Raw genomic sequence first — 72089 nt, 5'->3', positions numbered from 1 at the left:
TTGTTCTTCCAGACTTCATTAGTTTTTCATGTCGAGTTTCTTTTGATAGTATATGATTTAGATTTTGAACTTTCATCAGCTCCTTCATTGCAACAACTGTCCATTGAACAATTTTCTTCATATTCTTTTTCTATCAGATTTCAGTCTTGAAGATAGTGGGTGTTGAGTTGAATTGTAATATGACGTGCTTTCTCCATATTAATGACAATTTCTCCATTTTTGGCATGCATAAGGAGCTTATTAATCATATTCTTGAGCCCAAACAAATTAACTCTTTCATTATATCGTATCTTCAAACTCCTTCATTATCCCCTGTTTGTTTGGATTTGGATCCCCCAAATCTTACCTGCTTAAAAAGATCTGTAAAAAAAATCATAAGAAGACACAAATTTATAGTGATTCACTCAAATGAGCTACGTCCACTTCAGACGCCACAATATTCCACTATGAAGAAGAATATGAAATACAGAGTTTTTGCTTCACACTTTATTTCTCTAAAATTATATTTAGTCAATATAAACTCTTAATAATAACATATTTATATGGTAAACATTCAGGTAATAAAACATAAATAACTTTTGGTCAGGCCCAAACCCAAATACAAACTCAATAAACTCTAATTAACTATTGTAGAGTTTATTATAAGTGTATGCTCCATAACTCAACAATCTCTCACTTGGAGATTATCTTCATCATCTTTCGATAGGTAGCGCCTTCCAATCAGTATCTTAACGAAGAAGACCAACTGAAGTTGCACACAACTTTAGTTTCTCGTTTGTCACAACTTTCGTCAGCATATTAACTAAATTCTCACACCCCGAGAATCTTCTCAAGAGCTAACACTCAATCTTCTAAAGATGATCGAATGAAATGATAATGAACTTGTATATGCTTCGTCATACCATGATAAACAGAATTTTTTGCCAAGTGAATGGCACTCTAGTTGTTGCATCGTAACACACTTCCATCATACTCTTGACCCAATTCTTGAAAAAAAGGTTGCAATCATATCATCTCTTTAGCAACTTCTATCACAATAACATACTCTGCCTCGCAAGTAAAGGAGAAATAATTTTTTTCAATTTTGAAACCCAACTGATTGCAATAGCTCCTAGAGTATAAATGTACCGTGTTGTGCTCTTCCTACTATCAATATCACCACCATTGTCAGCATCAACATATCCTTTCAAACCCATATTAGATTTTCAAAAACACAAAGTGAAACTCATACTTACTCTTAAGTATTGTAGTATCCACTTTACTATTTCTCAATGTTTTTTACCCAGTTTGCTCATGAATCTGTTAACAACTCCCACTGAATGTGCTATGTCTGGTCTTGTGCAAACCATCGCATACATAATACAACCAATGACAGAGGCATACAAAACGGTGGTCATGTAATTTTTCTCCTCCTCTATTGAAGGCGACTGATCTTTAGATAATCTAAAGTGACTAGCTAAGGGAGTGATAACTTGTTTTGCATCATACAAGTTGAATGTGCTAAGAACCTTCTTCACATATTCTTCTTGTAAAATCCTTAAAAAAATTCTAATTCCAATGATTTGTTTTGCATCGCCCAAATCATTCATTGCAAACTTTTCAGACAACTCTTTCTTTAGTTTGTTAATCTCATACAAGTTTGCTCTAACAATCAATATGTCATCAATGTATAGGAGCAGAATAATATACGATTCATCAAACCTCTTGATATAGCAAAAATGATCAGCTTCACACCTCAAAAAATTGTTATTTTTCATGAAGCTAACAAACTTCTTGTACCATTGTTTTGGAGCCTATTTCAAACCATACAGACTCTTTAGATACTCACACACAATCTCATCTTTTTCTTTGATGTCAATGCATTGTGGTTGTTGTATGTAAATCTCTTCATCCAGATCACCATGAAGAAAAGCATTTTTGACATTCATTTATTGAAGATGGAGGTCTTCTTTCACAACCAAGCATAAAATAGTTCTAATTATCATCAATTGACCATTGGAGAGAAGATCTCATTGTAGTCAATACCTTCTTTCTGTTGAAATCCTTTGACAACCAACTTTATCTTATACCTCATGGTTTTATCATGTTCTTCATTAATCCTGAAGATCCATTTGTTGCGAAGCGCTTTCTTTCCCTTTGGTAGCTGAGTGAGCTCCCAAGTCTGATTCGACGTCAAAGATTCTATCTCATCTTTCATCGTTGACTCCCCTTAAATGAACAATCAGATTGTATTGCTTCTTCATAGCATTTAGGTTCTCCTCTATTAACAAGATATATTTTAGAGATGGGGACCACCTCTCAATTGGTTTTCGAATTTCCTAAGGATCTTCTCAATTGTATAACCGATGTATGTTGATTTCCATTGGGTCACGTTCTCAATTATTTCATCTTCAACAACACATTGGTCTTCTTCGAAAATCAGTATATATATTTAGTAGAAAAATCTCTTAAATCGACCGTGCTAGTCTCTTCCAACTTGAAATCACCATCTAATGTCTTCCCAACACAATTTTTGTTGAAAACATGTTCATTGAAAATAATGTTTATCGCTACGAATGATCTTCCGATTTTGATTATCATAGAAACGATAACCATACTCGATATCACCATAACCAATGATTATAATTTAGAACAAGCTTGATCCTATCACATTCATTAATATGAATAGGAATTATAAATTTAAGAGGAACAAAGGGTCCTTTGTTTATCAAATAGGTAGTAGTGTTTATAGCTTCTACCTAGAAGGTTTTAGGTAGCCTAGCAAGCAATCTCATGCTTTTAGCACGCTTGTTCAATGTTCGATTTATCCGTTCAGCTACTTCATTCTCTTGAGGCGTTTGGGGAACAATCTTCACCATACTGATCACAATACTTTTTGAAATCTAAACTGATGTACTCGCCTCCATTGTTAGATCTCAAACATTTAACCTTCGTTTTCAACTAAAGCTTTGCAGTTTTTGAAAATAACAAATACTCCAGACTTGTGCTTCATAAAGTACTAATAGAATTTCCCCTTTTTTCAACATTTATAACAAAACCTTTGAACGTTTCACTAAAATCAATTTTATGAACTTCTTCAGCAAGAATTCGATCTCTAACTTCAATAAATTTCAATTTAGAAGTTCTAACATAGTTACTAATTGATGCCCTCATAGATTCCCAACTATTTGGTAGAGATAGTAACGAAATCATGGCACTAACTTCGTCCCCAAAATCAATCTCAACAAATAGCAATTGATTCACAATTATATTGAATTCGTTCAAATGAGTAGTGACAGAAATACTATCAATCATTGTTAAGTAAAAGAGAATTTTCATTAAATATACTTTGTTGTTAGTAGATGATTTCTCATACATATCAAAGAGGAGCTTTTATCAGACTCATGGTGGTCTTCTCATTTGCTATATTGTGAGCAACTGTCTTGGTTATTGTCAATTGGACAACTCCCAATACATGTCTATTAAGGAGTTTTCATTTAGCTTCATCCATCTTCTCTAGTTTCTCACATAAAGGAACATGAAGCTTCATTCCATGGAGATAATCCTCAATTTGCATCCTCTAAAAGGCATAATCTGTTCAATCAAATCTTCCAATCCTGTGTCATATACTATTCTCATTTACCATTGTTTCCAATGCTCTAATCTAGTCTAGCAGCTCTGATGATAGTTTTTAGGATTTGAATCCCCAAATCTGACTTGTTTGAAACGATTTGTAAAAATACAAGAAAAAGAAGAATATAAAAAGACATAGATTTATAGTGGTTTACTCAAATGAGCTACGTTCACTTCAGTAGATACTAGATTTCACTATGAAGAAGAAGAGATAAAGAGTTTTTGCCTCACATTTTATCTCTCTAGAATTATGTCTACTTAATGTAAACCTAGGGTTGTAAATGAATCAAATACTTTTGATTCGATTCGGTATTCGTATTTGAATTTTAATATTCGTATTCGTAATTTTGTGATTCGAATTCGAATAAAAATATTCTATTCGATTCGACTAATAAACGAATACGAATATAAAATCAAACTATTCGATTCGGTATTCGCTAATATTCGATTAAATATTCGAATATATATATATATATACCGTTTTATTAATTTTAACTTTATAAATATTATTTATTCTAAAACCCTAGTACATATATACATTTCTTCGGTTCAAAACTTGAAACTCACATTAAAAAAATCGAATCGAATACTCGAATCGGATCGAATAATACGAATATCAATTTCAAATCGAATACGAATGACATTAATTATTCGAAAAAATTTCGAATACGAATATTCGAATAGTTTCACGAATACGAATCGAATACAGTAATATTCGCTTCGATTCGATTCGTTTACAACCCTATGTAAACCCATAATAATAACATATTTATAGGGTAAACATTCAAGTAATAAAATATAAATAACTCTTGGTCAGACCCAAGCCCAAACCCAAATACAAACTCAATAAACTCTATTTAACTATTGTAGAGTTTATTATAAATATATGCTTCATAACTCCACACTATTTTCCTGCATTATTTTTTACAGGATTTTCCCAATAGTAGTTGGAGAAGATTGTTTACTTGTGTTGTTATCATGCCACTAGTAAAAAAAGACCAATTAGCAAGCAAAAATAGCGATTCGTCTGGTCTAAAGACCAATCGCCCTTATCAAAGTAGTGGCATTTGGATGGAAATCCAATCGCTTCTACTTTGATAATGGTGATTGGTCCTTAGACCAAGTGCTACTACCTAGACATAACGACGATTGGTTACAAAACCAATCGCTATAAACCTAGTAATAAACCGCGAAAAAATGGCGCCTTCTTTTGTCGCGATTTTGAAGAGTTAGTAGCGATTGGAAAATGAACCAATCGCTATGATTTTATTAGTATAGATTGGATAAGTAACGAATCGACATTCCTTAAGCATATTAGAGATTGAAACTACACCAATCGCTATAACATTGATAAACAAGAAATTGCCTTAATTAAAAAAAAAAAAATTGACATTGGTATACTTATAAAAACCAATAATACTAAATGAATTTGAGATTGACTTGATAAAAAATAGATTATTTTCCAAACTAACTCATTGATTGGGAAGATATTAGATATTATTCATAATAATAGCATATAAACCATTAATTTGTGTTAATCATCGTGGTTTTGTTTTATCATTGATAATATCATTTAAACCCATCAATTTAGGTTAATTATTGTTGTTCTTTACTGACTTCTTCAGTAATTCTTTCAATTTCTTTAATTGCCGCTTCCTTAATTCCTTCCAGCACAAACTCCCTAACTTTTTTAGATCTATTACTTTTTTCATCCCCTTCTCCTTCCCCATAATGGTAGAAACAGAGTAATAGAACATAGTAATTGTAGAAACACTAAGATATGATCACAGATAAACTGCAAACAAGTAAAAATTCTAACGGTGCTTACAACTACACAAGAAACCCTAGACTAACGACACTTAATGATTGACTTACAGTGAAAGACAATATCGTGTCTCCCTTGCGAATCGTGATGTGCCTCCTGCACCTATCGTGTCGCCCGTGCCGACATGTCGTGCCACCTCTACCGATTGCGCTTCTTTTGATCAATGGTGATTTCGACGCTAATTTGATGACTTACGATCGCAAGAAAATATTGTGTTTCCCGTGCCGATCGTGTCTTTATGCCGATCGTGATGTGTCGCTTGTGCCGATTGCACTTCCTTTGATATAGGGTGATTCCGACGTCTGATCTTCAAGGCTTTTCTCTCTCTCTTTTTTCCATGTACATAGGGAGCTTTAACTTTCTTTCTATTAAAGCTTAGGAAAGAGGAAGCCTCATCAGATTGGAATATGAAGGTAAGCTCGATATGCTTATGTGGTCGATTGTTTTATAAACGAGCACAAGAGATTCGACTTTAATAATTGCTTTATTTTAGTACATGGTTCTGCCTGAATTTCTTGTTTTTTTATTTACTCTTATGTTGTCACTTTTTACAAGGCCGGTGTGAGTGTTCCCAAGTTGCAAAGAACAATCTAAATTGAGGCAATCTTTCCGGATTCGCTCTGCCTTACAACCTTGCTTCCCATTCTATTGTGCCTCTATGCTGATCGTGATGTGTCGTTTGTGCTATTGCGCTTCCTTTGATATATGGTGATTCCGACGTCTGATCTCCAAGGCTTTTCTCTCTCTCTTTCTCTCTCTATTCCATGTACTTAGGGAGCTTTAACTTTCTTTCTATTCAAGCTTAGGGAAGAGGAAGCCTCAACAGATTAGAATATGAAGGTAAGCTTGATATGCTTATACGGTCGATTGTTTTAAAAACGAGCACAAGAGATTCGAATTTAATCATTATTTTACTTTAGTACATGGTTTGTCCTGAATTTCTTGTTTTTTTACCCTTATGGTGTCACATTTTATAAGGACGGTGTGAGTGTTCCTGAGTTACAAAGAACAATCTGAACTAAGACAATCTTTCCGGATTCGCTCTGCCTTACAACCTTGCTTCCCATTGTAATTTCCATTGTAGCACATGTTTGGCCCAGCCCATAAGGGCCATGCGACTTGGCGTCATCCCCACCTCCCTCCAGTATATCACTAGCAATCCTTCGTGAGTGCAGCACACACTTTTTTCTTATTTCGGATTCATTTTGGTAGGGCATACTAAACCCACTATGTACCACATCGTCAAGCGGCATGCCTGAATGTCGAGTCTATCTCTACCACCAACTCAACGTCGTCATAACCTACAAGATAAGGCCAAAAACTGGAACTAAACAAACGAGAAAAGCCCTTGATATATTGGTAAAGCGCGCTAGCTGCAAGAAAACAAAAGCGCCCTTATAGAGTAAGGGATCAAAGGGCTTTGAAAGGAGCTGACTCCCTAACTACTGATAGCAAAGGGCTTTGAAAGGAGCTGACTCCCTAACTACTGATAGCAAAGCGTAGTGTTGGCACTCAATTAGTAGTGATGGCAAGTCACTCGGCTCTATGGCTCACTTTGGTTGCAATTTCACTTGCCAGAGCTAGAGGTATTGTGTTTCTTACTCATACTCGAGTTACTTTTCCGATCACCGAGGGACCGAGACGGACTTTAAAATCTTATATTAAAAGCAATCATTTCTTAACTCAGACCTTAAAATAAAATAAGAGACTCGTTATCAAAGACCAAATGCAAAGGTCTTGCATTCGCCTTACATAGGAGATATAAGAAAGGGAACTCAATTACTTAAATTAAAGATATAAAATAACCCTTTATAAATTACGTCTATATAAGGTTTTATAAAAGAACTCGAATATCCCGAGGCCAAGATTACAACTCACTATCAATAGAGAGAGGGAGCAACAAGGGGATTTGCTCCCCTTTACAATATGAAGGTTTTTACACAACTCCTAATCTTTCCTAAGTAGTAGTACATTCAGAACGCAAGCTTTTAAAGAATCTGAAAAAAAAAAGATTTTTGAGTCGAGGAAGAAAAATCTAAGACTTAAAAAGAGCAGCGCACCATTTCTCTATGAGTATGAAGCACGAAGACAGGGAAATTTCTATAGCTTGGGCCTTAGGTCAGGTTAGCAGACGAAAGGTGCGAATAAACTAGTGACCAGACTAAGGTATGGGCGTTGAGAAAGAGTCGTGAACAAGAAGCAAAAACCTCTGGTTCGAGCTAGTGATCCCGTTATTATTAGCAATCAAACTTTCTTTCCGGGTTCAGACCCTGAATGCCATACCTTGCTGAAGGCGATTCTTCCTAGAGAGGCGCAAGACACAATCAAAGAGATTAGTTAAAAAGCTCCTTAAAAAGGCGAAACTAAAGGGAATAAAATACATTGAATTGCTCTTGGTTCGAAGATTCCATTAAAATTGCAACAACGCAAAGATGACATCATTTAGAGTGAAAAGTACAACCAATATTCGCAAGATCTCAAGTTTTTATCATAAACTTGTGCATTGTAATTATTTGATCTGAATAATTCAGTTTTTCAAAAAACAATGAAACTTGTGAATTGCCTATTAAAATTCAATTTACTTATATCACATGAAATGGGCTATAAGATAATGGGAAATCTGCAATCTGAAACAAACACTTTCAAGGTATGAGAATTTGAACCAAATCTATCCAACTAAAAACCATGTAACAACAAAAGTTTGTTTTTTTCAGTTAGATGGCCTCATTCATCTAAAATCTTTAATTAGTAACTATAGCATTAGATTTCTATCTTAATCTTATAAATTGTGTTAATGTTTCACTATAATCACCATAATACCTCTTTACCTCTATTATTCTGTCTCTTAGCAACATTATAACCACCATAATAGCCAATTGGACTTTTAGTTGAAACATCCAATCCTCCATTACCACCCCTCATAAAATCAAACGAACCCGGTCCATCATCCCTTTCAAGATGGATCGTTGAACGCCGAGTAGGATCTCCATAACCCGACCCATCATAACCTCCACTTGATGTGAAATGGCCACCTGCCGAGAAGCTACTACGCCTAGACCCTCCTTCTCCTCCTAGTCCATAAAGCCCATAACCGTTATCATTGATCCCATAACCTAGATTATCACCATCTTGGTTTGACAAAGGAGAGATACCCCAATTACCCAACAAACTTTGGGATCCCGAGCTAAAAAAAGAAGAGTTTCCACCATTTCCTCCTTCGTAGCCAATGGCATTGGCAAACCGATTCGAGTTTCCAATATAAAAAGGACTGATTCCTCTACCATAGCTATTGAAGCTAGTGTTTCCTTCGAAACTTGGTTCAAAATTCAAACCCATTCTGTAACTTGAGCCTAACGGGCTGCTGAACCTACCAATATCCATCTTCACACCATAACCTTGATTAAGAATTTTACTAATCCCACTCAAACTCACAGGGCTACGGCTAGAACCGTGAGATAACTCCTTAGGGACAGCCCTTTTGATCTCAATCATCTTCCCATACAGCACATGAAAAGGTTTCATCATCAAAACTTTGTCTACTGATTCCTCAGAATCAAAAGTTATGAATCCAAATCCTCTAGGGCGCAGTGTATTGTGATCATACATAACTACAGCATCACTTACGGTTCCAAATTGCTCGAAATAGTTCTTGAAGCCAGTTTCTGTTACAGAGGATGATAAACCGCCAACAAATACCTTTTTATTCTGCCCTGCACCAGGAGAGCCATGCATGATGCTATTGTTTCTAATCATTGTGTTATGATCATCCCTTGGAACTGCCTTTTTAGCCTCCACCTGATTGATAAAACCATATGAATTTGAACTAAATCCTATTTGATTCATGAAATTTAAATGGATTCCACTTACCATTCTTCCATCAATGTTGTGCCTCTCTTGGATGACTTTTTCTGCAACAGCTGGATCGGTGAAGACAACAAAACCAAAGCCACGAGCCCTTCCTGTAATCCGATCCTTCAATATTACTGCCTCCGATACCTCTCCAAAACCACTAAAGTACTCCTTTAGTCGTTCTTCATCAGTATCCCAAGAAATCCCACCAATGAATAGCTTACCAAGATCCGATTGCATTTTCCTACTCAACAGAAGAACATTGTTCATAGCACGCATCATTCAGACCCATTAAACGCGTAAAATGAATAGAAAAATTGTATATGCAAAAGAAACCAAACAAGATCTTACCTTGCTCTATAGATTGGAGAAACCCACAAGATGAAATCTATCGAATATCAGTACGAGGCCGTTCCGCAATTAATCCACGGGGAATTCAGGCAGCAGGAAGATCTGAGTAACAGAACTGCTAATGAAATGAACTAAGATCGGATAGATTGAAGTAAGATGGTGAAGCTATTGATGCATTCGAAGTTAAACAATCGGATTGAAGAAAATTGAGGTGACAAGTGTTGTAAGATCTAAGAGAAGGAAGAGTAAAGAACCGAGGCCCATGTTCATCCTTCTCCTCACTTTGAGTATAGCCGCTTTATCTCGCTAATTTGCTTAATGACTGTTTTGAAAAACTTAAAGAAGGCAAATAAATATATCAAATTTAAATTATTAAGTAATGAAATTCCTAAAATTTATATTTAAATCAAGTATTAGTAATACTAAACTTTTAAACTTTTAGTAATGATAGGAGAACGAAAAATTTGTGCTATATAAAATAACGACATTCTTTTATTATAATATAATTTTATTTTTAAATTTTTGCCGTCGCAATTCAGTTTTTTATTATTAAATGATTTAATGTTCTAAATATAAAATATAATTACAATATTTTTTTGATTTTTTATTATTAAATAATAAATTATATTATATTTCTTTACAATATTAATCATTTTAAATATATATTTATAATTATTTATAAAATTTATATATTAATATTTTTAAATGAGTAATGATAGAAGAGGGAAAGTTAGGTACTTTTAAACTATAAAATAACGGTATTATTAAATTAGTTAATATTATAATTTTTACCGCGCACTACAAATACAAATAGTGCATTATTTTTAGTTTTTTATTATTAAATGATTTCATATTCTATATTAAAAAATAATTATTTTTTTATTTTTTTTATTATTAAATAATAAATTTATTTAATTATTTTAAAAAATTATAAATTATTAATCATTCTAAATATAAATTTATAAATATTTATAAAATTTATACATTCATATATATAAAAATATTATTATATAAGTAATGATAATAGTAGAAAAAGTTAGGTATCACTATAAAAATATAAAATAACGGTATTATAAAATTATTTTATATTTTGTCGGGTAATAAAATAACGGTACTTTATTTTTTTTATTATTAAATGATTTGATTTTTATATTAAAAATTTAATCAATGTTTTTTCTTTTTTATTGTTAAATTATAAGTTTAATTATGTGTTATTAAAAATTATAAATAATAAACATTTAAAATATATATTTATAAATAAATAATTATAAAAGGATGGAAAACTATGTAAAACTATAAAATTATATAATGGTATTATTATATTATTTAATATTTTTTCATCGCTGCAATAAGATATGGTACTCTTTTTTAGTTTTTTATTATTAAATGATTTAATCTTGATGTTAAAAAATTAATCATTTTTTTTATTATTTAATAATAAATTTAGTTATGTATTTTTTTAATATTTAAAACATATAATTTAAAATAAATTTTGTATAAATTATATAATTTTAAAAAATATTTATTAATTTATAATGTAGATATTATATAATGAATATATATATAGTTTTTAAATATATATTTTTTTTTAAATTAAAAATTAATAAATTGTTTTAAATATATATTTATAAATATAATAAATATTTAAAATATTTGTACATTAATAATTTTAAATAAATGATAAGAGGAGTGAAAGTTTTTTAACCAAGAAAAATAATTGATATTCTTTAAAAAAAAAGATTTATAGATGATTTGATATTCTAACTTTTTATTGCACAATAAATAATAATATAATAGATTTATTTATATATATATATATATATAATTTTATGGTTTATTAATAAATAAATATTTTAAATATATATTTATGATAGTTTATAAAATTTGTATACTAATATTTTAAAAAAAAATATTAGGAAAAGAATTTAGGTGATAAAATAAAAAAATTCTCTTTAATCTTTCCTTTCTATTTTTATTTTTGCACAATTTTTTTTCTTTGATAGCAGACTAATAAAGTGATGGCAATATAAATCTATAAAATAATGATATTGTTATTATTTAAACTTTTAAGCAAAATAAAATAATGATATTGTTATTATTTAAACTTTTAAGCAAAATAAAATAATGATACTCTCTTTTTTATTATAAAATGATTTAATATTTAATATTTAATATTAAAAAATAACTAGGTTTTTTTATTTCAATTTTTTATTATTAAATAATAAATTTAATTATGTATTTTTAAAATTTATAAATTATTAATCATTTTAAATATATATTTACAAAATTTGTACACTATTAATTTTTTAAAATAATAAATGAAAAGTTAAGTAGCAATACAAATTAAAAAATAATTGTCAAGTTATATTTTAAGTTTTACCTTACTCTTTTAAGTATTTTATTATTAAATGATTTGATTTTTATATTAAATAAAGAACCACTTTTTTCTTTCTAATTTTATATTATTAAATTATGTATATTTAAAAATTATAAATGATAATCATTTTAATATATTTATAAATATTTATAAGAGGAGTAATAGAGAGAGGGAACTTTGTGAGGGAATGACTTGTCATGTCGGAAAATTTAAAAGTGGGAGGAAAGAGAGAAAAAAGAGAGAAATTATTTAAATAATTGTCAAGTTATATTTTAAGTTTTACCTTACTCTTTTAAGTATTTTATTATTAAATGATTTGATTTTTATATTACATAAAGAACCACTTTTTTCTTTCTAATTTTATATTATTAAATTATGTATTTTTAAAAATTATAAATGATAATCATTTTAATATATTTATAAATATTTATAAGAGGAGTGATAGAGAGAGGGAATTTTGTGAGAGAATGATTTGGTATCACTTTCATTTTCATTGGTCGGAAAATGTAAAAGTAGGAGGAAAGAGAGAAAAGAGAGAAATTATTTGATTTTTTCAACCAATAATATTATGCCAAGTCATTCCCTCACTAAATTTCATCACCTAATCATTTCTCTATTTATAATAAACAAATTGTAAACTACTCTTTTTAAATAAGGAATTATAGAAGTGAAAGTAATGTATCAATATAAAAACTATAAAATAATTAGTTGAGGTTGAAAAATTATCAATATTTTATGTATATAATAAATACCATAAATACCCTAATATATCAATTTTTGGGGTATACACAAAATGTAAGACGTGGTATACATATGGAATGATTGGTACGATCAATGTAGTTTTTAAAATTTTTGGTATATCGAAATATACAGAAATAATATTTATAAAATAAAAAGTATAAATTGTATAAATTTTATAAGGAAATAACATTATTTTTGAAAATTAAATCAAAATATAATTATAATATAATATTAATCAATATATGAAATTTCTAAATACTCTATTTACAAGATATAAAACTATTTTTTTTTACTATAAAGTGTTTCTATTTTACAAGATATTTAATTGAGTCTAATATGTTGTCAAGTTTATCTCAAATATAAAATAAGTCTCGAAACTATTATTCTTGTTATTATTATCTAACTTGAATTATATTATAAATTTATTAAAAAAGAATTGTCGATGCAAATGCGATAATTATTCTTCTTAACTTTTTTTTAAATAAATTTAGTTCTTAACAATTTTTAGTTTTTAAAAATTTTAGATTTTAAAGGTAATATTTAATTTTATGTTTATAGTTCACATGATAATGCATATCGTTATGTCAATAATATTTATTGAAATTTTAATGTAATTTTTATTGATGTTTTTTTAGATATAGTATTTTAGATGGGTTTATGAATTTGTTTGTTTTAAATTCTTGACTTAAGAACTGAATATGAACTTTTTTTTTGAAAAACGGTTAAAATTATTTCATTAAAATCTTAAAAGTGGAAGGGTCAAGAATCAAAGCTAGACAAACCTTAGCTATGATTAAATTATGATAATCAAACGATCTTAAAGAACCTAATTAGTAACAATCAAACATACAAAAAACAAAGATTATAAACTGTATCAAATCATAATTATTCCAATCAGGATTTTTATTTCCATATGAACTTGTTGTTTCAATAAGTTGTCTTCCTCTTCCCCTTTCATTTCCTCTTGCAATGAAAGGGGGGTGAACTGAAGAGATTGATGAATACTACTTATTCTCATTTTGATTTCTTTATTTATATGAACTCGTTATAATTTGATAGAAATAATTATTCTTAAGAATTTTTGGACTCTACACCTTGTTGTTCTCAACTTGAATTTCTAAATCATTGTCTTCATTTCCTTCAGCTTCAGCTTTGAAATCTTCAGCAACTTTGAATTCCTCTATATCAACCTTAGAATTATCTTCTTACTATTGATTAGTCTTAGTATTTTCCTTTCTATTTTCATCAGCAACCACTTCAACTTGATTTCAATGCGATTCCTCAACTATCTCTTCAACATGATTAGGTTGAGGTTTCACCTCCTATTTCGTACTGCTTTTTTCTTGTACATAATTTTCTTTATCTTCTGTTTCATGTTCTTTAACCATATTTTTCTCTTTGATTATAGGAACTTCTATTTCATTTTCTTGCATATTTACTTTCTGACATTTATGAATTTTCTAATCTTCTTCCTTAGCCAAATCACATTAGGGGCTTGCATATTGGAAGTTATTACAGAAAGATAATTTGTATTGCCTCCACTCATAAATGATTTCCATGACAGTAGGTTTTCATTTTTTTGTCTACTATTGTCATACTTTTTGGTAGTGTGCTTCTAGGATGTACCTCAATGTTAATTCTAGTAAATGATATATTCTTTCCTCCTTCACTAATTAGTTCCATGTATTGGCTTCAAAATTGTACATATTTGCAGGTATATTGTAGTTTCCTTTAGCTTACTCAATAGGTTCAAGTCTTCAGACCATTTTTCCATCTTCATGCAATTGGATCATATATATGTATGCCCATTTCCTAGAATTTCCTATAGATTAGTTCCCTTATTGAATTTAAAGAAATATATATTATAGACATTTGTTGACATCTTCTTCAGCCTTTTCATTCACATTGCTTCAATAGTGCCTCTTTAGTACTTAGGAAGGAAACTCTATTTTTCCTATGTAGTTTTCCACAACTACATTTTCCCATTTCTTTATACATTTTTCCTCTACTTTAGTAGACAATTTAAATTGAAATGGAGAATTCAGTACTTTCACTTTTGTTTGTATATTTCTCAATTGGATTTTCCCTTTATAGCCATGATCTTCTGCCTTTTTTGTTGTTCTTCCAGACTTCATTAGTTTTCCATGTCGAGTTTCTTTTGATAGTATATGATTTAAATTTGGAACTTTCATCAGCTCCTTCATTGCAGCAACTGTCCATTGAACAATTTTCTTCATATTCTGTTTTATCAGATTCCAGTCTTGAAGATAGTGGGTGTTGAGTTGAATTGTAATATGACGTGCTTTCTCCATATTAATGACAATTTCTCCATTTTTGGCATGCATAAGGAGCTTTGTAATCATATTCTTGAGCCCAAACAAATTAACTCTTTCATTATATCGTATCTTCCAAACTCCTTCATTATCCCCTGTTTGTTTGGATTTGGATCCCTCAAATCTTACCTGCTTAAAAAGATCTGTAAAAAAAAACATAAGAAGACACAAATTTATAGTGGTTCACTCAAATGAGCTACGTCAACTTCAGACGCCACCATATTCCACTATGAAGAAGAATAAGAAATACAGAGTTTTTGCTTCACACTTTATTTCTCTAAAATTATATTTACTCAATATAAACTCTTAATAATAACATATTTATATGGTAAACATTCAGGTAATAAAACAAAAATAACTCTTGGTCAGGCCCAAACCCAAATACAAACTCAATAAACTCTAATTAACTATTGTAGAGTTTATTATAAGTGTAAGCTCCATAACTCAACAATCTCTCACTTGCAAACTATCTTCATCATCTTTCGATAGGTAGCGCCTTCCAACCAGTGTCTTAACGAAGAAGACCAACTGAAGTTGCACACAACTTTAGTTTCTCGTTTGTCACAACTTTCGTCAGCATATTAGCTGAATTCTCACACCCGGAAATCTTCTCAAGAGATAATACTCAATCTTCTAAAGATGATCGAATGAAATGATAATGAACTTGTATATGCTTCGTCATGCCATGATAAATAGAATTCTTTGCCAAGTGAATGGTACTCTAGTTGTCGTATCGTAACACACTTCCATAATAGTTTTGACCCAATTCTTACAAAAAGGGTTGCAACCATATCATCTCTTTAGCAACCTCTGTCACAACAACATATTCTTCCTCGCAAGTAAAAGGAGAAATATTTTTTTTCAATTTTGAAACCCAACTGATTGCAATACCTCCTAGAATATAAATGTACTCTGTTGTGCTCTTCCTATTATCAATATCACAACCATTGTCAGCATCAACATATCCTTTCAAACCCATATTAGGTTTTCAAAAACACAAAGTGAAACTCATACTTCCTCTTAAGTATTGTAGTATCCACTTTACTATTTCTCAATGTTTTCTACCCAGGTTGCTCATGAATCTGTTAACAACTCCCACTGAATGTGCTATGTCTGGTCTTGTGCAAACCATCGCATACATAATACAACCAATGACAGAGGCATATAAAACGGTGGTCATGTAATTTTCTTCCTCCTCTATTGAAGGCGACTGATCTTTAGATAATCTAAATTGACTAGCTAAGGGAGTGATATCTGGTTTTGCATCATACATGTTGAATGTGCTAAGAACTTTCTTCACATATTCTTCTTGTAAAAGCTTGAGAGCTTTTTTATCCTTAAAAAAATTCTAATCCCAAGGATTTGTTTTGCATCACCCAAATCATTCATTGCAAACCTTTCAGACAACTCTTTCTTTAGTTTGTTAATCTCATACAAGTTTGCTCTAACAATCAACATGTCATCAATGTATAGGAGCTGAAAAATATACGATTCATCAAACCTCTTAATATAGCAACAATGATCAGCTTCACACCTCAAAAAATTGTTATTTTTCATGAAGCTATCGAACTTCTTGTACCATTGTTTTGGAGCCTATTTCAAACCATACAGACTCTTTAGATACTCACACACAATCTCATTTTTTTCTTTGATGTCAATGCATTGTGGTTGTTGTATGTAAATCTCTTCATCCAAATCACCATGAAGAAAAACATTTTTGACATCCATTTATTGAAGATGGAGGTCTTCTTTCACAACTAAGCATAAAATAGTTCTAATTGTCATCAATTGACCATTGGAGAGAAGATCTCATTGTAGTCAATACCTTCTTTCTGTTGAAATCCTTTGACAACCAACTTTGTCTTATACCTCATGGTTTTATCATGTTCTTCATTAATCCTGAAGATTCATTTGTTGCAAAGCGCTTTCTTTCCCTTTGGTAGCTGAGTGAGTTCCCAAGTCTGATTCAACGTCAAAGATTCCATCTCATTTTTCATCGTTGACTCCCCTTAAATGAATAATCAGATTGTATTGTTTCTTCATAGCATTCAGGTTCTCCTCTATTAACAAGATATATTTTAGAGATGGGGACCACCTCTCGATTGGTTTTCGATTTTCTAAGGATCTTCTCAACTGTATAACCGATGTATGTTGATTTCCATTGGGTCACGTTCTCAATTATTTCATCTTCAACAACACATTGGTCCTCTTCAAAAATCAGTATATATATTCAGTAGAAAAATCTTTTAAATTGACCGTGCTAGTCTCTTCCAACTTGGAATCACCATCTAATGTCTTCCCAACACAATTTTTGTAGAAAACATGTTCATTGAAAATAATGTTTATCGCTACGAATGATCTTCCGATTTTGATTATCATAGAAACAATAACCAAGCTCGATATCACCATAACCAATGATTATAATTTGGAACAAGCTTGATCCTATCACATTCATTAATATGAACATATGATAAATAATCAAACACTTTCAAATAAGAAATGTTTACTTTTTATTTCTTTATGCTTCTTCGGGAATTATGAATTCAAGAGGAAAGAGGGTCCTTTGTTTATCAAATAGGTAGTAGTGTTTATAACTTCTACCTATAAGGTTTTAGGTAGCCCAACATGCAATCTCATGCATTTAGCACGCTTGTTCAATGTTCGATTTATCCGTTCAGCTACTTCATTCTCTTGAGGCATTTGGGGAACAATCTTCATCATACTGATCCCATTCAAATCACAATACTTTCTGAAATCTAAACTGATGTACTCGCCTCCATTGTTAGATCTCAAGAATTTAACCTTCATTTTCAACTAAAGCCTTGCAGTTTTTGAAAATAACAAATATTCCAGACTTGTGCTTCATAAAGTAAATCCATACTTTCCTTGTTGAATCATCTATAAAATTCATGCAGTAATATGATCCGCAAATAAATGAAAAAGGTGCAGGTCCTCACACATTAGTGTGTACCAACTTTAGTCTTTCTTTCTTGAGCTATTTCCCAATTTTTAAGAAACTCACTCGTTTGTGTTTTCTAAGAATGTAGTTTTCACATAACTAATGTTCAACAGACTTCAATTCTGGAATTTTTCCGTTCTTCAAAAGAATTTTCATCTTGTGTTCGCTCATATGGCCCAACTTGCAATGCCATAACTCACTGTTCTTCAAGTCATCAACTACAACATCAATTGTTTCTCTACAAGTTAAATTCTTGTATAACGTTCCAGTTTTGTGACCTGAGCAACAACTATTGCTCATTTAGTCACCTTTCACACACCATTGCCACAACTAAAATTTTGACATTCTTCATCAAGTTGTGTAACAGAAATTAGATTCTGCATTAAATTTGGAATGTGTCTCACCTTATTATTCCTCCAAATAGAATTGTTTGTCATCTTCAATTTGATGTTCCCCATGTTAACAATATCTAGAAACTCACCATCTACGAGATAAATTTTCCCACAGTTTCCAACCACATAATTCTCCATTAATTCTTTGTAGACAGTGGTGTGGAAAGACGCTCCAGAGTCCAAAACTCATTAATCTATCGGGCTACCAACAAACATAAACAACGCATCAGTGAATATTTATGTAACTGCGTTGGATACGTCGTTTTTATCATCATCGTTTCTCTTCGGTGTTTTGAAGTTCCTCTTCAAGTGACCCTGCTTACCACAATTCCTGCAATAAAATGTTCACTCAAACTTAGAATGACTCTTCATATTCCTCTATAGAGATCTGTTCTTACCTCGTTTGAAACTTCTATCATTATCTTTCCCCTTTTTTCAACATTTAGAACAGAACCTTTAAAAGTTTCACCAAAATCAATTTTATGAACTGCTTCAGCAATAATTCGATCTCTAACTTCAATAAATTTCAATTTAGAAGTTCTAACATAGTTACTAATTGATGCCCTCATAGATTCCCAGCTATTTGGTAGAGATAATAACGAAATCACTGCACTAACTTCGTCCTCAAAATCAATCTCAATAAATAGCAATTGATTCACAATTGTATTGAATTCGTTCAAATGAGTAGTGACAGAAATACTATCAATCATTGTTAAGTAAAAGAGAATTTTCATTAAATATACTGTGTTGTTAGTAGATGGTTTCTCATACATATCAGAGAGGAGCTTTCATCAAACTCATGGTGGTCTTCTCCTTTGCTATATTGTGAGCAACTGTCTTGGTTATTGTCAATCGGGCAACTCCCAATACATGTCTATTAAGGAGTTTCCATTTAGCTTCATTCCTCTTCTCTAGTTTCTCACACAAAGGAACATGAAGCTTCATTCTATGGAGATAGTTCTCAATTTGCATCCTCTAGAAGGCATAATATGTTCAATCAAATCTTCTAATCCCGTGTCATATACTGTTCTCGTTTACCATCGTTTCCGATGCTCTAATCTAGTCTAGCAGCTTTGATGATAGTTGTTAGGATTTGGATCCCCAAATCTAACTTGTTTGAAACGATTTGTAAAAATACAAGAAAAAGAAGAACATAAAAAGACATAGATTTATAGTGGTTCACTCAAATGAGCTACGTTCACTTCAGTAGATACCAGATTTCACTATGAAGAAGAAGAAGAAATAAAGAGTTTTTGTCTCACATTTTATCTCTCTAGAATTATGTCTACTTAATGTAAACCCATAATAATAACATATTTATAGGGTAAACATTCAAGTAATAAAATATAAATAACTCTTGGTCAGACCCAAGCCAAACCCAAATACAAACTCAATAAACTCAATTTAATTATTGTAGAGTATATGCTCCATAACTCAACACTATTTTCCTGCATTATTTTTTACAGGATTTTCCCAACAGTAGTTGGAGAAGATTGTTTACTTGTGTTTTTATCATGCCACTAGTAAAAAAAGACCAATTAGCGAGCAAAAATAGCGATTGGTCTTGTCTAAAGACCAATCGCCATTATCAAAGTAGTGGCGATTGGATGGAAATCCAATCGCAACTACTTTGATAATGGTGATTGGTCCTTAGACCAAGCGCTACTACTTAGACATAACGACGATTGGTTACAAAACCAATCGCTATAAACCTAGTAATAAACCGCGAAAAAATGGCGCTTTCTTTTGTCGCGTTTTTGAAGAGTTAGTAGCGATTGGAAAATGAACCAATCGCTATGATTTTATTAGTAATGATTCGATAAGTAACGAATCGTCATTCCTTAAACATATTAGCGATTGAAACAACACCAATCGCTATAACATTGAGAAACAAGAAACTGCCTTAATTACAAAAATTTAAATTGACATTGGTATACTTATAAAAACCAATAATACTAAATTAATTTGAGATTGACTTGATAAAAAATAGATTATTTCCCAAACTAACTCATTGATTGGGAAGATATTAGATATTATTCATAATAATAGCATATAGACCATTAATTTGTGTTATTCATCGTGGTTTTGTTTTATCATTGATAATATCATTTAAACCCATCAATTTGGGTTAATTATTGTTGTTCTTTATTGACTTCTTCAGTAATTCTTTCAATTTTTTAATTGCCGCTTCCTTAATTCCTTCCAGCACAAACTCCTTGAATTTTTTAGATTTATTACTTTTTTTCTTCTCCTTCCCCATAATGGTAGAAACAGAGTAATAGAACATAGTAATTGTACAAACACTAAGATATGATGATAGATAAACTGCAAACGATAGAAAAATCTAACGGTGCTTACAACTACACAAGAAACTCTAGACTAGCAACACTTAATGATTGACTTACAGTGAAATACATTATTGTGTCTCCCTTGCAATTAGTGATGTGCCTCCTAAACCTATCGTGTCGCCCGTGCCGACATGTCGTGTCGCCTCTATCGATCACGCTTCTTTTGATAATGGTGATTTTGACGCCGATTTGATGACTTACGATCGCAAGAAAATATTGTGTTTCCCGTGCCGATCGTGATGTGTCGCTTGTGCTGATTGCGCTTCCTTTGATATAGGGTGATTCCAACGTCTGATCTTCAAGGTTTTCTCTCTCTCTTTTTTCCATGTACATAGGGAGCTTTAACTTTCTTTCTATTCAAGCTTAGGGAAGAGGAAGCCTCAACATACTGGAATATTAAGGTAAGCTCGATATGATTATGCGGTCGATTTTTTTATAAACGAGCACAAGAGATTCGACATTAATCACTGTTTTATTTTAGTACATGGTTCGGCCTGAATTTCTTGTTTTTTTATTTACCCTTATGTTGTCACCTTTTACAAGGCCGGTGTGAGTGTTTCCGAGTTGCAAAGAACAATCTAAATTGAGGCAATCTTTCCGGATTCGCTCCGCCTTACAACCTTGCTTCCCATTCTATTGTGCCTCTATGCTGATCGTGATGTGTTGTTTGTGCTATTGCGCTTCCTTTGATATATGGTGATTTCGACGTCTAATCTCCAAGGCTTTTCTCTCTCTTTTCCATGTACTTATGGAGCTTTAACTTTCTTTCTATTCAAGCTTAGGGAAGAGGAAGCCTCAACAAATTAGAATATGAAGGTAAGCTTGATATGCTTATGCGGCCGATTGTTTTAAAAACGAGCACAAGAGATTCGACTTTAATCATTGTTTTACTTTAGTACATGGTTTGTCCTGAATTTCTTGTTTTTTTACCCTTATGGTGTCACATTTTACAAGGACGATGTGAGTGTTCCTGAGTTACAAAGAACAATCCAAACTAAGACAATCTTTCCGGATTCGCTCTGCCTTACAACCTTGCTTCCAATTGTAATTGTCGTTGTAGCACATGTTTGGCCCAGCCCATAAGGGCCATGCGGACTTGACGTCATCCCACCTCCCTCCAGTATATCACTAGCAATCCTTCGTGAATGTAGCACACACCTTTTTGCTTATTTCGAAGTCATTTTGACATGGCGTATTAAACACACTGTGTACCACATCGTCAAGCGGCATGCCTGAATGTCGAGTCTGTCTCTACTGCCAACTCAACGTTGTCGTAACCTACAAGATAAGGCCAAAAACTGGAACTAAACAAACAAGAAAAGCCCTTGATATATTGGTAAAGCGCGCTAGCTGCAAGAAAACAAAAGCGCCCATATAGAGTAAGGGCTCAAAGGGCTTTGAAAGGAGCTGACTCCCTAACTACTTATAGCATAGCGTATTGCTGGCACTCAATTAGTAGTGATGGCACGTCACTCGGCTCCATGGCTCACTTTGGTTGCAATTTCACTTGCTAGAGTTAGAGGTATTGTGTTTCTTACTCATACTCGAGTTACTTTTCCGATCACCGAGGGACCGAAAGGGACTTTAAAATCTTATATTAAAAACAATCATTTCTTAACTCAGACCTTAAAATAAAATAAGAGAGTCGTTATCAAAGACCAAATGCAAAGGTCTTGCATTCGCCTTACATATGAGATATAAGAAAGGGAACTCAATTACTTAAATTAAAGATATAAAATAACCCTTTATAAATTACGTCTACATAAGATTTTATAAAAGAACTCGAATATCCCGAGGCCAAGATTCTAACTCACTATCAAATGAGGGAGCAACAAGGGGCTTTGCTCCCCTTTACAATATGAAGGTTTTTACACAACTCCTAATCTTTCCTAAGTAGTAGTACATTCAGATCGCAAGCTTTTAAAGAATCTGAAAAAAAAGATTTTTGAGTCGATGAAGAAAGATCTAAGACTTAAAAAGAGCAGCGCACCATTTCTCTATGAGTATGGAGCACGAAGACCGGGAAATTTCTATAGCTTGGGCCTTAGGTTAGGTTAGCGGACGAAAGTTGTGAATGAACTAGTGACTAGACTAAGGTATGGGCGTTGAAAAAAGTTCGTGAACAAGAAGCAAAAACCTCTAGTTCGAGTTAGTGATCCCGTTATTATTAGAAATCAAACTTTCTTTCCGGGTCCAGACCCTGAATGCCATACCTTGTTGATGGAGATTCTTCCTAGAGAGGCGCAAGACTCAATCAAAGAGATTAGTTAGTGTGAAATGAAATGCTCAGGAATGAAGAAGAGAAGGTGCACTCTCCTCCCCATCTTACTAATAATAATAATGAAGGGTTTCTAGCAAGCATCTTTGTAGTTGTTGAAGAGTAGGGTTCCAAACTTTTTTTCAAATATAATGCTCTCATTTTAATAATAATTAAGTCTATGAAGATCTTACTAAATCCAATTTTAGTTTGTCCCTAACCTAGGTTGGATCTATGAAGCTTACCGCCCTTATGTGAGAGAATGGGGTCATTTTTAGAGAACCCTTAGCCTTGTTTCTTGCTTTCTCTCTTTTGATAGGCCAAGGGATTCTGACTTACACAAGCTTGGATAAAGAGTGATTGATTACCAATAATCATCAAAACAGAAAAAGAATAGTAAGACACAAGAAATAGTTACAGTTCAGGAATCTTGGTTTAATAAAGAATTAGACACTTATTAAATAGTGAACCGAATCCCTATTACGACAAATTCTCTAAGTCTCTTACACTTCTTCTTTCTTCTTAGTGCTTTGATTGTGGACTTTTATTTTGGTTGGTTGTATTTAGAGATGAAAATGAACTAAGCTTCTCGCGAGTAGCTTGGTCAAAGCTCAACTCAAGCTTGTTCAAACTCGAGCTCGACTCGTTATATAATTGAGCCGAGTTTGAGTAATTATATACCCGGCTTGAGTACTCGTCGAACTACTCGAGTATATAGTATATATTTTTTATTTACATTTTTTATTTTATTTTTATAATATAAAGAATTAAAAAAGTGTAAGGCTCTGTAAGTCCTAAATTAGTTTTTCATTCTTGAGAGTTGTGTCATCCACTCCATTCGACCGTCAACAACTCAACATTTAAAATTAGGTTTTCATTCCTAGTCCTCCATTCGGTCGTCAACATTCAAAGTTCATCTTCAAACATCTAAAGACTTCGCTCCAAGTAGGTTCTTTCTCTCTTCTTCATTATGCAATTTCTATTCTCATGTTTCCTACCTTCACAGATTTTGGCGCGGTGACCGATTGAGATTATGAAGTTAAGAAGATAACCACTACCTTTGTGTGCGTTTAGGAGTTGACTACGTAACTGAAATAGTTGGCTCTTTAATTGAGAAACATAGATCTTCTCTAGGGGGTTTCCCAAATTTCTTGAGTCGAAGATGATTTTGAGACTTGTTGACAAATTTCGTCTATCAATGTTGAAAAGAGTCATGCAAGTATTCTTTGATTTTGGATACGCCATTGCTTAAATTTTGGATTATTGATTTGAATTGTATTATTTTGATCATCTATTTATTAAAGAAATTTGGGAAGAGTTTCAAGATTCCCTTCTACTATATCCATAAAATTAAAACCTATCTTGATGAGAGTAATTAGTGATTTTCAATAGATATAGTTGTGTTTATCAAACTTTATGTTTCTAGGTATTATTGGTACAACTGAGAAGCGATATTATTCTTCCATGAAATCGTTTTTGGGAGTTTTCCTTATAAGCTCTATTTTGAATTATGAATTGATAATATAAACAATAACTATTTAATTGAGTTATTGAAGAGTTCTTGAAAAGAAAGATTTATATAGTATTATTGATTTGAATGAGTAATCTTTACAATAGTTTATTTATTTATAATAGTAATAGAAAATATAACTAATATGAGAAAACTTAATAATTAATTAATATATTGAACCTAATTAATAGAAGATAAATCAATGATTTTACTTATTGTTTAATACTAAATCAATAATATATTTATATATGAAACAAAAAATATATATTTTAAAATCATATTAATAATTTTAAAATGTTATTTACAATAATTTAATAATAAAGAATTTAAAAAATTAGTAAATGATTTTTTTAACTAATAAAAAACTGAAAAGAGATAAATATGGTAACATGTAAAATTAAAAATTAAAGAGAGAATAAGCACATATACAATGCCACACGACATTAGATGTCTCCGTGCAAATTTATCGCTCACTTATTACTTCAATTAGAAATGGCAATAGGGCGGTTCAGGGATGAGAATCCCCGTTTTTAATTTGGAGATTTTCATACTACCATTCCCGCTCCGTTTCGAGTAATTCTCGCGAAGCACCGTTTATACCATATTCTTAAAAATAAATAGTTTTTTTTATAATCAACTTATATAAACAGATTTTTTAATATCATATATTGTAATATACTAAAAATTTATATTATTATAAAGAAATAAACTTAAAACACTTCTAAAATATTATGAATTAATAAATATATTGGTAATTTTATATATTTAATTCTATTTTTAGAGTTCGGGGCATAATCAGAGTGAAATTGGGGCGATTCAGGGCGGGCGACACAAATATCATCTCTGCCCCATCCCAGGTCAACTACCGGTCAAACTAAAAATTAAAGAAAGAATAAACACATGTACAATACCACACGACATTAGATGTCTCCGTGCAAATTTATCTCCCACTTATTACTTCAATTAGAAATAGTAATAGGGCGGTTCGGGGCTGGCAATGCATTTATCATCCCAGCCCCGTTTTTAATTCCAAGATTTTCTTACTACCATCCTCGCCCCGTTTTGAGGAATTCTCGCGGGGCACTGCTTATACCATATTCTCAAAATTAAATAATTTTTTTATAATCAACTTATATAAACAGATTTTTTAATATAATATATATTGTAATATACTAAAAATTTATATAATTATAAAGAAATAAACTTAAAATACTTCAAAAATATTGTGAATAAATAAATATATTGGTGATTTTATATATTTAATTGTGTTTTTAGTGCTCGGGGCATAATCAGAGTGAAATTGGGGCGCTCGGGGCGGGCGACATAAATATCATCTCTGTCCCATCCTCGGTCAACTACCGGTCAAACTGGGGAAAATCGCCTCAAATAAGGCAATTCGGTTCAGTTAATACAGGACGGTTTCAAATTGTCATCCTTAACTTCAATAGAATAAGTTACTCTTTTTTATTTTATCTATTCTATTTTCTATTCTTTTTTTATTTCCTCTCTCGTCTCTTGTCTCTCGTCTCTCGTCTCACCTCGCTTAAAACCTAAATTCTAAAACTCTAAACCCTATATTCTAAATCATAAATTATAAGTGTTAAACTATAAACCTTAAACCATAAACTCTAAATTTATAAACCATAAACCTTAAATTACTAAACCTTAAAACTCAAAACCTTAATACCCAAAACAATAAATAATTATACGTAACAGGAACCGAGAATATTCGCAAATAGTGAATTTTTTTCTCATCTAATAGAGTTTACAATTTTAAGATTTAAATGTTAGGGGTTTACTCTATGGTTTGGAAATTAGAGTTTAAAGTTTAGAGTTTTAAGGTTTATGGTTTATAAGATTCTCCCTTTTTATTACGTGAAATTCCCTCTTTCGATAAGCATCTAGTATCTCAATAAATGAACATTTCTCAGTACTCTTTTCAGTTTTTTATTATCAAATGATTAGATTTCTATTTAAAAAATCATAATCAAGTTTTCTCTTTTTAATTTTTTATTAAATAATAAATTTAATTATACATTTTTTAAAATTTTAAAATATATAATTTAAAATAAAATGTGGACAAATTTAGGGGTGCAAATGACCTAAGATGATAGTTAACAGGTAAAAGGTTTACATAAAGTCAAATAAGCTTGACTTTGGGAACTCATCTAATATTTGAGATTACCTCGAGCTCATATAATACATGCTCAAAAAAATTTGAGTTAATTCATTAAAATCTAAAACAAATAATTTTTCTTCACTTTTCATTAAAGTCTAAATTACAAGCCCACATTATTATATTATATTGTCCCATAAGTCAAAAATAAAAACCATAATTCACTAATCAATCATCATTGTTATAATATATTATATTATTGTTATAATATAATATATATATATATATATATTACAATTCTTAACAGTTAGGGTTGGTTATTTGTCTATTTCAATTTTTGTTATTTGCATATCACATTTTGTTCAATCTCTTTTCCCTCTTTGAGCAGTTGTAATTAAATACTTTTGTGGGTTTGGCTCATATATAATATGAACTCGCCCAATTGAAAATACTTATTGTGAAAAATTTATCTTATTGTATTTTATTTTCCCCCGTCGTCTTCAATTCTTGGACTGCTAGGCATACAATCAGTATTCTCTTTTCATCCCTGTTTTATCCTCTTTTTCTGGACCCCTTAATTTCTTGTTCACCTAACTCTTCTACAGCCCTTTGAATAATAAATTTATAGTCTTGGTCCTTGAGATCAAGAACTTTAACCTCAGTTACAGATTTAAATCGTAACAACTTGGTATTAGAGCCAGGAGGATCTAAGATGATAGAAATCTAACAACAAGCAGAGATGATGCTCTTAAAGACTTAATCAAAAGTCTGACCCAATAATCAATTTTTATGCAAGTTGCCCTATAAAAGAACATGACTGAATTGAGTAATAATATGGACAAAAGGTTTAATGCCATAAAAGAGAGATTGGCATCCATAGAAGGTGGTGGGTCTGTTCTTGGCCAAAATCCTTGCACCAGAGTTTATGATGATGTTTCTTACCATGGCCCTACCCTGAATAAGCCCTTCCATCCTGGCCAGCAGGTCCTCCAAACTGGCTCACTAAGATTGATTTCCCTCCGTTCGATGGGACAATGTGGAGGGCTTACTTATATACTGAGTAGTTCTTTAAGGTGGACAAGACTAATTATGCAAACTAAACATTTCTCTCATTCACTTTACTGGTGAAGCAAGAATGTGGTATGTGTCATATGTCCAGCAATGCAACCAAAGAAAAGCGATGACGTGGTAGGTGTTCAAGAGAAACTTCTTACTACAATTCGGGCCTTCCATATATGAAACCCCCATAAGACAATTAATGAACTTGTTAGTTATGTTCAAGAATACAATCTCCAATACATGTCAATTTCCCAAAAAATGTATAGTATGCCAAGGGAGTATGTTATAGACTTTTACATGTCTAGGTTTAGGGAGGAAATTGCAAATTGTATCAGACTGCGGTTTCCCTAAACCTTAAATGAAGCCATGTCGATGGTCAAGGTTCAAGAAGCGACATGTAGATCCCTGTTGAGTAGCGGAAAGTTGTACAGCGATGAACCGTCATTGTTGCTTAAGCCATCCAATGTTAACGTGGTCTGGCTAAGCACCAACCGAATTCTTCCAGCATAAACTAGGAATACATGAAGCAAATAGACTTAGTTGTAATGGATAAAAATAGGGAAAAGGCTTATGTTACATTTGCAATGAAAAGTGGGAACCCAACCACAAGTGTAAATCAAAGTTATTCATGATCTCGACTAATGACCAAAAAAAGACTTACTATATTTCCAAAAACCCACTCTAGAGAGTACAAATATTTTTAAAATTATATAATCTATTTGGGGATGAGCTCGATTCAATATTTATTAGCTTGACTCGAACGAGTTTATAAATTTGAGTTTGAGCTCGACTCGACTATTTACCTACAAGCTTAACTTGACTTGAAAAACTTGAACTAAACTTAAATTTTAAACTTGAACTAGAGCTCAAGCTGAAATTTGATCTTAAATAAGCTTCATAACAACAGTTATCAAATAGAATACTCCACTTCTGACCTGAAGAGAAATAGTTGAGTAACTTGAGTTTACAGATTTTCTAAAGAAATAATATGAATAAATAAAGCGAAAAAAGATGGAAGAGTGATTGTAAATAAGTGAAGAGGAAAAAATACATGTAAATAAGTGATATAAATGATAAAAAGAAATATACTTTAAAATGTATGATATGATTTTTAGAATATATTATATTATTGTTATAATATAATATAGGGCAAATTATCTAGGAGACCCTTTAATTACTTTGATTGCTTACTTTGAGCTTTCGAATTGCCACTTCAACTTTTAAAATTGTCATCAATGACTCTTTCTGTCAATTTTTTTGATAAACATAACAGCTTAAGCTTAAATATTATTATATATTATATTTAATCATTATTTTTTTGTATGCATATATATAATTATTAAATCTCTTTTATATATATATATATATATATATATATATATTATTTATTTTATCTATAGATATTCTATATCTATATTTATATAGATATAACAAATGTCCACCTTCTACGCCTTTGATCCGGCCAGAATTTTAAAAATAATTTATAATATATATAATTTATAAATATTATTTTTAATCATTAATTTTCATAATTATACATATAATTATTAAATATATATATATATAATATTTATATATTTTTTAAAAAATAATTTGAAGGTTAAAAGTAAGTGAATATATATATATATATATAATTATATATAAATATAAAAATTAATGATAAAAATAAAAAAATATATATAATATATTATATATAATATAATATATATATATATAATATTTAGCTAGAACGGTTAAATATAACAAAAATTGACAGAATGGCTATTGGTGACCTTTTTTAAAAGTTTGAGTGGTGATTTGTTTCAAAAAATAATTTAAGGGCTAAAAGTATGTAATCGAAGTAATTGGAGGGCAGCCTAGGTAATTTTCCCTATAATATATTGCGTAGATATATTTGTGTAATTTATTGTTACGATTTAAATCTATAACTGGGGTTAAGAGTTCTTGATCTCAAGGATCAAAACTAAATCTATTATTCAAGGGAAAACATAAGAGTTAGGAGAATAAGAAATTAAGGGGTCTATAAAAAGAAGATGAGGTAGAGATGAGAAGAGAATAATGTTAGTATGCCTAATAGTCTGAGAATTGAAGACGATGAGGGAAAATCAAAATATAGTAAGCTAAGTTTTCAAAATCTCATTCCTAACTGCAATTGGGGTGAGTTCAGCTTATATATGAGCCAAACATGTTGAGTTATGGAGCCTACACTTATAATAAACTCTACATTGTTAATTAGAGTTTATTGGGTTTTCTTTTTGGTTTTGGGTTTGGGCCTGACCAAAGTTATTTAAGTTTATTACCTGAATGTTTACCCTATAAATATGTAATTATTAAGGGTTTACATTGTTAAGACAGAATTTTAGAGAGATAAAGTGTAAGGCAAAAAAATTTGTATTCCTTCTTCTTCATAGTGAAATCTGGTGGTGGCTGAAGTGGATGTAGCTCAATTTTAGTGAACCACTATAAATCTGTGTGTTCTTGTGTTCTTCTTTCTTGTATTTTTTACAGATTGTTTTCAAACAGGTCGGATTTAGGAGATACAAATCCTAACAACTGGTATCAAAGCAGTTAGGCTAGATCTGAGCATTGGAAATGATGGCAAGTGAGAACAGTATAGGACATGGGATTGGAAGATTTGATGGGACAAATTATGCCTTCTGGAGAATGCAGATTGAAGATTATCTCTATGGAAAGAAGCTTCATGTTCCTTTGAGTGAGAAACCAAAAAAGATGGATGAAGTTTAATGGAAACTCCTTAATAGACAGGTTTTGGGAGTTGTCCGAATGACGCTAGCCAAGACGGTTGCTCACAATGTAGCAAAGGAGAAGACCACCATGGTTCTAATGAAAGCTCTTTCTGATATGTATGAGAAACTATCTACTAACAACAAGGTACACTTAATGAAAAGACTTTTTTACTTAAGAATGGTTGATGGTACTTCTGTCACTACTCATTTGAATGAATTCAATACAATTGTGAATCAATTGCTATCTGTTGAGATTGATTTTGGGGATGAAGTTAGTGCTCTGATTTTGTTAGCATCTCTACCAAATAGTTGGGAACCTATGAGGGCAGCAATTAGTAATTCAGTTGGAAATGCTAAACTGAAATTTGTTGAAGTTAGAGATCGTATTCTTGCTGAAGAGGTTCATAAAATTGATTCTGGTGAAACATTCAAAGGTTATACTCTGAATGTAGAAAACAGGGGAAGAGGTGATGATAGAAATTTCAACCGAGGTAAGAGCAGATCTATGTCAAGGAGCAGGAGGAGTCAGTCCAAGTCTGGGCATACATTTGAGTGTTGGAATTGTGATAAACAGAGTCATTTAAAGAGGAACTACAAAGCACCGAAGAAAAATGGTGATGATAAAAATGATGCAGCCAACGTTATTGCAGAATCTGTCACTGATGTGTTACTTCTGTCTGTTGATAGCCCGATAGATTCATGGGTTTTGGACTCAGGAGCATATTTCCACACCACTGCCCACAAAGAATTAATGGAGAATTATGTGGCTGGAAACTGTGGGAAAGTTTATCTCACAGATGGTGAGCCACTAGATATTGTTGGTATGGGGGACATCAAATTGAAGATGGCAAATGGTTATGTTTGGAAGATTAATAAGGTGAGACACATTCCAAGTTTAATGCACAATTTGATCTCTGTTACACAATTTGATTAAGAAGGTCACAATTTCCGTTGTGGTAATGGTGCGTGGAAGGTGACTAAAGGAGCAATAGTTGTTGCTCGAGGTCACAAAACTGGAACGTTATACACGAATTCAACTTGCAGAGAATCAGTTGTTGATGTAGTTGATGACTCAAAGAACAGTGAGTTGTGGCATTGCAGGTTGGGCCATATGAGCGAAAAAGGGATGAAAATTCTTTTGAAGAATGGACAGATTCCAGAACTGAAGTCTGTTGAACATCAGTTATGTGAAACTTGTATTCTTAGAAAACAGAAACGAATGAGTTTCTTAAAAATTGGGAAGGAGCTCAAGAAAGAAAGGCTAGAGTTGGTACACAATGATGTGTGGGGACCTGCACCTGTTTCTTCTACTGGCGGATCACAATACTACGTGACATTTATAGATGATTCGACAAGAAAGGTATGGGTATATTTTATGAAGCACAAGTCTGAAATATTTGCTATTTTCAAGAAATGGAAGGCTTTGGTTGAAAATGAAATAAATTAGAAAGTTAAGTGTTTGAGATCCGACAACGGAGGTGAATATATCAATTCAGATTTCAAATAGTATTGTGTTGTGAATGGGATCAATATGGTGAAGAATGTTCCTCGAACGCCTCAAGAGAATGGAGTAGCTAAACGAATGAATCGAACATTAAACGAGCGTGCTAGAAGCATGAGATTGCATGCAGGGCTGCCTAAAACCTTCTAGGCAGAAGCTATTAATAATGCTTCCTATTTGATAAACAGGGGACCCTCTGTTCCTCTTGAATTCAGAATTCCTGAAGAAGCCTGGAGCAATAAAAAGGTAAACCTTTCTTATTTGAAAGTGTTTGGTTGTTTATCATATGTTCATATTAATGAATGTGATAGGAGCAAGCTTGATCCAAAGTCTAATAAATGTTTTTATTGGTTATGGTGATATCGAGTTTGGTTATCGTTTCTGAGATAATCAAAATCGGAAGATCATTCGTCAGAGAAATATTATCTTCAATGAATAGGTTCTCTACAAAGATTGTGTTGGAAAGACATCCGATGGTGATTCCAAGTTGGAAGAGACTGGTAGAGTCGATTTGAGAGATTTTTCAGCTGAATATATACCGACTGCCAAAGAAGATCAATGTGTTGTTGAAGATGAAATTGATGAGAATGTGGCCCCAGAGGTAAATCAGCAAACATCGGTTATACAGTTAAGAAGATCGTCAAGGAATCGAAAACCAGTTGAGAGTTGGTCTCCATCTCTGAACTATATCTTGTTGATAGATAGAGGTGAACCTGAATGCTTTGAGGAAGCAATAAAATCAGATGAATCAGTTAAGTGGGAGTTTGTGATGAAAGATGAGATGGACTCTTTGACGTTGAATTAGACTTGGGAGCTCACTAAGCTGCCAAAGGGAAAGAAAGCACTTCACAAGAAATGGATCTTCAGGATTAAAGAAGAACATGATAAAACCATGAGGTACAATGCAAGGTTGGTTGTGAAAGGATTTCAACAGAAAGAAGGTATTGACTACAATGAAATCTTCTCTCCAGTAGTTAAATTAATGACAATCAGAACTATTTTGAGTTTGGTTGTGAAATAAGATCTTCATCTTCAACAAATGGATGTCAAAACTGCTTTTCTTCATGGTGATTTAGATGAAGAGATTTATATGCGACAACTAGAAGGATTTGAAATCAAAGGAAAAGATGAGCTTGTGTGTAAGCTTCAGAAGAGTCTATATGGTTTGAAACAGGCTCCAAAGAAATGGTACAAGAAGTTCGATAGCTTCATGAAAAGTAACAATTTTTTGGGTGTGAAGCTGATCATTGTTGCTATATCAAGAGATTTGATAAATCGTACATTATTCTTCTTCTCTACGTTGATGACATGTTGATTGTTGGAGCAAGCTTGTATGAGATTAACAAGCTCAAGAAAGAGTTGTCTGAAAAGTTTGCAATGAAGGATTTGGGTGCTTCTAAACAAATCCTTGGGATGAGAATTTTCAGGGATGAAGAAGTTCTCAAGCTTTCACAAGAAGAATATGTTAAGAAAGTTCTTAGCAGGTTCAACTTGTATGATGCAAAACCAGTTACTACCCCCTTAGCTAGTCACTTCAGACTATCTAAAGATCATTCGCCTTCAACAGAGGAGGAGAAAAATTACATGGCAACTATTTCGTATGCCTCTGCCATTGGTTGTATTATGTATGCGATGGTTTACACAAGACCAGACATAGCACATGCAGTGGGAGTTGTTAGCAGATTCATGAACAATCCGTGTAGACAACATTGGGAAGCAGTAAAGTGGATACTACGATACTTAAGAGGAAGTACGGGTCTCGCTTTGTGTTTTCGAAAGTCTAATATGGGTTTGGAAGGATATGTTGATGCTGACAATGGTGGTGATGTTGATAGTAGGAAGAGCACAACAGGGTATATTTATACTCTGGGAGGTACTTCAATCAGTTGGGTTTCAAAATTGCAGAAGATTGTTGCTCTTTCTAGTTGTGAGGCAAAGTATGTTGCTGTGACAGAAACTGCTAAGGAAATGATGTGGTTAAAACCCTTTTTGCGAGAATTGGGTCAAGACTACGATGGAAGTGTGTTGCGATGCGACAGTCAGAGTGTCATTCATTTGGCAAAGAATCCTATTTATCATGGAAGGACGAAGCATATACAGGTTCGTTATCATTTCATCCGGTCAGCTTTAGAAGATGGAGTATTAGCTCTTGAGAAGATTCCTGGGAGTGAGAATCCAGCTGATATGTTGACGAAAGCTGTGACAAATGAGAAACTAAAGTTGTGTGCAACTTCAGTTGGTCTTCTTCGTTAAGACACCGAATGGAAAACCACTATCGGTCGAGAGATGATGAAGTTAGTCTCCAAGTGGGAGATTGTTGAGTTATGGAGTCTACACTTATAATAAACTCTACATTGTTAATTAGAGTTTATTGGGTTTTCTTTTTGGTTTTGAGCTTGGGCCTGACCAAAGTTATTTAGGTTTATTACCTGAATGTTTACCCTATAAATATTTAATTATTAAGGGTTTACATTGTTAAGACATAATTTTAGAGAGATAAAGTGTAAGGCAAAAAACTATGTATTCCTTCTTCTTCATAGTGAAATCTGGTGGTGGCTGAAGTAGATGTAGCTCAATTTTAGTGAACCACTATAAATCTGTGTGTTCTTGTGTTCTTCATTCTTGTGTTTTATACAGATTGTTTTCAAGCAAGCCGGATTTAGGAGATACAAATCCTAACAAAACACATAAAACTATTTGGTTACAACTACTCAAAGAAGGGAAAGGGATTTAATAAAATGTGGTTTACAAATAACAAAAAATTAGAAACAAACATATAACCAACCATAACTGTCCAAAATTGTAACATTATCTCCCCTTTCAAATATTCGTCATCCTCGACAAATAGACCTTGGCATGGTCACTCTCCAATGCCCATCCTCCAATCTCTAAAGAGAACTCTTTTCTCTTGCTGTTCTACAACTGTTTAATGTGATTCTGAGATATTTTCAATAGGGTCATAAGGGGTTAGGCTATGGAACCGCAATTTTTGATAAACCTTCGATAACATCCTTTCAATTGTTTTACTTATTGTGGAACCGATCATTTCCTCATTGTCTGTAGCTTTTTCTAGTCAGTAGTCACTCCATTTTCATTCAATATATGACTCATGTAGGAAATTTGTTTGCACCCTAAGTTACATTTTCTTTTGTTGATGAATAACGTTTGTTTTTGCAATGTTGTCATGACTTGGTGTAAATATAAAAAAATTCCTTCTAGCTCCGACTATATACTAGGGTGTCATTGATAATCCAGTACAAGTACTTTTTCCGGACCAGCACCACATAAACAAATGGGTCATGGCTTCTAATTACTCCCTTGCCCAGCAAATAAATAATCAGTTGCTCATTTTTTTCCGTATGAGCACATGCACACAGCTTTTGTTCTTCTTTGAATTGGATTCGTAATTTTTAAATTGATTAGTGATAGAAAGAGTTTAAAAAAATTATATGTAACAAATAAGAGTAAGAGTGATACTCTTTTAAGTTTTTTATTATTATATGGTTTGATATCCTAATTTTTTAGTGGAGGAATTAAATAATGATACTCTAGTTTTAGTTTTTATTATTAAATGAATTCATGTTTTATCTTAAAAAAATAACCAGTTTTTTTCTCTTTTTATTTTTTATTATTAAATAATAAATTTAATTATGTATTTAAATATATAAATATATAAATATATAAATATATATATAATATATTGTGAATAAATTATATAATTTAAAAAATATATTTTATAATGTAGATACTATATGATATATGATGAATATATAGAGATATTTTTTATAAAATTATAAATTAATTAATATATTAATATTTTAAAATAATTGTACATTAGTATTTTTTAAAATATTTAGGCCTTGTTCAGTTCAGCTGGAAAGAGAGAGAATGATTCTTAAGTATTAATATATATAAATAAAATAATTTAAAATAGTAGGTATTTTAGTATTTTAATTAATGAATTAATTGATTGGATAAACGAGAGTAAAAATAAAAATATTTAATTTTGTTAGATTGTTTGGAAAATCCAAATTTGAACTAGCCAAACAACATAGGAGAAGAACTTTATTTATTTTATTATTATTATTAGGAGATGATTTAATATTCTAATTTTTCAAGCACAATAAAATAAAGTTACTCTTTCTTATTTTCTATCACAATAAAGTTGATTTCTTTCTCTTTCTCTTTCTTTTCTCCACTTTCATTTCACCGGACCAACTTAAATTCTAAAAGTCTAAGCTTTTATATTTTACAATATCTTTTAATACATAGTACTAATTATATGAGTACAAATTATATGAAGATATAAATTATATGAGTTATTAAGATGTATAAATTATATAGGTTATATGTGTTTGGTTGGATATATAAAAAAAGTATAAATTGAATATAATTTATAATTTTGTGTTTGGTTAGTGGTATAAGAAAAGTAATAAAAATAATAAAAGATTTTTTTACACTTTATTTATATAAATATTTTAATTATTATTTTAATATTTTCTGAACCAATTCATGTCGCTTCTCCCTGAACTAATTTCAGCAACTTCTCATATATCTATTTTCCACTCAATTTCATCTTCATACCTATCCACAGATTTAAAAAAACTTGATCTACCACAAATCCTCCACGAACTGCAGTAGAACTATATAAGGAAATGCATCAACACTTTATATATTAACTTAACCAACAATGAAAGAGACGTTTTCATGTCCCTGTACTATTTCAGAAACTGTTCTTCCACAATTTCTAACCAAATTTCTAACAATTAATTTAAATATCACCAGATCAAAACAATCCACCATATCACATATGCTCTAATCAAGCTCATCTGCAACATGGTTTCTAACTTGTTCACATATTTTCCTCAACCCATACTTTCTCACCCCTACAACAGCATTAGCCACATCTCTCTTATTTATAAACCCTCTTCATAATACTTTCTCACCCCTACAACAGCATTAGCCACATCTCTCTTATTTATAAACCCTCTTCATAAACACCACGCCATTTTGCTAGATAGATAACTGATATTCAACTTGTAATGACTGGAGAAGCTCGTCGGTCAGATCTTCTTTCTATAAAAGCAACCGATGAAATATTCTCAGTAGCTCAAAAATAGCATTTTCCACCAAAGGACAGGTCATTGAAGTTGACTGGACAATATTAGCTATGAATAATTCAAGGCAGAAGACAGCAACCGCTTCGTCCTCAAGAAGATTATTATCTCCCTTACGACGTCATTTAATAACAAAGATTGGAGCCTAAATGAGTTGTAAGAGCGTTTCAGATTACAGAAATTTGCTTTCAGCAAGTATGCAATCTATATGTCATTCTTGAATCATCTTAATAATAGACCTATGGGTTACAAGCTCTTCTTCGATCGGTTGTGGCGATGGCTCCTCTTTATCAAGATTCAAGAGTCCATCAAAGATAAGCAAGGATAAACTCATAACCTTAGTATCTTCTTCTGCAAAAGTAAGGATAACTGATCCTCTATTTGATCTTGAGATTGGCTTTCTAATCTTTATCCTGCATTTTCACCTTAGGTTAAAGAAGATGAAATGATTAAGAAATGAAGAGAGATAAATGAAACATAAAAATGAAAGAGTATTTTGAGAAAAATAATTTATATGTAAGGTTTATTAAAGATATGGAGGCGGTTAAAGATAAGGATGCCCTTTTACATTCAAGGAGATTAGAAAACATAAAGTCTCATTCATTCCCAAGGAAACGTCAACACATACCAAGAGTCTGCCAATTAATAAATGATGTTGTTTCCCAATACATTAAATCTTGTATATAAATAGTATTTATATAATATCAAAGAAATATATAGAAAATATAATTTTCCTTCTATCTCTCTCATTCACCTATCTCTACTTATCATTTATTCTATATTATCTAACTTGGTATCGATCCCCTTCTCAAATGGCTCAAAATAATGCTTACTCTCTTCAACATACATCTATTATCAAACTCGACCAAAAGAACTTTGTTCTATGGCGTTCTCAAGTTGTACCTGCTCTCAAAGGATACGGATTCTTTGGATTTGTCAATGGAGATCTCCCAGCTCCTATTAAAACCGAAGAAGCATCGACTTCCACTGAGCTTCAGGCCTGGGAATAACAAGATCAACGTTTGTTAAGTTGGCTTCTCGGAACACTATCTGAATCAGTGTTTGCACAGGTCGTAGGTGAAAACTGTATTTCATCTCAATACCTCTAGGAAACACTTGAACGACGTTTCGCTACTCAATCCAAAGCTAGAATAATGCAGCTCCGCCTTCAACTTCAAACTATCAAAAAAAGGAGAATCATCCATGGAGTCTTATCTCCAAGCTATCAAGGTCATAACTGATAACCTTGCGGCTGCCGGGCAAAAAGTTGCAGACGAAGATCTTATTATCTACGTTCTTGGTGGCCTTGGACCCGAGTATGAATCCCTTCTAGACACAGTTACTACACGTCCAGATTCTATTAATGTCGACGATCTTTCTGGATTACTTCTCACACATGAAATCAGACTTGAGTCTCTCTATGCCAACTCGCCAACTGCTAATGTTGTATATAGCCGTCGCGGAACTTCAGCGACTACGAATCATACTAATAAAGGTGTATTTTCTCCCTCTTTTGGATCTGCTACTCGTCCATCGACACCAGGTGGCTCTTTTCACTCACAACAGAGTGCCTTTACTACATCTTCTATTTTAGGCCAGCCATCAAATTTCTTTAATTCAAGGACTGGCCCATCTCGCCCTCATCGTCCCTATCGTGGTTCTCAAAATCAAAATCGGCCTAAATTTCAAACATGTGGTCGTTTTGGACATCTCTCTAATATGTGTCGTTCTGGTTTAATTTGTCAACTTTGTAATATTCCAGGACATTCTGTAGGAACTTGTCGACGCAGATTCGACCAGAACTTTTGTTCATCTTCCTCATCGGCAGCTATGATGGCAACTCCATCTATTGTATCTGACTCAGCTTGGTACCCTGATTCTGGAGCAACTGATCATTTGACTGCTAACTTGGACAATCTCTCCATTCATTCTCCTTACAATGGTGAGCAACAAATTCTAGTTGGGAATGGAGATGGGCTAAATATTTCTAATATTGGACATTCGTCATTTACTGGTACGCACAGATCTATGCATCTTAAAAATATTTTGCATGTTCCCATGATTACGAAGAACTTGCTTAGTGTGGCTCGATTTACAGCTGACAATAATGTATTCTTTGAATTTTATCCAACCTTTTGTGTTGTGAAGGATCAGGTCGCGAAGAAGGAAATTCTTCGAGGAACCTTGCATAATGGATTATATCGACTACTTAGTCAAAATAGTGCACCCAAACAAGCATTTATTAGTTCCCGATCAACTGCATCAGTTTGGCACTCTCGATTGGGTCACCCGTCTCATGCAACTTCTACTTATATTATGTCTCATTTTAAGTTACCTTTGTTGGGTAATATGCATACTGAATTTTGTGATGCTTGTCAATTTGGGAAAGCTCATAAACTTCCTTTTGTATCATCCAAAACGTGCTCTTCTACACCTTTAGAGCTTATTCACTCAGATGTTTGGGGACCTGCTCCAATTTTTTCCTCTAATGGTTTTCGGTACTTTATTATTTTTATTGATGATTATAGTCGATTTACTTGGCTCTATTCACTCAAACGCAAATCTGATGTGTTGACAATATTTATTCAATTTAAAGCATTAGTTGAAAACCAATTCAGTAAAAAGATAAAAACTCTACAAACTGATGGGGGAGGCGAATATCGTACCTTTGGACATATTACCTCTCTTAATGGTATACATCATAGACTCACATGCCCTCATACAAGCGAGCAAAATGGGGTAGCCGAGCGGAAAATTCGTCATCTTACTGAAACATCTCTTACTCTACTTGCTCATGCATCTATGCCCCTGTATTTTTGGGATGAAGCCTTCTCCACAGGTACCTATCTTATCAATCGATTACCTACTCCTGTCTTGGGTAATCGATCTCCTTATGAAGTATTATTCAATCAAACTCCCAATTACAACTTTTTGCGCACTTTTGGATGTCATTGCTATCCTCTTATTCGAGCTTACAACAAGCACAAACTTGACTTTCGATCCCAAAAGTGCTTATTTTTGGGTTATAGTCCCTCACATAAAGGCTATCGATGTTTTCACATCCCCACGGGACGCATATTTATTTCACGCCATGTCATTTTTGATGAAACCACATTTCCCTACAACTCATCCTCTCCCCCACAAAACCCACAACCTATATATACATCACCAACAACAAATCCTCATTCTTTATTACCTATCACATCTACTTTCCCTAGTCCACCTGAACACACTAGTCCACCTGAAACCACATCACCCTCTTCATCACCTCTACCTTCACCTAACCCAAGCGGTTCACCCTCTTCATCACCTCCATCTTCACCTAACCAAGCAGTTCACCCTCTACTTCAAATGTTTCATCGCCCACTTCATATTCTTCACCACCTACTACCCCCTCACCCATCATCAATCAACGTCATACTCCAATCCTCAAAGCCCTTGCTTTCTCCAATCATCCTATGCGCACCCGTGCCAAGTCCCGTCTCCCTTTTTCTTCCGCTCTTTTCACAGCCATCACCCTTGAGCCGACATGCTTCTCCTCTGCCAATAAAGATCCCTCTTAGCGTTCAGTCATGACCTCCGAATATAATGCTCTTATTCAGAATCAGACATGGTCTCTAGTTCCTCCTAAATCTGGACAAAATATTGTGGGTTGCAAATGGGTTTACAAACTCAAACGAAAAGCGGATGGCTCAATTGAGCGTCATAAAGCTCGTCTTGTGGCGAAAGGCTTTCATCAACAACTTGGTGTTGACTATGTTGAGACTTTTAGTCCAGTTATTAAGCCAACAACAATAAGGACCATTCTTGCACTTGCTGTGTCCCGAAATTGGCCTATTCACCAACTTGATGTTAGCAACGCCTTTCTTCATGGAAAATTACACAACGAGGTATATATGACTCAACCTCCTGGTTTTGTTCATCCTGAATTCCCTAATCATGTGTGTCAGCTCCATAAAGCCCTATATGGTCTAAAACAAGCACCTCGTGAATGGTACTCTACGCTACGATCCTCACTCTTGTCGCTTGGATTCTTTGAAGCTAAGTCTGACTCCTCCTTATTCCTCTATCATACATCTACAATCACTGCATATATCCTTGTGTACGTAGATGACATTATCTTTACGGGAAACTCAGCCTCACATTTGTCTACAATCATTTCTCGCCTACAAGACAGCTTCCCACTTAAAGACCTTGGACAACTCCATTATTTTCTCGGTGTTGAAGCTTCTCGCTCATCTGATGGGCTCTTTCTGAGTCAATCACAATATATTCAGGACCTTCTTATTAGGGCTGACATGCAATACTCCAAACCACTTAATTATCCCGTCTCTACTAGTTCTTCACTTTCTAAATATGATGGTGATCCCCTTTCTGATCCCTTCTTATATAAAAGTATTGTGGGAGCTCTACAATATTTAACTCTCACTCGTCTTGAATTAGCATTTGCGGTCAATCGTGTTTGTCAATTCATGCACGCTCCAACATCCACCCATTGGGTTGCGGTCAAACGTATATTACGATATCTTCGTCATACTCCACACCATGGGCTTGTCTTTCGTCCATCGGCATCCCTCTCCCTTGAGGCCTATTCTGATGTTGATTGGGCAGGTTGTCCTGATGATCGCCGATCCACTACAGGTTATTGTATCTTTCTTGGTAATAACCTCATCTCGTGGAACTCCAAAAAGCAGCATGTTGTTGCTCGATCAAGTACTGAATCTGAATTTCGAGCCTTAGCTCATGCCACTGCCGAACTTTGTTGGCTTCAATCTCTTTTGAGTGAATTACGAATTTCATCAATCCATCCACCGACTTTGTGGTGTGATAATATCGGCGCAACATTTCTCTCTGCAAATTCAGTGTTTCACGCTCGTACAAAACATATTGAGATTGATTTCCATTTTGTTAGGGAGAAAGTGGCTCAAAAATCTTTACTTATTCAGTATGTCCCGACTCATGATCAAATTGCTGACATATTTACAAAAGGATTGTCATCACCTCAGTTCATTTTTCTCCATGACAAGCTCACGGTGTGTGCCTCCCCGTTTCGCTTGCGGGAGGGTATTAAAGATATGGAGGCGGTTAAAGATAAGGATGCCCTTTTACATTCCAAGGAGACTAGAAAATATAAAGTCCCATTCATTCCCAAGGAAACGTCAACACATACCAAGAGTCTGCCAATTAATAAATGATGTTGTTTCCCAATACATTAAATCTTGTATATAAATAGTATTTATGTAATATCAAAGAAATATATAGAAAATATAATTTTTCTTCTATCTCTCATTCACCTATCTCTACTTATCATTTATTCTATATTATCTAACTAGATTAAAGAAGGAAAGAAAAAATTAGCAGACTGTATACCTACTAATATCAATTTGTTGTATAAACTATACTGAATATAAAACTGTAGATAGATAATTTCATAGCCAAACAATCAATTAAATTTATTATACATATTATTATTCTATACCTAATTACTATACCTATAACCAATCAATTAAATTTATTATACATATTATTATTCTATACCTAATTACTATACCTATAACCAAACAAAGGCTAGATGATATATAATATGGGCTTGGAATGTCCACAAATAGTGAATTTTTATCTACTCCTTTTATTCTTTTTTTTAATTAATAATAAAGTTTATGGTTTAAAATTTAAGATTTTAAGGGTTAAAAGTTTATGATTTAAGAATTAGGGAATATGATTTAGAGGGTTAGAGTTTATAGTTTTAAGATTTAGGATTTAAAGTTTATGATTTATGTTTTAAGTATAAAAAATATTAATAAGTCTAAAAAATTAGAAAAAAAAAGAAAGTGAGGGGAGAGAAATTCACTTTATTCATATTTTAAATTGATTGAGTAACGATAACAATACTAAAATCAATACTTAAATTATTTGATGAATTACAATAAAATTTCTATAATTTAATAATGTTTAAAATTGAAATATTTTATTGATTTAACGAGATATTATTCTATAGATAAATTAATACTTGTTTAATGTATTACTTATAATGTATATTAATTAGAGATGAAAAATGAATTAAAAAAAATAAGTTTTAAGCACATTATATGAATGTACATTCACAAATTAATTAAATTTGTCAAGTTTATTATTTTTGAATAACTAAAAAGTTAGTTTATTGTACCAAAAAGTTGATCAATGTTACTAACGTAGTATATTAAATATGGTTAGAAATTTATCATTATAAAATGTTCATTGTATTTTTTAAATCACATCAACTATGAATCACTTTCTAGATTATTTTTATGAAAATAATAAATATTACAAGGTTCAAAGTATTGAAAAATGTGTGAGCATCAAACCAGATGGGGCCGCAACTTATTGAGACCCCGAAACTCTAAAATCAAATAAAGCCTAAAGTAGCAAGTGTCTAAACACCTTCTTCCAAATAGCAGTCACATAAAAGTTAGAGCGAATCGCGATGGAGAATCTCATTCTACTTCGGGATTTATTTTTATTACAATCCCTGCCCCATTCGATTTAGAGAAATTCTGTGGATACTCTTTTATTATATTTTAAAAAAATAATTAATAAATTATATAAACAAAAATTTTAATATTATAATATATTAAATGTATATGTATAATTATAAAGAAATAGACGTAAAAAAATTATAAAATATATTCAATAAATAAATATATTGGTAATGTTATATATTTAATTCTGTTTATAGTGTTTAGGGCAGAATTTGGGCGTTGAAACAAATATCATCTCCGTCCCATCCCCGATCAACTATCGGTCAAACTGCGAAAAAATGCCTCTAATTGGGCAATTCGGGTCGAAAACCACATGATTTATAATTCTCATCCCTAAATTGTCTCATGGTAGACTATTGTTCATGGTTAAAAATAAGAATATAAACTTGTTTTCTTGGAATTTTATGCGGTAACGTGATTTGAATAATTTAAATATGGGATAGTGTTACACTTTGTTTAATAAAGTTAGTCCAATTAAGTTTTGATAGGAACATTTATGGGAGTCTAAAATACCTACAAATATATTATTCACACACAACTTTTTGTTTTCTTTTACATTGTCACGCATAGACAAATATTTGGAATCTTATAGAATCCAATGAGTTATGTTCGAGATTGTTGGTGGTTAAAAAAAAGAGATTTAAAAATTGGATTTATATCTCTTTTATTTATTTTTTTGAGAACGATGGGTTCCGCTTCTCTCTACGGGTTAAACACATCGCCCGCAAAGTCGCAAACTTACTAAACCAAATAACTAGGCGAGTGGAATTTATCGTCTAATGGGATCGAACCAATAATCTCTGAAAAGGCTAGAAATATCTAAACCATAGAACATTTAACAACAAAAGTAGGTCATTATCGTGACGATATCAATGTTAGTTCCGAAAACCGGTTGATTCGTTTGAATTTGAGAATACATACCTTCGAGCTAATTAATTATATTTTAAATTTTTTTAAAGTTATTTTTCATCTCATATTTATATAGTTGTACTTAACAAAATTCAATAGTAATAATAATAATAGGAATATATACAATTTAAATAATATAAATATTTTTAAAATAATAAATTTTTATTTAAGTATATTAATATATATATATATATATATATATATATAATTTAAAAATATATTTAAGTTGGTTACAGATATATAACTTTTTTATTAATTTAAAAATAATAGTATATAGATTTTTATATGTTTATTATATTTATTATATTTATTTTTAATTTATAATTTTTGAAAAAATAATATTAAAAAACTATATATATATATATAATATCTAAATTATAGATACATAAATAATTTAAATTTGTTATATATGATTAAAATATTAAAGACATTTAAAAAAAAGCTTAAGAGAAAATAGCAACTCAATAATTATTATTTTTTCAATTAAAATATTAAGTCATTTAATATTAAATATATTAAAATGTAGGAGCAGTAGAACAACAAATCCAAAAGTATATAAAATATATATTATTAATTTTAAATATTATTTTAAAATATTATATTATATTATATTAAAATATTATTTTATTTTAAATATTATATTAAAATATTATTTTATTTTAAAATTGTTATTATTATATTATTTTAAATAATTTAATTATTATACTAAAATAATATATTTTTTTAATTTAGATACTAATATTTTATTTTAAAAAACATATAATTAACTTAAAAATTATTAAATAATCTCAAACTAATTAAGTTATTTTTAGAAGGATGTTCAAAATATTAATACAGTAAAAGTTAAAAAATATATTAATTTTTAAAATAAAATAACAAAAATAATTAAATATTAATTTATTTTTTACTAACAAGTTGTAAATAAAATAAAAACTTAAGTACTCTTATGAAAAAACATACAAAATTATTATAAAATTACCCATATTTAATTATAGGAAAAAGAGCTCATTTAAACATTTGCATTTATCAAAAATTAAACGTTTGCATTATAAAAAATTAGTTAAAGAAAACAAAGTTAATTTTTTTAAAAAATTTATATATTTATTAATTAAATATTTATTTTTTATCTCTCCTCTTTTTGGTATGTATTAATTAATCAAATTTTCTCTTTAATTTTTGTTTTATTATTATTTTTTTCTTCATTTATCTATTTTTCTTAATTTGCCTATTTTTATGTTATTAGTGTTTAATAATGAATTGTTTTAATTTTATTTCATTCTACTGTTTGTGTGTTCTTCCTATATTGCATTGATTATTTTAAAATTATTTGATATCTTAGATGTTAATACTTGAATATTAAAATGATTCATTTTTTCAACAACAAAAAATCATTAAATTTATATAATAATTAATATTAATTCATCTTAAATAATAATCAAGATTATTTAAAAAAATAGTAATTTTTATTGATTTTGTTTACTATTATTATAAATTTAAATAGAATAATTATTAAAAAAAATTTATTTAAAAAAATATAAAAATATTAATAAGAAAAATAGATAATTAATAAAAAGGAAGAAAGAGATAAAAAAAATATATATTTAATTAATAAATATATAGATTTAAGAAAAAATTAACTTTGTTCGTAAACAGAGAGATTATATATGAGCCAATTTTGTAAAGTGTATATGTTTAAATAAACTATTATTAGTTTATACGTCTAAATGAGTGGTCTAAATTAGAGTGAGTTATATAAGTATTTATTTTAAATAAAAAAAAAAATCTTAATTATTTATCTTTATCAACTTGACGAACAATTTGTTTATTTTGATATTTGTAGTGAAATATGAACATCATAACTACATTTAAATTGTTAATTTTTTATTTTATTTGTGCTTCACCAATCTAATTAAACTTATAATGAGATTGAACTTGAGCTGCAATTTGGAATCGCCATTTTGAGCCACCATCCAAGCACACAAATATAGTTGGATAGATATAAAAGCTAAATGCGTACACAGATAAAAATATAAACAAAATCAAGTTAATAAATAAATTTATAATAATATATATTTCAATCTTTAAAATTCTTAATAAATCACTAATAATATATTAAAATAGAAAAATAGAATGCTCTCATTTCACATTTTATTCATTTCCGTAAAACAATTCATATTCTCACATATCTCATCACATATTTTTTCTCAATGAACCTCTCATCTCGTGACCTTACACTTTCATTTTGGTTAATTAAAAAATCTCAAACATTACCAATCTTTTTTTTACCCTCACTTTATCCCATCAATGCACAATCGACCTCTCATCGCGTGACCTTAAAACACTCAACTGATTAACCATCTCATTTCACATTTATCTACCTATTCAAATTGGACTTCTCATCTCGTGACCTTAACTCTCACTTCGGTCAAACAACTAATCTTCTCGCATATTTTAACCATCAATGTCAATTTCTTTCCATATCGACCTCTATCTCTTTACCTTATTATCACTTCGACTAATAAAAAATCATCTCATTCCATATTTATTCACCAATCACAATCGACATTTATTCTCTCGAAGACCTTACTTTCACTTCATCAAACAACTCATCTTCTCACATATTTTATAATATACAAGCTGACACTCTTATCCTCACTTTGGTTAACCATATATCTCATTACACATTTATTCACCCCAATTGACCTTTTATCTCGTTACCTTATTTTCACTTTGACTAATTAACCATCTCATTCCACATTTATCCACCAATTCATAATTGACCTCTTATCTCGAAACTTTGCTTTCACTTCGTCTAAGAACTCATCTCTTAACATATTTTACAATATACAATCCGACATTCTTTATCCTCAATTTGGCTAACCATCCATCTCATTTCACATTAATCCATCAATTCACAATCGACCTCTCATCTCGAGACCTTGTTTTCACTTCGTCAAACAACTCATCTCCTAACATATTTTACAATATACAATCCGACCTTCTTTATTCTCAATTCGGCTAACCATCCATCTCATTCAATATTTATTCACCCCAATAATCGACCTCTCATATGTGACATTACACTTTCACTTCAGACAAATCAACAATCTTCAACATCACCAATCTCTTTTACTCTTCACTTTGGTCACCAATCCCCAACTGACCTCTTGTCTTGTGACCCATCTCCTCACATATTTTATAATATACAAGTTGACTTTTATATCCTCACTTCGGATAACTAACCATCTCATTCCATATTTATCCACACCCTAATCAACCTCTCATATTGTGTGACCTTACACAATTTCATTTCGGTCAAATCAACCATCTCCAACGTTATCAATCTCTTTTACCCTCACTTTGACCCATTAATCCCCCAATCGACCTCTCATATTGTGACCTTACTTACTTCGATTTACCAAAACCATCTCATTCCACATTTTTATCTCACTAATCTCAATCGACCTCTCATCTCGAGACTTTACTTTCACTTTGGTCAGACAATTAATTTCCTCACATATTTTACAATAAACAAACCTATTTACTTATCCTCACTTCAACTGACCAGCACATCTCATTTTATATTTATCCACCATAATCGGACATCTCATACCGTGACCTCAAACTTTTAATTTGGTATAGTATTATCAATATCTTTTACCCTCAGTTTGGCCTACCTATCTCCTATCGACCTCTCGTTGTGTGACATACTCACTTCGACTAACCAACCATCTCATTACATATTTTTATTCACCTCAATTTACCTCTAATCTAGTGACTTTACATTTTCATTTCGGTCAAATCAACAAATAACAAACTATATCCTTCCATATCCTAAATGTCATTACCCACCAATTTCATCGTATATTTTAACAATTCATCCCAATCGACCTCTAATTTTGTGAATGTCATTTACCCACCCACCAATTTCATTGCAAATTTTAATCAATATCATTCGCATCCAACCATCTCCTTACTTTGATAAATCAACCTTCTTATTTCATATACCATCAATCATTTTTAAAATTTAAAAAATTTTGCCTGACAAAATTTGAACCATGGTTTCCATTATGTAACATTAACACTTTACCACTAGATCACTTAAGATTGTTTATTCATATTTATAATTTGTGTATGTATATATAATTTATATGACTGACAATTAAAAAAATACTATTAATATTAATTTTTTATTATTGTTTTAAATAAATTTGAATTAATAATTTTATTTATTTAGATTTATTATTAAAATAAAAAAATAATATATTTTCTATTAAAGTTTATTATATATATATATATATATGAATGAATTAAATGATTTGTTAATGATTCTATTTGTATTTTAGGTTACAAGTTATATCTATTGTATTTTTTCTTATCTATGTATTTTTTCTTTTATTTTTTAAAAGTTTTAAGTTTATGAGTAGGTAAATCCACCCAATCAACTATTCATTTACTTTTTTTTATATATATATATATATATATAATCAAATTAATCATATCTGAAATTAAGCATTATTATTATTATTATTATTATATATTTATTACACAAATATCATAAATAAACCTAACAAATAATATATATTTATATATATTTTGGACTAATGGATTAAAAGGACATAATTTACTTGCATCATCTCTTCAAATAAAATAATTTTTCTTATAATTATCTTTACACTGTACCCGATAATTAAATATTTTAATTTATATATATATATCAGATTTAATATTAAATTTAGAGCAAGATATAAATAATAAATATTTAAAAACTTATTGTAAGAAAAATATATTTAATATATATTTGTAACATTTTTTTGATAGGCAATATATTATATTTAATTATATATAATAATAATAATATTAATAAACACAACCACATTTATAGTATTATTAATATATAATTAAATATAATATATTGTCTACAAAAATAATATATATATATATATATATATATATATATATATATATATATATAATGTAGGAATATATCAATAACAGTAAAATAAATAATTGTTTGGTTTTTAAATCTATCATTACAATGTCTTATTTTCTTCATTTCATTCTCTAACTTATTCACATCTTCTAATTACTATTTAAAATTATAATTATTAATTACCATATTATAATTATAGATGACAATACAAATCAGAGCCGGAATATACTATATTTAAAAATGTATATATATATATATATAAACAAACTTTTTTAATATTATAATTTATATTATTAAAAAAAAAAATTAAAATTCTTGTAAAATATAATATTTAATTACCATGTATGAAAAACAGTATCTATCCGAACAAATCGGATGTAACCAATTATAATTATTGGGCCGGACTAAAATATGAAATATTATTATACCCCTCTCTTCTTCACCCACGTCCCAATTTCATTATCTTTCTACTGGTTCCCTTTAATTGCGCAAATCCCTAAAAATAGTTCTTCAATGATCCAAACCTCCATATTTCAAACTTTGAAAATATCAAATCTCATATTGACTTCTACAACACGACTCATTGTCTGAACTCTCAACTCTCAATTATATATATATATTCCCGCCATTCTCAGCAACTCACTCCCGCTCTCTCCCAACCAAAACCTAGAAGAAACCAAAAAATGTCGTCTCACAAATCTGCTAATTCCATCGCCTCACTTGTCGTAGAAGGCGACGCTACTCCCGGAGAAGTTCACCTAATCATCGGTCCAATGTTTGCTGGGAAAACGACCGCTCTTCTACGGAGAGTCAGATCTGAAGCTAATAACGGAAGGTGATTGCTTACTTTTTGCAGATCTTTGTTGGTTTTTATGAATATCAAACAAATCATATTTGATCATGACATGATTATTGTAGAAATGTTGCGATTATCAAATCGAGTAAAGATACCAGATACGCGGTTGATTCGGTCGTAACTCATGATGGTACTAAATTTCCTTGCTGGCCATTAACGAATCTCTCATCGTTTAGAGATCAATTTGGATCAGATGATTATCAAAAGGTGGTTACTTTATAATTTCATAATTTAGGGTTAATTTGATTCAACAACTTATTTGATGTTGTTTTATGTGGCGGACAGTTGGATGTAATTGGGATTGATGAGGCACAATTCTTTGATGATCTATATGATTTCTGCTGCAAAGCAGCAGACCAAGATGGCAAAATTGTTATAGTTGCTGGCTTGGATGGTGACTATTTAAGGTTATCAAATTTACTGTCTTTTGTTTCTTAAGTTTTGTTGTTTTACTAACATGGTTTGTTTGTTTGTGCTGTTATCAGAAGGAGCTTTGGTTCAGTACTTGATATCGTGCCACTAGCTGATTCCGTAACGAAATTGACAGCTCGGTGCGAGATTTGTGGGAAACGGGCTTTCTTTACATTGAGGAAAACCGACGAAAAGGAGACTGAGTTGATCGGGGGTTGCGATTTGTATATGCCTGTTTGTCGTCAACACTTTGTTAACGGACAAGTTCTTATTGATTCACAAGGCAAAGATTAGCTAAGCTCCAACCCTTTCAAATTGAAGCCATATTATTAGTTGTATGCTTGATGTTTCTTCCTTATATCATATGCCTATTATACCCTTTGTCTTATAGTATTGACCATATAAGAGAGGGGCATTTTGGTCTAATTAGATACAATACAAGTTGTTTAAGCTATTGTATCAAACTATTTTCTTTTCTACTAAGATAAGTATCCAAAAGTAAATGCATTTGAATAAATTCATCTCATAAATCATTGTACCAAAATAATTTCAACTTTAATCACTCAAAAGAAAAGGTTTTAGCATGATTTATTGTACCATAAAATCAATGTATTTGAGGATGATGATTCTACTTACTAATATAGAGAAATGCAACAATTAGAGATGCAATGCAAAGCATGCAATACTAAAATAGAACCACCAAATATTATAATATGTTTACTAAAAAACAGTAAAGAAAACAGTATGTCAAACAACTTGCCTTGTTTGTTGTCATCATCATCGTCGAAATCAAGCTGTTTGTTTGCATCTTAAGCTTTCAGGCAATGGATCATTAGGTTTGGTGCTAATGGAAAGAGACATCATTTCATTCTCCTGATCAATATCAACTTCACATAAGAATGGATCTTTGAGAAGTTCAGTAGCTGAAGGTCTTTCCCTTGGTTGTCCAATACATTTCTGTATGAACGCCTTCAATTCGAGATCTAGCACTTTGTTCATTGCTTGAGGCATAATGCCTGTTGTTACCTTCTTGTATATTTTGGCTATACTGTCACATTCACTATATGGTATCTCCATTGTTGACATTTCTAGCAAACACATCCCGAAGGAGTATATATCAACTAGCTCTGTGTATTCTTCTTCGTACAGTTCAGGCGCCATATATTCTGGTGTTCCTAGCAATGAATGTGCATGATGGCTTTTACCTACTATTGTTGCCAATCCTAAGTCACCGATCTTAACCTGCACATTTATATGTAACTTCAATTCTCGTTACTGAAAAGAATATGCAGGGAAGAAACACACACGATTACACGTACCTTCCCTATGTTACCATTGATGAAGATGTTACTGCAGTTAAGATCTCTGTGGATGACGCAAGGATCGTGAGTATGGAGATAATCTAAGCCATTGAGTATCTGTCTTGACCATTTCTTCATGGCTTTAATCGATACATGCCTATGCTTCTTCCTAAAGTCTCTCAAACTCCCAGATGTGAAAGCCTCAGTGATGAAATTCAATGTGTTTCGCTCTTTATCCATCCAGAAACTGCATAAAACAATGATGTTATCATTCCTTAATGTCTTCAACAATGAGATCTCAGATTGAAGCCTCTTGATAGTTTTCGGATCATGACTGAATTTCATTAGCCTAACTTGATTCCACGCCACTTCTCTCCCTTCTCGTTGATCAAACGCCCTGTAAACTCTCTTCACAGCGCCGGAACCAAGCAGGTCATCATACCGACCAAAACGTCCAGACGGATCAACTTCAACAAACGGCTCTTTCTCTTGATCTGATGAATCGGCACAATCAGATGGCATTTTCAGACGAATCAGCAGCTCTCTAGAGTTAAAACTGATTCACTCCTGACGAAAACGCCGATACATTAAAGTTTAAAACGAACAAATCAATCACTGAAAACTGTGAGAAGAACAAATATCATGTTACGGTTACGGAAAGGAGAAACTATAAGTTTAAACGTTAATTAAGACCTAGACCTAGATTGACATAGTCTAGGGCAGCGTACTTGAAGAAGAAATCAGAATTCATCGTAATACATAATCAAGAAGCTGAAGGCGCATAAATGAAATAGAAAATCTGAAAATCGGAATACGTAAAGTTTATAATGAAGCTAATCTTAGGAGTGAAGATGATGATGATAATCTTAGGAGTAAAAACAGAGCGCAAATCATGCAAATGATAGCTAGCTACCTGTAAGGCTGTAATTATGGAGCCGACTGCAAGTTACTTGGACCAGATAGAGAGAGAATTATGGAATGGAATGGAATCTGATGAAGAAGAGTTGAAGCAAACGGTAAAAGAGGAAACTTGTGGAGTTGCGTACGTTTTTATAGGAGGGAAATGCGAAACGACTTATTAATGCTTTATTTAATTAATTAAGTAACTTCAATCTAATCTTAGCTTAATTATGAATTTATTAGTTCACATTTCATTAACATACAATCTTATCTTAATCTATTATTATATTATTTCTTTATTTTACTTTTGGTCAAATTATCAAATTAGGACGGGAGAACTGAGATTTTGTATTTTTTTTAATAAATTTTAGACTTTTTAAGTTTAAAGTTATATAAAAATAAGATTTTGTTTTAATTGTTTTAAACCGTTTTAACTTATTATTTCTTTATTTTACTTTTGGTCAAATTAGGATCGGGAGAACTGAGATTTTGTATTTTTTTAAATAAATTTTAAACTTTTAAAGTTTAAGTTTTATAAAAAATAAGATTTTATTTTAATTGCTTCAAACCGTTTTAACTTATTATTTACGAAATTTTTATAAATAAATAATTAATGTCACTAATATAACTAAGTAAATGAAAGTATTTTAACTACGAATTTTCTAAAATTCGGTAGTCAAAATTCTATTTCTTTTAAAAAAGGTAGTCTTTCGATGAAATTTAAGTTAAATTAGTGATAAAATTTTTGGAAAAACGGTTTAGTACCATTTTATTAAAAAAAACTAAAAAAAATGGTAGGGTCAAAAATCAAAACTAGATAAATCCTAACTTTAATTATAAAATGACAAACAAATGACCTTAGAGTTTCTAAAGGATAACAATTAAACAACATTACAATCAAATATTACAATTAACGTTATCGGTCTTTATTGTTATTTGCATATTCGCCTTGTAGACCATGTTGGTTTCTTCCACGTCTCATTCATCGCTCATATTTCACTAAAAGTATTTTGAATTGTAGCGGATGATGATGTTTGTATGCTCTTATTGTTTATTTTATCTCTATATGAACTTTTATTGATTTATAAAATAAATTCTTTTTTAAAATTTCAAAATTTTTATTAATATTTTTCTCTATTTCAATTTTACGAATTTGAGAATCAAAACCCTAGTTCTCTTCTCACTTTTCTCTTCTATTATTTTTTTAGTGATTATTTATTTATTTATACATGTCAAATATATATAATTAGTTAACGATGTTTTAATATGTTAAAAGACAAAATTTTATTTATTATAATTTTAACTTAAAGAGATGAGATTTGAAGGAATATGAGTGCTTCCAAATGAAATTAAACCCGTAATCTTTTGATCTCTTAAGTCGACTCTTACTACTAGATCATTTCGCGGTGAGTTGGGTACGAAAATCTTATTTCAACGTAAAGAAATCCAATTTGATGTCTTTATTAATTATAATAATAATTTAATTTTAAATATTAATTAAACTTGTGGATCATAAAGCAAACTTCTTTATATATAAATAATAAACGAAAACAAACTCTGACCAGTTTATTTATTTTTTCAATGCCTCTTGTTTACTGTCAGCATTAGAAATGTCATTTTCGTGTTTATATTTAATTATATAGTATTTAATTTAATAATATTGATTGTGTTTACACTATTAATTATTTTATCTTATTTTTTTTATTTGATTTAAATTATTCAATTTAATAAATTATATATATATATATATGGTTTTATTTATTTATAATAACTTATTTGTTAAAATTAATATAATAACTTAACAGCTATCCAATAACAACTTTTTAAGTTCAATGAAAATAGATAAGCCAAGTCAAACATTTACATGTTGTGGTCCATATAAAATTAATTAGATCTTTGTATTTTTTGTTTCTTCATTAGTTTATATATTAAAGTCAAAACATTAATAATTGACAACACCATTCTAACTATAGGTGTGACAATTATAGTTAACCACTTTTTTCTTTTTCATTCGAAATAAACATGGTGATTGGTGACCAATTGGATAAGAATTATCATTTTGTCAAAAAGAAAAAAATTGTATTTGTACAATCTATTCTTATTTTTAGCTTCGAAACAAATAAAAAAACATCAATTATTATTATTCAAAATAATAATAAAAAAAAAAAGTGTGATCTTTGTGGCTAACCCGTTTCTGTTTTTGTTAGCGTGAATGGGGGAGATGGTTAGTATTTGACCCCCATTATTTTAAAGTTTTATGAATAAAATTATTGTTATCTCATTAGTTACTGTCTAATATAGTTTCATGTATATCTCTATTGGAAAAATCAAAATAAATATGATAAATAAGGCAGATAATAAAATAAAATATATAAATATGTTAAAATGTTGACAAATATAACAATATACAAAATATAGCTAATGCAAGACTATTATGTTTTTTCAATTAAAATTTTGAGCTCACTGTTAAAGTTTTACAATAATATTATTATTTTATAGGAATTTAAAATTATATAATTAGTACAATTTTAAATTTATAATAATTTTATAGTTTAAGAAAATAAGAGAATAAAATTTGAGAATCAATAATATTTTACATATAAAGTGCGTTTATATTTACAAATTAAAATAAATATATTAATTATTTAAATAAACAAACTCACCCTTTAATAATTATCATTTTTAAGTGATATTATTTTTTTCTTAGATTAATTTCACTTAATTATATAAATAATATTGGCCCAATTTTAAAACGCTCACTCTACTAATTTGAGTCTAGGCAAATTGAATATATTTTAATTAGGTATAGATCAACAAATTTAATAATATTGGTCCGTTTTAGATATTTTTAACCGATCCAATATTTTCAACCGATCCAATGCTTTATTCAAATTGGGGTTATTTAAAAAATTAGGTATAAATTAATAAATTTAATAAAATTTGTCCGTTTTAGATATTTTCAACGAATCCAATGCCTTATTCGGATTGAGGTTATTTAAAAATTTAGGTATAGATTAACCAATTTAATAATATTTGTCCGTTTTAGATGTTTTCAACCAATCCAATGCCTTGTTCGGATTGGGGTTATTTAAAAAATCTAAAAAAAGAGAAAAGTTAATGATTGTTGATGATTTTGAGTAGTTAATGATTATTTTTGATAAAAAGACTTAAAAAAATATTTATATATAAATAAAATAAAAAATAATAATTTAAAATATAAAATATTTTAATATTTTAGTTAATAATTTAAGTGATTTGATGGACGAAAGAGGGGTGACATTATGTTTGATTTTGTTTAAGTTATTTAAAAAACTCAAACCGAACCAGAACCAATAAATATATATAACTATTATTTCATATATAATTTATATAATAGTAACTTATTATTTGAAATAAATATATATATATATATATATAAATATAATTTAAATAATTATTATTCAGTTTGATTGTTTGTTATTAACTTTTTGAAGAACTGTGTCCTTTTATCAAAACAAAATAACATTAGCTACCAAAATATAATTGAAAAGAAAGGGAGACAAATAAATCTCATGACCAAAAAAGTTAATGTGGGTTTCCCGTGAAAGGTTCTGAATTGTACTCGACATTTATTGAAGTTCAATTAACCAAGTAGTCTAGATGTCCAGACTGGTTTATTCATGAACTACATTTTTATATTTTGGAACCTAAAATTTATCAAAAATTGAAATTGTATAAATTTTAACATCAATATTATTAATGTTATTATCATTTATTTTTTGTTATTTACATGAACATCTTAAGCGCAACTCGACCTATCTCCGAAAAAATATAACACGACAGCTCGTCAATATATATAACATTAAATTTCAATAAAAATAAGTTTTATGAGAAATGATAATGTAATTTGATTATTAATTATTTGTTTCATCAATGTCTCTCTGTGAGTCACATGTATTTAACATAAAAGAAATAAGGATTGGCTGAAAATGGGATGGATGCTCGACAAACACAGATGGACACATGTGGTTATGAGTTTATATATCTTTACCTTTAATTTATCTTTTGGTTGAGTAATGATCAATATTGAATATCAACCACTTTACTCTTTTCAAAAGATGGTTCATGTGTCTATAAGCATCTAAAACCCAAATTTACATTCATACTCTAGATTGAATAGAGTTGAGATGATGGTATTCTAAAAGGAAAACAAAGAGAAAAAAAATAATGTTTTAGTTCAACCAAATAGTTTACTAAGAAGTTTGAATTATCAATCATCACCCAACAAATGTTGTCATAATAGAAGGATAAAACAAAAAATAGTTATTAAATGCCAAATCTCCATAGAAAAAGTGTTTTGAGAATAAATATATTAAGTTAAAAAGAAATGATCAATCCAAGGTAATGAAAAAGATACAGAAGTCGTCACATGCTTGCGGGTAGATGATCAATCCAAGGTAAATGATCGTTCCCCACAAGAATTTACCAACGATAAGTTAACTACTGCACTCAATGACATGACCATTGAGTACAAGAAGTTATCAGATTCTTTTTATGAAATGAAAGCAAAGTATGAGACCAATATTTCTTTTTCACACAAAATTTCTGAATCAAATGTTTTTGAAAAGAAAGTGGTCGAGATCTCATCAGAGAATGAGATGCTCAAGGAACAGATTCAAATTCTCTCTTCTGAAAACAAGAGGTTAAACTATGTTGTTAGTGCTTGGACAAGGTCTAGAGAAGTTGTCAAATATCAGATTAGTCTGTTGAAACCTGCTGGATCCAAATCCGGTTTAGGATTTGATAGCAATGACCCAAACCAGTCCTGCAAAAAGTTAAAATCAGCAACTGACAAGCTTAAGCCAATAAGTTTTGTCAAAGGGAGTTTAACTGACATTGAACCTTATCCAATTTATGAAGAGTTAGCTTTGAAGATTGAAATATCTTATGTTTCTCTGACTGTTAGCTGGCTGGAAAATAAGTTAGATGCAGCCAACAAGTGCAGTCTAACAGACGTAGTTAGACGTGTAGTCTAACAGATACGTAGTTAGACGTGCAGTCTAACAGACATAGTTAGACGTGAAGTCTAACAAACGTAGTTAGACGTGCAGTCTAACAGATACGTAGTTAGACGTGCAGTCTAACAAACGTAGTTAGACGTGTAGTCTAACAGATACATAGTTAGACGTGCAGTCTAACAGATACGTAGTTAGACGTGTAGTCTAACAGATACGTAGTTAGACGTGTAGTCTAACAGATACGTAGTTAGACATGCAATCTAACAGATACGTAGTTAGACGTGTAGTTTAACAGACGTAGTTAGACGTGCAGTCTAATAGAGACGTAGTTAGACGTGAAGTCTAACAGATACGTAGTTAGACGTGCAACAGATACGTAGTTAGACGTGCAGTCTAACAGATGAAAGTTAGACGCAAGGAGTGTAACTCTTTCAGACTAGTCTGAAGGGACACGTAGTTAGACGTGTTAGACTTGGTGGTATAATGGATTCTGATATTAGACGGGGGCGTCTAACTTCATTAGACTTGGCAGTCTAATGAGCACGTCTAATGCCTCGCTTCAGCAGTTGCTTGAAGTTAGCATCCGTCTACCCACAATCATTTAGCTGTACGCTACTCCTGCTCCACTAATCCGTGAAGATCAGTACGAAAGCTAGTTGCATCCAATGAATGAATGTCACGTAAGCAAATATTATTCCCACTACTTGTTTCTTACAGGACAATTCTAGAAGAATATTCAGCGCACCACCAGATTGGTACGATCACGATCTTTGTGCATAGTGTCTGTTGTACATGTGTACTATGGAGTGTTAGATAAAATTAGATCGGTTAAATAAAACTTAACAAAAACAAATCCCTTGTGCAGGAACAGGTAAAGAATTTAACCGGTCAAAGAACTCAACCGGTCAAGCAATCAAACCGACCAAAAACCTGACCGAACAAGAAAGACAAGATCGGTCAAATCAGAAGGCCAAAATCATTGAACAGTCGGTCAATCAGAAGCTATGGAGAAACCGGAAGTCATCCGGTTAAAATAAACAATCGACTAGTACAAATAGATACTTCGAGTATCTGTTGAGAATGATACCGAAGGGACAGACTTTACTATTTCCATATTTATACAAGTCTGAGGACAGTCTGCAGGTTGCAGAAGATCGTCCGGCAAGATCTTTCTACTTCAGGATAAATCAGAAATGCAATCTTCCAGGTATAGGCAACTGTCCAACCGACAACTGCCATATTGAGTAAAAGACAAACCTAGTCGATTTGACCTACACACTGGAAGACTAGACCGCCAGGTCTGAATCAGTGAACATCTGCTCAACCAATCAGATTCAAGGAAATGAAATGTGACCGTTGGCACATTTCACCTATAAAAGAAGGAGCTGAAGAGGAATAAATGCGGTTACAAGTTCTAAGAGTTTTCTACAGCCTAAGTCAAAAAAAAAAATCGTGTTCTATCTCTCTAAAGAGCTTAAGCGTTTATTTGAAGAGTAATTACAATTTCGGTTAAAATTGTACGGGTGTTATCGAGCAGAAAATAAGTCTCGGTCGGATTGTGTTTGTGTATTCCTTAGTGAATATTTTCTCGCGGTTTCGAAAGGAAGGGGTGACGTAGGAGTTTCATCTTCGAACATCCATAAAAACCTGTCTTGTTATTTACTTTCCGCCTGTTTTACATTCTAACCGATCTGCACTAACCTACTAATACTGCTCCAACCGATTCAACATCACCTAAACCGAATTACTAAGCTCCAAAACCGACCCAGCAATCTCCAAACCTATCTTATTCAAATCCGGTTCTACCTATCTCGTGTGTGTGCTGCTTCAACCTGAAACAAACCACTTCCGCGCTTGAACTCGATTCAAGGGTTTGTGACAGTTTGTGTAGTATTGAAACCCCGGTATTAATCTCTAACCGGATTAATCATCACCTTTGAGTGAGACGCGCCGACCGGTCAGACCCCGGTTCCCCAGCCGCGACCTAGATCCTAACATGAAGGTTGTCCAATGGGTGCTTGCTACGTGTCAATACAGAAGATTCGACCGTTGGTACTTGTTCTCTATTTAAAGATATTCGAGGACAACAGACGAACCATCGATTATCTGGACTTACAATCAATCTTTTGAATTGCTCACTTGTTTACTTACTGAGTTATATTCTTAAACCTTCTGTAAGTTGAACATAGTCTGTTCCGTTCAACAGTTAGTTAGCACTGAAATTGTATTTGATTCAAAGAGAAGTATAGTGAATTCTTTCGGTGGTTGGAAGAAGGGGTGACATATGAGAGTTTTGCTCCGAACATCCATAAACAACTCTCCGTATCTTTTACATTTTGTCCTTCATTCTTTCATTCGTTCTTAGTTTCAAACCCAAGCAAACATTTCCGCACTTGAATCGCTTGAAGAGTTTGCAAAGGTTTGTGAAGAATAGAAATGATATTAATCTCTAACAGGATTCCTATTAAACCGTTTTTCTAGAAGTTGTCATCAATAGTCAGACTCTGTCTCTATTGGTGTCATTGATCCTTTTAGTGTCAATTTTTTTTGTCATTCCAAGTCTACAATAATATAAGGTGTTAAAATCATAAATACTATTATACATGTATAAGATGCAACCAATTGATGAGACACAAGTACATGTCAAACTACAACTAACATAAAAAATTATTTAAGGTAAATATTTTGTCAATTTCCACGTTTTACGATATTAGTTCATTTAATTTATATATTGCTAATTATATATTATTCAATGTTTTTTATTTAATAGAATTGTATTAGGCTATTGATGACACTCATTTTAAGTATATTTGAAGGCAAACAAGTCATTAAATTGACGTGATCAAACCGATTGTACACCTACAAACGTCATAGCGGTACTTATGTGATCATAATAATGATATTTACATACTTTTCCGTTGGTGTTGAGGGGTCTATGCATAAATCAACAGTCCTAGACAAAATTTAGAACAATCCAGTATATAATTTTCACATCCAATACTAGGTGTGTTATTCACTTCATTGTTTTAAATGTAAAATAAATATAACTAAAATTAATGTATTATTTTTGTATGTAAATATTACCTAATTGATGTAGGGTATAAAAACATGATTAGTTACATTGCATCATATCGTCATAGCCCATATCACCCGCATCAAACAACAGGAACCATAATAAATAACATTATTCCATCGTATTAGTGATTGAGAGGTCTTTTAGAATTTGGAAAAATAAATTATATATCAAATTTTATTCGAATTGTCTTTAGAGATTTATAATTGAAAAAATTGAATATTATTAATGCAACTGCAGAATTACATAATTTTATTTGAAGAAACATAATAAATCTTATTAATTTAGAGTCTAATGACGATTTGATTGATGTTGAAGAAAATGAAACATATATTAAATCTAGTACCATGAATAATTTTTAATATGAAATTATCCTAAAAAATTATGATTGTATTAATGAATGTATTTTTTTAGAGTATTGTTCTTCTACCAAAAACAATTAATGTCTAAATAAAAACAAAATTTGATAAAATATAATAAATAAAATTATGTATATACTTAAAAATAATAATGAACTATAATAAATTATTTTTAATAATTAAAATGTTTTCTCTATGACTTTTTATAAGGCTTTGTTTGATTTTTAATCTATTTTGTAAATACAAATTTAATTTATTTTAATATAATAATTAAAAATACTAAATATCTAATTATGGTTTGTTTAAATAATAAATATAGTAAAATATAAAACAAATTAAGACTAATGAAAAATAATTTGAATTAAAAGATTGTTTTTTAATGATAGTTTAATAATAAATAAATATTGTATAAAAAATAAATTTAAAATTAAAAGGATATTTTAGTATTTAAAAGATTATTTAAATGATGTGATTGTTGATTTAAAAATTGATTTTTGGTGGATTACCCCACCCCGAGCAAGACCTAAAGTGACAACTAGTGCCTCAACTACTTTAAAAAAAAACCATTAAGGTAACTCTTACGTGACAAAAGTGGTTCCTAAGATAAATATATCATTTAAGAGATATTTTTTTTTTATTATTTTATAAATTATTTAATTTTTGTTAGGTAAAGTCAAGTTAAATAAAAGAGAAAATTTAGAAAATTCTCTTATTATTATTTATATAATTTATTTTTTAATGTTTATATAATGTATTTTATTTAATTTATATTATTTAAATTATTTTTTTATTTTTTAATTTAATTGTTTTATTTTAAATTATATATATTACATTTATAAAATTAAATAATTTACTAATTTAAAAAGGATGTGAGTAAATTTAGGGAGATGTGGGCAGTTTGAGAATGATGATAATGTGGATAGTTTAAAAAATGAAATAGGAAAGTTGCAATGAAAGTTGGGTATAAAATTAATAGATTTATAATTGCATGTCATGCTTAGGTCATGTGACTAGTTTATTTTGATTCGTTTGTAGACTCGTGCCCATGCCTATGCTCGTGTTGTGTTTGTGTCGTATCGACTCGTGATTGTGTCAATTTGTAATCGTGTTGTGATTGTTCCGTCTCCTGTTTGTGTCGTGTCCAACTCACAACCTTAGTGAAATAATATTATGTCGTTTCGTAACAATATTGTGTTGTATCATGTTGATTCTTATTGACTGAACTCATTACCCAACTTTAGCTGTGAGAATAGTTATAGTATCCTTCCTTCAAAAGAAAAAAAACTACCTTAACAAAAGTTTAAACATTATAAGTTATAACAAATCTTCTTAAATAATATATTTGTTAATTGATTCACATTTTTTTTAGAAAACAGCTTAGTGCAATTTCATTAAAAATAACCCAAAAGAGAGAAAAAAATACAAAAATTTAAGATCCGATCTAGACAATTTCTAGATTTGACAATGAAACAATAATTGAATTACAGACAATAACAATAATTGATTCACATCTTATAATATATTATAGAAGGTGTTAAATGTTTTATTATATTTTAACAGTATTATTATTCAATACAACAAGAATGACTATGTACCACACTAAAATATTATTTTGATTAATGCATTCAAGTATCATCCATAACTCACAAAACATTGAATAAGATGATATATATGTTTGATCAAGCTATGACAATGTACTTCTAGATAGGGGTGAACATTGGGTGAATTAATCCGAAATTCAATCCAATCCAAATCTTAAATACTAATTTGGATTGGATATTTTAAAATAGATTGAGATCGGATCGGATTGAGTTCGGATTGAATTAAATCAGATTGGATTAGGATTATTCAAATTATCCAAACTATCTAAATAAAAATATATTTTTTAATATATTTTTCTTTAAATTAAATTTCATCTTAATATAATATATATATATATATTTATTTTATTTATTTTATTATTTTTTTCAGATTCAAATTTAATAATAATAAAAAAATCGATTTAAAAAAAATAATAATAATAAAAAAATTGTTGACTAATTTCAAGTTGATATATATAAATATTTTTTTAGTTTGAATTATCCAAACCATTTTTAATCCAATCTGTATCCGATCCGTGTTAATTAGTAAAATGGTTTGAATTACGGATTGGATAAATTTAGTTTGTATTTAATACGGATAGGACAAATCTGTGTTTTACCCATTTGCTTACCCCTACTTCTAGATCATCTCAATTCTCAACAACTTTGCAATTAAACGTTTCCTTGTGTTTCAAGTAATCGCTGATTAGTTTGTCCAATATTTAACCTGAACAAAAAAAAGCTTTTAAATAAGTTTCTCCAAGTCAAAACTACTAGTTATATTTACTCAAATACTAGCATTATAGTGTTTGATATAATTTAAGGAAGCTTTTCATATACAACAAAAAGATGCGTAGTTATTAAATGAGAGTAAATTAAAGACTTTATTGAATTATGTTAGACTAAATTGAACTAAATGACAATATAGCATAAGCGTGTAAATATAGTTACACGTATTTAAAATATTAAATAAATAAATTTATAGTTACAAAAATACATGCGACTCTTCTCTTCTTCTTTGCATTGGTTTCTCTCTTTTATGTTTATATCATATTTTTTTTCATTTTCAAACTTTTTTTTTTAAAATCTCTTAATCCTTTTGTTTTAGACCAGTTTAGTTAGGCTTTACTAGTTAATTCACCTGTATTAGTCCTTCATAAATAATTTTGATCTGAATATACATTTTTTTTTTCAATTTTTTTTTTTTCAATTTTGATTGATGAAGTTAATTTGAACCCTTAGTTAATATTGAGACACAATCCAAACATCACATTCACATCATATATGAGCTTATATTTTTGTTCCCTTAATACTAGAATTGAGAATTAAAAACATATCATCCGAGACTTCATTAATCGAAAATACACAACGGAGCACATATGCATCAAATGAGAGCACATAGTTTTGTTTCAATTTTTTTTTTTTTTAGAATTAAAATGTGGCAACAAGAGGTTAAACACATAGCCTACAAGCACACTTAAACATTTAACTAGACACAAAACTTATTGCCTGACAGACTCTAATCTCGAACCCAGGACCTCTCAAGGAGGTTGGGGATATCCACTTTTTTTTTAATCAATTTTTCTCTTAATCAAATTAATTTTATTAAAAAACAAAGAGTTTAAAGTAAATGAATAAAGTTTTAGGACTAGTTTACATATTTTTTAGAAGAAAGAGGGTATAATTAGTTAAATAATCTCACGCCATAAAAAAAATCTGCCAAGTTCAAAATTAAAGATTTTATTTGGGCCAAGCCCAATATTATTTGGACCAATAGTTAACATGAATAACCCTAAATACCAAAGTGATACAGCCGCCCTATTTGCATTAAGGGCTGTAAAGTGATGAGCCTATAAGAAGTATCAGCAAGGCCTCATTTCAAATCATTCATATTCTCTCTCTCTCTCTAGGGTTTTAGCGTTTCAATGGCGGCCGCTTTCTACTTCCTGCAATCTGCATCACGGTTTCTCTTTTCTTCTTTAAAATATCAATTGTTGTTTATAAATGTTGTTTAATCTTGACGACTATGCTTTAATTGGAGCGGATTTCTTTAGTGTTCGTAAATTCCATACATATTCGTCGCAGATTGAGCCTCCTTTCGATTTATGAATGGTTGAGATTCTCTCTCTTAGGAGATAGAGTTTCCTGTTCTTCGTAAGGAGCGCGGTCTCATATCCTATTGCCTTGAGTAGCAGGTTCTGCCATTACCTTTTGGGATTTGCCATGAGAATTACATTCTTATTCTGAATAACTTGATTTTTGCCTATGAGGATATCAGTTAAAATAACACCATCTTTCGGGACTGAATGGCCTTTTGGCCTTGATGTTATTAATTCTGCAATTCTGAGGCTTATGTACAATCGATGATTGAATTCATTTGTTTTGTATCGACGATTATATATATATATTTGGAGCGGATTTGATAGTGTTCGTATATTCCAAATATAATCGTCGTAGATTGAGCCTCTGATCTGATGTATGGATGGTTGAGAGTCTTTCTCTTACGAGAGAGAATTTCCTGTTCTTCAGTCGGAGTGCGATCTCATATCCTATTGCCTTGAGTAGCGGATTCTGCCATTACCTTTTGGGATTTGCCATGAGAATAACATTTCATTTTGAGTATTGAATTTATTTCAATCTATTGGATCTGAGTCTGTTAGGATATCAGTTAAAAATAACACCATCTTTCGGGACTGATTGGCCTTCTGGCCTTGATGTTATAAATTCTGCAATTCTGAGGCTAAATTCTTTTATTTTCCCTTATTCAAATCAGTTCTCAAAAGATCAACGTTGGTGCTATGATTTTTTTTAATATTTAAATAAATTTTTACATTATAATGAGGTGATCATGGGTGTGAGTTTGTTTATTTTATATAAACTTATCATCTATTATGTAATGAAACCATGTTTTTGGAATATTAAAATTATTTGGTAAGACAAGAAATTAATATTTGTAACCAAATGTATTGTCATTGACATTTGCATTCCACAATCTTGATAGAACTGATCAACTAAAAATATCTTGTTTTGGAATTGATGGAGATTGATGTAAGGTTGAAGAGCATGAGTTTATTACATGATCATATGTTGGGAAGATCATTTCAGAGCATGTATGATGTTGGAGAGCTATTCTAGCAGGTGGTTTAGGCAAAGACTTGTCGCTACAGTCAATGATTAATGGGAATTTAAACTTAGGCCTTGTTCGGTTGTGGGTTTTTTAAAAAACCAAGAGAGATAAAGATTGGATGATGGTGATGATTTTGAGAAAATAATGATTATTTTTGGTAAAAAGACTGGGTATTAATATATATAAATAAAATAAAAATTAATAATTTAAAATAGAGGGTATTTTTGTATTTTGGTTAATGATATTAGTGATATTAGTGATGTGATTGGTGAGAAGTGATTGATTGGAAAATGGATTTGTATGGATTTTTTAAATAATCCAAAGAGAACAAGGCCTTATATACATTCGAATAGGCATACCTTGGCAATTGGATATGACCATATGCCATCATTGATGTAGAGTAATAATGTAGAGTATTATTGGACTTAAAATTTTGGTCAAAACAATGACTGACAAATGGAGACACTTAAAAATATTACATAATCCATATTGTAAATAAGAACTAGAATTCAATATAAGAACTAAATTTCAATAGTGATGTGACAAATTGTATAAGTGAGAAGTTCTCTACATGAGATTCAAATTTGGGTTTGAGACCATTAAGAAAATAGGTTATGAGATTGAGAATCATATTTGGGGTTGAGACCAAAATTAAGAAAATAGGTTATGAGATTGGGAATTATATTTGGGGTTGAGACTAAGATTGAGAATTATATTTGGGGTTGAGACTAAGATTGAGAATTATATTTGGGGTTGAGACTAAGATTGAGAATTATATTTGGGGTTGAGACCACTAGAACATAGTTGATGAGATTCAAATTGGAGGGAATTGGTCAATCTTTTTGTTCTTTGTTTTTGGTTTTAATGAGAAGCTATAAATGAACTTGCTGCTCTCTAGATTATGGGTTGACGTTTCATAAGCATAAGCAACAACTTAAGTATAATATACATATCTAGGGTGGAGAGAAGCCAACTTATAATGCATTGGTGATGATCCTCATGATTCAAATGTAGGATTAATGATCATGGATGCAACCAAAATTTCTTTCTACTACTGGAGTGGAGTAAGTAGAGTTGACTTTGGAAAATAAGGGTTAAATCAACAAAACTTCATAAAAGAACTCACAAATAAATTAAGATAGTGTAAATAGGAAAGATCGCCAAAGTATTGAGGTCCTTGGGCTAGGTTCTTTGGTCCTCAAGGGCATCAATGCAATTTTGATATTGAGGTTTGGATTCTTTGTACCGTGGGTTTGAATTTTTTCACGAATCTTCCAGGATCATCATGAATATCACCCGAGGTATCATTCGATTGGAATGATAATCCATTCAACCAAAATAATTTTAATGTAAAAATTAAAGTGTAAGAAACTTGCCAATAGTTTTTTTATATTTTATTTGATTGATTGTAATCAACCATGAACATTGACTATTCATTTTGATCGATTCAAAATTTTTATTTTTTATTAAAATTTTAATTTTAATCAAACATGATCAAAATATATTCCCAACACCATTAAAAATATGTTGGAAAATTTTTTGAGTTGTTGTTCTTGAGTAATAACTCAAAAATAGAAAACCCGATTTTATGATTTTCCAAATTCAAATTTGGGATTTTCTATTTTAGATTGATTGACCGGGTTTGTTTTAATAGAAAGATTGTATATGATCCTTGGATTGTTTTTCAACAAAAAAATCCAACAACTAGACAATATATGAAATTATGAAAATTTAAATATAAATTTTTTTATTTTAAATTGGAAGATTGAATTAAAAGATGACTAAAAGTTTACTGAGAGTTGGAGAACACTCCTTAGTTCTTGTAGAAGCATTGGGGATGCCTTGATTCAAGTTTTAAGGCTTTAAACAGAATTTTCGAAAAATCCAGAAGCTTAAAGTTTTAGTGGAGGATTTATGAAATTCTTTGATTGGAGGTTTAAGAGTGGATCACTTGTCTTCAAACAATCTAGGCATGTTGTTTGGGAAGCAAGTGAGCTTCATTGAGTCAAACGACCATAATGACGTTTTGACTATTTCTCGGTTAGTAGCTGGTGTAGGTTATAATGATGATTGTAGGCTTAGGGAAATGATCACCGGAGTAATGTGATCATTTCACTTTTTGAATGAGGACAAATGATCAAGAAACAACGAAATTAAATTTTTAAAAATCAAAGATGGTTGTGGATGCTTAGCCGTCCAAGTTCCAACGTCGTGAGGAAGAAGAAGATGTAGTGATATGATCGGTGCTAACAATAGAGACTAGGGTCTAACTATTGTTAACAACTTATACACTTCAGTTCGATTTTAATTCTGTTAGAAGTTAAAATCTGTTTCTATTCTTCGCAAATCCTTCGAACTCTTGAAAACGGATTCTAGTGTGGAAGTGTTCGTCGGATTTAAAGCTTTGAACAATTGGATGAAAAAGACAAAAATTAAAGAACACAGGGAGTTGTTTATGGATGTTCGGAGCAAACCCTCATACGTTACCCCTCTTCCACAACCGGAAGGATATCCACTAAATACTCTTAATCGAATACAACTCACTGATCTAGCTAACTCTCTGTTGAACAAAATAACCTTTGTTCAACTTACTCTCACAGAAAAGACAGTATATAATTACAATGTATTCACAGATAGATAATAAATGAGATATTTGATTTCAGAAACTTTCTTAAATCGAATGAATGGAGCCGCCATTCGACCGTTGTTCTTTGCTTTCCATATATACTTGAAATACACCAACGGTTGAATCCTCCTTTTGGACACGTGTCCTCTTTTCGTTAGATGTACTATCCATGAGGTACTGGGTAGTACAGTAGAAATATATTCTTGAGATCGTGGTAGTACAGTGCAGTACAAACAATTTGAATAACATCATACATGGAGATTGTTCATTTGTTGAACACCGATGCCAACTATCTATAGGACCATCTGCTCATCTAAGACGTCTATTTGCTCATTTGATCATCTTAGACGTCCATCTGCTTAGACGCCTCATTAGCTCGAGTTAGACTAGCACGTCTAACTACACATCCCATTAGACTACCACGTTTAATGGAGTTAAACTTCGACGTCTAACTACGCATTCCATTAGACTACCACGTCTAATGAAGTTAGACTTCGACATCTAACAACGCGTCCCATTAGACTACCACGTCTAATGGAGTTAGACTTCGACGTCTAACTACACGTCCCATTAGACTACCACGTCTAATGTAATTAGACTTTGACGTCTAACTACGCGTCCCATTAGACTACCCGCCTCATCTTGGACGTTCATCTGCTCAGACGCCTCATCTTGTTCATCCATCTGCTTAGACGCCTCATTAGCTCGAGTTAGACTAGCACGTCTAACTACGAATCACATTAGACTACCACGTCTAATGGAGTTAGACTTCGACGCCTAACTATGAGTCCCATTAGAGGTCTACTCGCGCGCGTTGACTTTAAGCTGTGACTCGAACCCAGGTCACCTATATGACAGGCATGTGTACTTACCACTACACCACTTGAAATGTTGATATCTAAATATATATTCATATATTTGATATGACTAACAATTATTGAACTTAGTTTTATCCATTTATTATCAAAAACAATTTCATCAATCATTAAAATCACATTTGTTAAGTTATTTTAAATCAATTAAAAATCTTAACCCAACAATTTCTCCCTTTTTGATTATTTAAGATAAATTATCAAAACAGGTAAGTTCATGATTTAAACATACTTCAACATTAAAAATCTTAACCCGACACATAGGGCAAAAAATGTCGTTTTGAGCTTATGCGTTAGAGCGTTGAGGGTGGGCCAAAACGACATCGTTTATGGGTGCGCGCATGGTTGTTGAGTGTTCCTTTAGCGCTCGGGCGTTACATCCGCATTGGAGGAGACGATGTTAGAGAAGACCGACATTTTGTCCACGTTGGTGTTTCGTTTCTTTGCGCACGCGCCTTCTCCCGTTGCAGCGTGCAACAATGTGCATTCCTAAGATCCAACACCTATCTGAATGTTGTGGCTTCTATTGTAGCACTTTTCTGGATTTGGCTAAACCCGATTACAAATTATTTGGCTAAACCCGATTAAAACGATTTTATTAAAACCCCAAAAGTGGGGAGGGTGAGAAATCAAAGCTAAACAAACTCGAGTTATGATTAATGATGACAATCAAAAGACCCTAAAAAAATGATTAGTAGCATTCATACATTCTAAAAAATAGAGATTACAAACAAAAAATACTAAATTCAAACCTAACCATCCCATCTTAACATTTTCGCATGCCATCCGTTTTCATTGAGAGATCTTCTTCCCCTTCCTCTTCTTCTTCCATTTCCTCTGACAATGAAAGAAGATTGTATTGAAGAGGAGGATGCGTATTATTGTTTTTCATTTTGAATTCTCTCTTTGTACGAGCCTATTCTGATTTGATAAAAATAACTATTTTTGAGAATTTCAGGTTTTTTTCTACAATTATTTGATCTTTGAGTTTAGCTTACTCAGCCACTTCCTTCTTTTTCTTTTCTGCGTCATGGCTTTTCTGTTTTTTCTGATCTTCTTCTTTAGATTTATCACATTAATTGTGTAGGAAAGTGTTACAGAAAACACACCTCTTTCGTTTCCATTCATAAGATATCTCCATGATATTGTAATTTCCTTTCATGTCAATAACTGCCATTTTCATTGATAGGATACTCATAGGATGCACTTCAATACTAATTCTAGCAAAATAAAAATGTTATCATTCTTCAGTTATTGGGTCCATATATAATGGTTTCCCAATTGTACTTGCAAAATGACTAATTGCTTCAGCATTGTACATGTGGGCTGAATTGTTCCAGAGCTTGAACTAACTCTAGGATATTTCCTTTAGTCTTCTCTATAGATTTATCTCTTCAGACTACTTTCCTAGCTTAATGCAATTTGATCCTATGTAAGTATGCTCTTTCTCCAGGATTTCTTTTAGATTTGAGCCCTTTATGAACTACAGGAAGTAGATGTCATGTATGTTTGTAGAAATTTTTTCAAGGCCATTTTCTCCCAACTGTTTAATTAGAGACTCTTTGGTAGTTGAGAATGATACTCTATTTTTTTCAATGAAGTTTCCAACCACCACAAACTCCTAGTCTTCAATACATTTCTTCTCTATTTTAGAAAGCAGACTTACATCACAGACTATATCATGCCGTTAGTGCCGAATGTATCATGCCGCGCCGTGCCTATCATTCCGCCTATGCCGATCGTGTTGTGCCGCCTGTGTCGATCGTGCCGCTGTGCTGATCGTTCCCAATGAAGATTACAAATTATTTTTTTTATTTAACCTTAATGGTTTATTTGAAGTTGATTTTTTTCTTTTACCCTTTTGGCTTTGTTTTTAAATCTTTAAAAATATACAAAATATTTAAAATAAATATGTTATATATTTTGTCAATTTATTTTATTTTATTTTGTATATTTTTGGGTTTAATAAATAATTTATTTGGGATAAAATGGATACAATATTTATCCTAAATTATTTATTTTAATTTCTTTTGATTTTTCTAAAATTAATTTGAGATACAATGAGTACAACATTTATCCCAAATTATTTTATTTATTTTCTTTGGTAATTATCCTTAATTAATTAGGATTTATTATCACAATAACTAATCTTATTAATTATTAAATTATGTTTTGGCATTTAATTTTAATTATTTTGATTTTATTAATTAAAAAATAATTTAAATAATTATTTTTAAAATTTTAAATTGAGTACGTAGAATTTAGTGCTTATAAATTAATAAGTTCTTATTATTATCCAACATACTAAGATAAGATAAGTTAAAAAGAAAGATGATTCCCTTTTAATATGAGAGTATCTTTAGTTAGCCAAAGTTTTGTTGATTTAATTTCACAAAAATAGAAAATTAGAGTAAAAGTATTGTTTATTTTATTGATATATATATATATATATATATATATATATATATATATATATATATATATATATATATATATATTTATATATTTGTAAGCATAAAAATTTGACATAACC

At 30.9% G+C, this 72089-nt stretch overlaps 3 protein-coding genes and 2 non-coding genes across 5 annotated transcripts; 3 read left to right on the top strand and 2 right to left on the bottom strand.

The window, feature by feature from the left end:
- Nucleotides 1–8117: 8117 nt before the first annotated feature.
- LOC124946123 (heterogeneous nuclear ribonucleoprotein 1-like) lies at nucleotides 8118–9858 on the bottom strand. Its single transcript, XM_047486688.1, has 3 exons — nucleotides 9638–9858; nucleotides 9305–9530; nucleotides 8118–9232 (listed from the first exon to the last, which is right to left on the bottom strand). Exons 2-3 carry the CDS (start codon nucleotides 9524–9526, stop codon nucleotides 8246–8248), a joined length of 1209 nt encoding a protein of 402 aa, XP_047342644.1. The 5' UTR covers nucleotides 9527–9530; nucleotides 9638–9858; the 3' UTR covers nucleotides 8118–8245.
- A 40067-nt stretch (nucleotides 9859–49925) lies between these two features.
- Nucleotides 49926–51259, top strand: LOC124910515 (thymidine kinase-like). The gene is made up of 4 exons (XM_047451162.1): nucleotides 49926–50289; nucleotides 50373–50517; nucleotides 50596–50717; nucleotides 50796–51259. The coding sequence occupies exons 1-4, from the start codon at nucleotides 50138–50140 to the stop codon at nucleotides 51013–51015; spliced, it is 639 nt and encodes a 212-aa protein (XP_047307118.1). The 5' UTR covers nucleotides 49926–50137; the 3' UTR covers nucleotides 51016–51259.
- Nucleotides 51260–51418: 159 nt separating this feature from the next.
- Nucleotides 51419–52572, bottom strand: LOC124910514 (probable serine/threonine-protein kinase WNK11). The gene is made up of 2 exons (XM_047451161.1): nucleotides 52041–52572; nucleotides 51419–51963 (listed from the first exon to the last, which is right to left on the bottom strand). Exons 1-2 carry the CDS (start codon nucleotides 52542–52544, stop codon nucleotides 51511–51513), a joined length of 957 nt encoding a protein of 318 aa, XP_047307117.1. The 5' UTR covers nucleotides 52545–52572; the 3' UTR covers nucleotides 51419–51510.
- A 12618-nt stretch (nucleotides 52573–65190) lies between these two features.
- Nucleotides 65191–65283, top strand: LOC124910951. Its single transcript, XR_007096550.1, has one exon. It is a non-coding gene; the product is annotated as a small nucleolar RNA SNORD96 family (small nucleolar RNA).
- Nucleotides 65284–65580: 297 nt separating this feature from the next.
- On the top strand, nucleotides 65581–65674 carry LOC124910952. The gene has a single exon (XR_007096551.1). It is a non-coding gene; the product is annotated as a small nucleolar RNA SNORD96 family (small nucleolar RNA).
- The last annotated feature ends 6415 nt before the right edge of the window (nucleotides 65675–72089 follow it).

The sequence above is a fragment of the Impatiens glandulifera genome, chromosome 7, assembly GCF_907164915.1.
Source record: "Impatiens glandulifera chromosome 7, dImpGla2.1, whole genome shotgun sequence".
In the NCBI taxonomy this organism is placed as follows: domain Eukaryota; kingdom Viridiplantae; phylum Streptophyta; class Magnoliopsida; order Ericales; family Balsaminaceae; genus Impatiens; species Impatiens glandulifera.
Note: the sequence above shows the minus strand (reverse complement) of the source record. Positions and strands in the feature narration are given on the sequence as shown.

What these genes read in the sequence shown, in the direction of transcription:
- LOC124946123 (XM_047486688.1), bottom strand. Translation starts at nt 9,526, where the DNA reads ATGCAATCGGATCTTGGTAAGCTATTCATTGGTGGGATTTCTTGGGAT. An exon ending in ACAACATTGATGGAAGAATG is followed by an intron (nt 9,233 to 9,304) that starts GTAAGTGGAATC and finishes TTTATCAATCAG; the next exon opens with GTGGAGGCTAAAAAGGCAGT.
- LOC124910515 (XM_047451162.1), top strand. Translation starts at nt 50,138, where the DNA reads ATGTCGTCTCACAAATCTGCTAATTCCATCGCCTCACTTGTCGTAGAA. An exon ending in TCTGAAGCTAATAACGGAAG is followed by an intron (nt 50,290 to 50,372) that starts GTGATTGCTTAC and finishes TGATTATTGTAG; the next exon opens with AAATGTTGCGATTATCAAAT. An exon ending in GATCAGATGATTATCAAAAG is followed by an intron (nt 50,518 to 50,595) that starts GTGGTTACTTTA and finishes TGTGGCGGACAG; the next exon opens with TTGGATGTAATTGGGATTGA.
- LOC124910514 (XM_047451161.1), bottom strand. Translation starts at nt 52,544, where the DNA reads ATGCCATCTGATTGTGCCGATTCATCAGATCAAGAGAAAGAGCCGTTT. An exon ending in TCAATGGTAACATAGGGAAG is followed by an intron (nt 51,964 to 52,040) that starts GTACGTGTAATC and finishes ATAAATGTGCAG; the next exon opens with GTTAAGATCGGTGACTTAGG.